The sequence below is a fragment of the Homo sapiens genome, chromosome 13 (assembly GCF_000001405.40).
Source record: "Homo sapiens chromosome 13, GRCh38.p14 Primary Assembly".
Lineage (NCBI taxonomy): Eukaryota > Metazoa > Chordata > Mammalia > Primates > Hominidae > Homo > Homo sapiens.
This window is the reverse complement of record NC_000013.11, coordinates 96,934,343-97,006,431: the sequence shown is the minus strand read 5'-3', so window position 1 is coordinate 97,006,431 and position 72,089 is coordinate 96,934,343. Positions and strand designations below refer to the sequence as shown.

Below are 72,089 nucleotides of genomic sequence, written 5' to 3'. Positions count from 1 at the left end.
TAATGAGAAAATAGAAACCTTCAGAATTTAATAACTTGCTTGAGGCCATGCAGTTAGAAATACCCAGAGCTAAATTCTGAAATATGATGGTTATTACAAACCCAATGGCTGCCCTGCCCATGTCATCAGCATATCTTTAGTAGGCTCCCTGTTAATATCTGTGGCCATTTTGGTTGATTGATGGGAACACTAGTCATGGAGAATGCTGAGTGCCTGGGGAAGTTCCCCAAGGAGGATCTGAGACACACTGAGGATATGGTGCCCTTCTACAGTGCTCTAGACTCAGCCCTTCCCACTGGGCTTGCTGAGCTGTAGGCACCACGTCTTTGGTATCTGGCTACATGTGGAGCATAGGTCACTAACAGAGAGAGAGAGACTGACAGCAACAGTAGAGGCAAGCCTAGACTGGCCTTTGTTTATCCTTGCACACATGTGTGGCTGGGGTCAGTCCACAAGGGCAAGGAGAGGAGGGATGAACACTACTACTCCAACCTTGGAACACAGCACACTATGCTCCTGAATGCCACAGACCTGTCTAATTTTCATTCCTTGCTCCCAGGAAAATGGCTGAGGGGTAAGAGCTTGTTTCCTAAGCTCTCCATAGAACACAAAAAGACTCATGTGGCAGGAATGCAGCTCACTAGAGAAACATGTACACATTACCCATGATTATTTCTACTGATATGCAGCAAGATCATTATTTGAAGAAAGTGAAAGAAGTAAGGAGTGGTTGTCAACTGGCCTGTTATGTCTGAGAACAGATTATTTGCAAAGTCCTAGTATACCCCTGGTTTCCAGTAATATAATAAAATGAAAGCTTGAATTGTACACACAGCCAGCTTAAAAAAATGTCAGTTGCAAATAGATAATTTGCTATTTCAAAGCCCTCAGGGAGGGAAACTGTTATTTTTTACTCCTCATTTTTTTCTCCCTCTCTTTTTCCTGCACCCCCCAACCATGTGTGTGTGTGTATGTGTGTGTGTGTGTGTACACAATGCTGTGGAATGACCACATGGCTCCTTTTGGGTAAATTTGCAAAGATCTTCTCAATTCCCCTTTTGTCTCTTAAGACATAATTATTTATAATTTGTCCCCCTGTGGATGGAGAGCCATCCAGTGTACACAGAGCCCACCTGGGATGAAAGTGTCTAAGAAATTACACATGTACAAATGCAATGTCCAAAATATATCATCACTCAGGGCTCTGAGCTAGAATGACCCAGAATGAAGAAAGGATGATGGCTGTGCCACCTAAGACTAAAGGAGTTGAGATGCTTGTGTGCATGCAGTCAATCAGAGAAAAAACTGCAACAGAAGATGGCAACCATCCAGCTCATTCATAACTTACAGAATCAGTCTGTGGCATCCAACGGGGAACCGGAGATAACAGAAGCCATCTGGATGACTTCAATAAAAATAAACCAATATTTGATGTCTCTTGTCAGCTATAAACATAAGAAATAGGGACTTAAATGCTTCCTTTTAATTGATACTTCTGAAAATGTTCTTAACTTTGCTAACTTTTCCAGGGTTGCACCTGAAGACAGTCAAACAAATGACTTCCTAACTGAAGGCCAGGTCTGACTTCCTGGGCGTGCTACCCGAGCAGTATCCCAGCGTCCCACGCTTAACAGGGTCCCTCATTTGGTTTGATGTTCTGTTGTGGCTGTCTTGAAATTCCTAAGCATGTTATCTTCGAGCTTGTGTTTTGTAAGTGAAATGTGACAGGACAATGGAGCATGTGAGTCACAGAGGAGTTATGTGTAATATGCATGTTCACCATCATTCCTTGCAGCCCTGTTTACAAATAGCATTCACGATGCCCAGTGAGCAGATAATTCTGGTGGACCCACAAGGCCATAGAGTTCAGCGATACTTAAAGCAAGTGCTGGGTGAGTGTGTTAGGTCTACATCTGGGTAAAAGGGGCATTGACAGTCTCCATAGGTCCTGCTTTCTGTCTGAACCAACACTTGCCTAACATGCAGAAAGAAGGTAAGGGCATCCTAAGAAACATTAATGTGCAAAAACTCTGTCCCCTCTTGTCTTGTGTTACTTCCCTGAATAAACCAATGGCTTATACTGACAATGACGCAGAATTAGGGAAGGATAGGGCAATCCATAGTTCATCTTCCTTTCAGTCTTTCTGACTCATCAGTAAGCCAAAGAGAGAGACAGCATTGTTAGAGTATGTGTGTATGAAAAAGTGAGTGTTTCCATTATCCTGGTAAAAACGGAATACACATACATATGTGAGCTTTGAAAGTCAACTTGCATCATTCTGAAGATGCTTCATACTAGTTAAATACTCTTGTACTTGCATTTAAAACTGGCATTGCGCTATATCAACAGTAAATTTCATGCAAATACTTTAAAATTTTAATTTTTCTTTAACTTAGAATGATATTACCTACCAAATAAAAAACCCCACCATGGCAGGTCAAGAGAAAGACTGGAAAAAAAAGAAAAGCTTTATTTTAACACCTGTAAAGGAAGTTTTCTCCTGCTTTTTAAACTAAGATCCTCAAATTTTCAACACTAAGACCTGTGAATTATATAGCTGGCCCTGCTCAAGGTCTAAATAAGTGCATAGGACTATGGTGGAAAGAACTGTGTTAAGTGCACACTCCAGGTAATAATGACCAGAGAGAACACTGTCCTGGGGCTCAGCTCTCCCAACAGGAAAGTGACTGAAGCCCAAAGCCACTGGGTACAGAACATGATTTAAAAAACAAGACTTCCCTTGAGCTGTTCTTTTATCATAATTGGCCTGGAAGGTTGGTTTTCAGGAGGAAAGTCTTCCAGCACTTCCATCTCTACACTGTCTTTACACATTCTCAAACTCACTGCTATCCACCCAAATGGAAATCACTGGGTTACAACCACAGAGATGAAAAAATTTCAGGTTAATGTAAAGAAGTCATGAAAGAACAGAGTGAGAATATTTTCTTTTCAAATAAATATGTAATAAAATAACAAAATATGGATGTATTTCTTCAAAGAATATAACTCTGAGATCATAATGACCTTATTTGCCTTTAGTTAAACGTAAAATAAAACAGCTCAGATGTAAAGTTTCAAAGGACTTCTGAAACCACAGGATGAGTGATCAGTCTCCTTTGACATAGAGAAGAGGGTTAGGGAGGTTTGCAAAGGCTAGGAATAAACCACCTTTGAAGACAGAGTAGAGATGAATGAGTCACTCTCTCTGAAAACCTAGATCAACCAAATGAAGCATACGTTGTCTTTCCAATTATCACTAGACAGATAATTGTAAGAATTTAACAAAGGTTTGGACACAGTTAAACCCACAATTTGGATTAAGGCAGGATTTACAATTAAAGAGGATTAAATTTTTTTTCAACTTAATGAAATATCAATCTGCTATAATTAGGAAGGAAGTAATAATGAACAGCTTAATAATTTTAACTAACAATCATATATCAGTGTGCAAAGCAGAAAAGACTAGACCCTGAGGATTGTCTATGAAAATTCAAAGAAAGGAATAAATAGCTACTAAAACTAAATAACTTATTATTTTATTTTTTTCTAAAAGTGATGACTAAGACGAGCTACTGTAAGATTCAAAGGATGCTATCTTTACATCTTAGCTGCACCACATTCCATTTCAACCTCCTCTTATTCACACCAACTCCTCCACATCCAGACCCTGTCCATCACAGAGATAAACTTGTCTGGTTCATTGTTCGTAAAACCCAGGCTAGTTGAAAACTATTTTGGGTTTCTTACTCAAATCAGATTTCAACTGTGATTTTTCAAAAGTCAATAGGTTAGTACAGTGGCCTGTTGTGTCAACAGAGCCCTGGAAAAAAATTAATCATGAAAGCAATAGAAAAGGTCAAAAGGAAGAACCTGAAAATGCTATAATAAAGACATCCCAGAGCCTATTATGTGTATTTCTCAGGTGTTTTAATTCAAAAGCAGAAGCATGACAAAGAAAATAAGATGATAGTGCTCAATCATGGTTGCTGAAAGGGAAAGGTGACATAAGATATTAGCAGGGCATGGGAACAAATTTCAGCAGCTTATGCTGACTTAATATTCTCTAAAGAATCTAATGAAAGAGGAGAAATTCTAATAGAAGTAGGAAAAGAATCTCTGTCAACAAATTATCTTTTAAGTATTAGGTGAAGTTAATGAAACTGGCATCGGCTGCTATGGAAAATACAGACAATCATCATTTCAGCACTGAAGAATGTGAAGTTCTGAACTTTTGTCAGAGTGTGTGATTAATGTCGTGTTCACACAGTGATAGAGCAAGGTAGGACTACAGGAGTTGACGGCAGTGCTGGAACAATTTTCTACCATTCCAGTCCACCTTAACCATCCTATGCTGGTTGTCAGTAATGCCACATGGGGCTCAAAAAATCACAAGCCGCATTATGGGTATCTTGGCAATGGAGAGAATGTGGGGATCATTTTACTATGGTGGGAGTCTGAATATGTGCATGGGTGGAACGGAGTTTCTTCATGATCTTAGAGTTGAAGAGAAAGAGCGTTTATGTGATATGCTGGTATAGCAAAGCTTCCTTATGCTGGCAACGGACTTGGCACTGGCCCTTGAATCTATTTATCTTTCAAAAAACCGGAAGATAGTTTAAGGAACTATGCGATTCCCATCCAAAGCTCTTTTTATAATTTCAAAGGTCCAAAATAAAAAAAAAGGAAATGAAACTTTAACCACGTAAGTAAACCCCAGAAGTTGAAAACCTGAACAAATAACCAAAAAATAATATATAATTAATATAACCCAACATATAAATACTATCAAACATGTGAAAGATTAATCTTTAAGGTAATAACAACAATTAGGTTTCTTTCTTCAGAGAGTTTTCTAGAATTTTTTTTCTTAGTAGAACCTTGCTGATAAAATATTTGAATTAAATACTGCCCAACAGAAAAACTAGTGGACAAGAAGGTGGACAGCTTTTATCACACTTCCCTACTTAAAACACTTCCAGTGGTATCAAATTACACGGCCTGTGCAATTTGATCACAATTATCACAAACTTCGTGGCTTCAAAGAATACATATTTATAATCTTACAGTTTCTGCGAGTCCAGGGTTAGGAGTCCGAGCACAGCTCACTTGGTCCTCTACTCAGGGGCTCACCAGACTGCAATCAAGCTATTGTCCAGGGCTGGTTTCTCATCAGAGGCTCAATGCGGAGGGATCTGCTTCTAAGCTCCCGCAAGTTGGCAAATATCATTGCCTTGCAAGCTGGCGGATATCATTGCCTTGCAAGCTGGAGGATTCAGGACACTTATTTTTTTTAGGTTTAGAGAGAGTATAGTTTCTCCACAAAATGCTCCCATTTTACTTTTTAGGACTTAGCCATCCTTCTTGCTCTCCTAGATTTACTTAAAAAAAAAACAGTATTTCAGGAAAATTGGGCCTCATGCTATTACCTAAGTACTTTCTTCTGTTCTCAGCCACTGTATTTTTGCATAAACGGACTCCTTTTCCTGAAATTCCTTCTTACAAACACCTACATTTGTTGAAGGTGTATCTCAAATGTATGCTGTATTTCTTTTTGAAGTGAAACATTTTGCTGATGATTCTTGTGAAATTTGTCAATCCTGCCATTTGTTTTTGGTTCGTTTCAGAGTAATTATCTCTCGGAAGCACTACTGGCCACTGCCCAAAAGTACATCCCAAGAAGATGACTGAGCCATGGAGTAACCCGCAGACTCCAGACTGCTTCCTCACTGCATTATCCCTTTTCTTTCCTTTGATTTCTCAATCTTCTTGTGTTTTCACATTATAGCTGTACATCATCTCCTCAGCTCCGCCTGTCCTGGTTGTCACTGGTTTTCCAAATACTGTCTGTGCTCCAAGTTAGAGCTACCCTCACCTGCTCTCAAATTGCCTTCCATTGAATTCTCTTCATTGAAATGCTTAGTTCTCATCCTCAGCTGATCTCTATTCAGTTAAGTGCCCTAACTTTAGAGTGTGAGAATCACCTGGGGGAAATGTATTTTTATGCAAATCCCTGGGTTCCCCTCCCAGAATATGTATCAGTAGATCTGGTGTGGGTCCCAATATTTCATATTTTTTTCAAGCTACATAAGGTTCTCCGATGCAGATAATCTGTAATCACATCCTGAGAAACCAGTTTGTACCTATTCAACCCCACTTTCTAATTTCGAGTCTTTATCAGTTTTCTCGTGGTTCCTTCTTTAACCTCATCTCAATGTCAGCAGATGACTGAGCTCGGTGGTTCTCAAACCATAAAGTGGTTCCTTTATGTTACAACAACCTGGGAGGCTCATAGATATCCCAATACACAACCCACTTCTCATACTAATTGAGTCAAATGTTTTTTGGAGTTATTTTTTAATCAAGGTATAATTACATACAGTAAATGCACAGATACTAAGCATATAGTTCAACGAGTTTTGACACTTGTATTCATCTGAGTAACCAATGCTGTAATCAAGATATAGGACACTTATATCAACCTAGAATGTTTCCTCTTGCCCTTTCTGGTCAACCTCCCTCTCCTCCAAAAAGTAACTACTATTCTAGTATTTAACCTCTTAGATTACTTTTTGCCTGATTTTAATGGAATCAGGATGGAATCATGGAAGTGGTTTCCTTTGCTGCTGACTTCTTTTGCTAAACATAATGCTTTTGAGATGCATTCACATTTGGTATCATTATTATTTAAAAATTTTGAAGTATTTACAATGTGCCATCAAGTTTGAGAATCAAAATTCATTCTAATCTTTTTCACCTTCAGCTGCATATTATGATAACCTAGTGACTGTTAAAAATATCAGTACTTAGCCAGGCATGGTGGTTCACCCCTGTGATCCCAGCACTTTGGGAAGCCAAGGCGGGCAGATCGCTGGAGGTCAGGAGTTCGAGACCAGTATTTTATGTCCATTGTCCTTCAATCATCTCTCTTCAATCTTTCCACTGACTTTTTTATTTCCCTCACTCTACACTAAACCTTAGGTTTCCTCTATCCTAAAGAAGGAATAAATTTAAAACCCCTTCTTTTAAGTATGTCACCCTTTAAGCTACATCATTATTTCTTTCTTTCCATCATTTCCAGCAATTTGTAACTTCCTATTTTACTGTTCAACCCATTGCACAAACAAGCTTTGGCCCCTACCACCACTGAAATGGTTTTTATGTCACCAGTGATTTCCTAACTGCCTGATTCAATCTTTTCAGCTTAGTTTTCTTTTTTTTTTTTTTCTAAGACAGGGTCTCACTCTGTCATCCAGGCTGGAGTGCAGTGCATAATCAGGCTCACTGTAGCCTCCATACTCCTGGGCGGAAGCAACCCTCTCGCCTCAGCCTCCCAAGTAGCTAGGACTACTACAGATGCGTGCCATCATGCCCAGCTAGGTTGTTTTTTTTTTTAATTTGTATCTTTTGTAGAGACAGGGCCTCATTATGTTGCCCAGGCTGGTCTTGAACTCCTGGCCTTAAGCGATCCTCCCGTCTTAGCCTCAGAAAGCACTGTGATTACAGGTGTGAGCCACCTGCACCCTGCCCCATTCTGTTTAATTCTTGACCACTCTTTCCCCATATTCTTTTCAGATGCTCAATTGATTGGACAGTGGCCAGTGGGAGACAGCTTAGTCTCAACTAGCAACAAAAATCTGAAAACCTTAATATTAATTAAGGTCAAATGAGGAATCAGCTTTATAGTTCTAGTAATAATTACCTAGTAACTATAGGCAATTGTTATTGCTTATTTTGTACCTATTTAACGTGCTGCGTAGTATCCAAAGAGGTGACTAAAAACTGCTCTCTCTTGAGATGCAGACAATCTTGTTGAATGGACAAGACTCAAGTTTATAAAACTATTGTCATTTTTAAAGTTATTAAGCAGTTTAAAAATGAATAAATGTTATATTGTATGGTACAAACTACAAGTACAGCAAGTATTCAAGTTAGAAAAAATGTATTTCTTGGAAAATATACTCATAGAGTACTTTATTAAACCTGAAGTAAATTATAAGATTCAAATCAGAGAGGTGGGGCAAGAAGGATAGTTCACGCAGGGGCACTTGCACCAGCAGAAGCAAAGAGCTCCATTTCTCAATGATGGCTTTCTCTATTCTTTGGCTTTTTTATACTCCTCTTCTAACACTTCCTTTAGTCTCCAATTTCCACCTCGCCCTGCTTCCATGGGTCAACACACTTCACACTATAACTCTTCCTGAGCAGACTGGCAACCCCATCTCTTAGCTGTGCCTCCTGTTTAGATCTATTAGCTGCCTGACTCTTCAACCACCTCTAGAAGGTCCTAACAGCATCTCCCAAATTATACTGGGATTGAATCTAAGGAAGAACAAACTAACCAATCTCTTTCTCAACAGTTTTCCATCTGCCCCAGAAGAGTCCTTTTTTCAAAGAAATGTCCACAAGGACAGTTCTATTTTAAGAACATTTAAAGATCATGAAGTAATGTTCACATGGAAGCATAGCAGGTGGCTTACATTGGCACAACAATATCATACTTATTTTTTCGAAGAAACAAAGCTTTGCCCTTCTAAATTTTCATAATTAAGATCCCTTTCATCTAGATTTGGCCTTATGAAGTGATCTGTCTGACTCTGCTTTTTCTAGACAGACTAAAAAATGCCTGGAAATGAAAGTACTTTTCCAGCTAAGTGAGTTGCTTTCAGAACTAAAATCCAGGGCTCAAACTTCTAGTACTCTCTCGCCCCACTATACCATAATGTCATCCTTCTCACCAAATAAATATTATAGGAATCTGGAAGGCATCACAATATTTGAATTCATTGCCAACAGAGTATAGATCACACAGATTGCTTTATTTAATCAGTACATCTTAACTGAGCAATTCATTTTGAAGGCAGTAGAAAATAAGTTAACAATTTTTCAAAAATCAAGACAATTCATCTCATGAGAATACTGCTATTATACCAAACATATCATATTGTGGCCAAAGTTATAAAAAAGTCAGACAAGACCATACATGGTTAGGAATGATAAGGTCAGTCATGGTTGGAATACTATCTGGAGCATGATCATCTGAAGTTGAATATGACGATGTTCAACTGATTGGACAGAGGCTCCAATCAGGAAATAGAGTGGTCCACGTTGTCATCAACTATGTGTTCCTTTCTAAATAAAACTCTGAATAAGAACCAAGATAATTTCTAATATTTTACCCCGGCTAACCCCCAACTGAACAATTAATGGCTCTTTGGAGAATGCTGTAATACTAACTCTGCTTTCTATGCAGAGTTCCACGGGGCTTTTTGGCGCAGGAGGCTTTAAGATGTCAGTGCTTCCTAGTTAGAGAAGTTTTGAGTTTCTTGATTGTCATGACGATAAACCCCATTTCCTGCTTTAAAGGAACAATTGCAGCACATCACACAGGTGACACCTGTGCCGCTCAAGTAGCTATAAATTTAAATGCTAGAATCTTGTTCTATTTGCTTCTCATTTTAAGGAAGAGAGTGCATTTCTGAATCTGGGCAAGAGAACAATTTTAAATAGAAGTTGAATTTTACCCTCATATAAGTCTTTGATTTAGGGTTGTTAAAAGACAACCTCAAGGTCCTAAATTTGAAGTTTAATATACAATCTAAAATAGTGACATCACTTTCTAATGCAAGTTGCTTTAAAGATATATATTATTCTCTTTACATAGGGACTAGGATCTTTATTGGTTAGTATTTTTTTTCCTGCAAATTACTATTATGTAGAGAAAGAATTTGAGTTGTGGTAAGACGTAATGTTTAAAGGTAAACATTAAAAGATATAAGACACAATTCATTCATAATAATCATCTTGTTGATGAAGCCAATTTAGAGTATTGGATTACAGTATACTGTTGTCTGAGACAGCAATAGTTTCAATCAAATGACCTAGCCACCCACAGAATGTGGTAGTAAGAACAGAGGGCTTGGCACATAGGTTTTACACAGACCTCTATGGCTCTGACCTCGGGCTTGTCATTTGGACCACTCTAATTCTGTGTCCTCCTTTGAAAAGTGAATACATAGGACTGAATTTTTTAAAACGTCAGTTTAAAAAATTATAGTAAAATACACGTAAAAATAAATGTACTATCTTAACCATACTGAAGTGTGGTTCAGTGGCATTATTATTGTGCAACAATATTGTTATGCAACCACCCCACCACCCATCCACAGAACTCTTTTCATCTACCAAAATTGAATTTCATACTCATTAAACAATAGCTCCTCATTCCCTCTCCCCACAATTCCTGGCAACCATTATTCTAATTTCTGTCTCCATAACTTTGACAACTCAGGCACCTCATATAAGCAGAATCGTACAGTATTTGTGCTTTTGTGGCTGGCTTCTTTTGTTTAGCATAATGTCCTCAGGGTTCCTCCATGTTGCAGTATGTGTCAGAATTTCCTTCATTTTTAAAACTGAATAATGTTCCATGGAATGTATACATCACATTTTCTTCATCCATTGATAGGCACTTGGGCTGCATCCACATTTTGGCTATTGTGAATAATGCTGCTATGAACATGGGTGTGCAAGTATCCGTTTGAGTCTCAGCTTTCAATTCTTTGGGGTATATTCCCAGAAGCAGAATTGCTGGCTTGTGTCATAATTCTATTTTTAATTTTTAGAGGAACCATTATACTTTTTTTTTTCCATAGCACCTGCACAATTTTAACTTTACAGGACTGGATATTTTTAAATGTCCTTTCCATGTCTAGAGTTCTAGGACCCAGTACTTGTTTTTCAAATAACCTCTTTAAGTCATTTCCTCGTTAGCTGGAAATCCTGCTCACCATGGAAAAACACTGGGATGTCTTTTACTTCAGAAAGCCTTCATTTGGGTTTAGTCCCCTCCCAGCCCCTTATTTACAAGTGGCAAGCCCTAATCATGTTTTTAATTTATTTCTTGTTTTCCTATAAGACATCAGCTCCTGGAAGCAAAGATTATGTATTATTCTTCAATATCTCCACGGTGCTTGACACAGAATAATCAAACAGCAAATGTCTGATCAATGCATAGGTGGGAACAAAACAGGGTCAACTATTTCCAGATGAAGAATTGAAAAAATGATTAAACATAGTAAAATTAGAGAACATTTTTTCTCCTAATGCAAAATATTTTCCTGGAGAGGCTGGAATTCAAATAATCAAAATGATAAGCATGATAATAAAAATGCCTAACTAGGGCTATCCCAACCATCAGCCAGGGCGGAATCTTTCCACCTGGGCCCTGGTGGGACACCTAACCTAACATTCTTGCTCCTGCTGGCTGGCATTCCCAGAGGATGGGCTATACATGGTGTTTGATGCCCATCAACATGGAAGTGCAGAAGAGACATTCAATGCCCGTCCATGGAAGAGCGAAGAGGGGCATTCTCCAAGCACCCCCATTCGCTAATACAGTGAACTCTTTGATGCTGGAAGAGATCTTGAAGTTCAACGGTTCGGGAGGCGCTAGTATACTGGACGATGTGGCTGAGGTTCAGAGAAGAGAAAAGGCGAATCCTAAGTTATGTAGCAAGAAGGCAACCTACTCCCTAGATCTGGAGATACAGACAAACGCTCTTTGCAGGGATAGAAACTATTTTTAAGCCACCTTGCTAAGCGCTGGAGGGCAGGGTTGTAATTGGATACAGGGAAATGACAACGCTTCAGTAAGTCGCCTCCATCCCACGCTAAATAAGAGGCACTGGACGCCTGGGCGACAGAGCGAGACTCCTTCTCAAAAGAAAAAAAAAAAAAAGAGGCACTGGGCTGTAGGAGAGTGGTGAAATTTCTGGACCAAGACAAGGCGGCCACAACCCTCCTGGGGCAACAACCCTCCCGCCGGGCTGGTTTTTTGGAACCTCTGCAAACACTTTCTCCTGGGTCAGTTTCCCGCCAAACCGGGATGGAGGATGTCCAGAGGTCCCGGGAGTGGAAGCCGCTGTCCCTGTGTCTACTGGGAAGTGGGCGAGGCGGGATGCTGCTGGCCAGGCTGCTCGGGGCGAGGACCCGAGAACACGCACTTGCTCGCTGGGCCTCGGAGGGGTGGGAGGGGCGGGGCGGTGCGCAGCCTCCCCGGGACAGGTCTGCGGTCCGGGACCAACTAGGCTGCACAGGCACGCTGGGCGCATGTCCGCCTCGCCGGGGCTGCCAGGTGAGCCGCGCGTGATCGGGGAGCGGGGCCCACCGGCCGGAGGGAGCGGGTATAGGGGACCCTGCCCTGACCCGGAGGGAGACGGGAGGTGCCCGAGGAGCAGGGGAAAGAGCACCCCCGCACGTCCCTGCAGCAGGCAGGGTCGGACGGAGCAGCGCCCCCTTCTTCTCTGGAGGCAGCAGGAGCACCCCAGATCCTGTGGCGGGAGGCGAAGTTTCATTTTAGGGAACAAAAAGCCCAGGGCGAGAAGACATTTGACTTGGAGAGAACTGGGGGAGTTAGGGATCTCTGATTTCATCTCACACTTTTTTTCACACCCAAGTGAGGGGTCTGGGAGGTGGGCAGGGAGAGTGCTTAGGAGACAAACAGAGTTAATCCCTCACCCCATTGATCACCGCCCTGCTGAATGTTCTCAAAGCTCACCCTGCATCGTGGTGGACTGTGTGGTGTTGGAAACGACCAAAGACTCTGCCCCACCCCCACCCCCAACAAGCGAGGAAAATGTTTCCCCTGAAATGTCTTTCTTCTCTGTCTTGTTTTTTGTTTCGTTGCTATGGATTCGTGAACTAGCTTGTAATGGTCTCTAAACCTCTAACTTGTATGTATAATATTTGCGTGTCCATGCATGCATTTTTCTGAAGCGAGCTCTCAGAAGTTGTATTTGTTTCTCCCGAAGAATAAATAGGCAAAACCATATCTTTGGGCTGCATCAACATGACCTCTTAATAGTCTTCAGGGAAACTGAGTTGCAGATTCTTATTTAACGAATTGGGGATTGGCCGGGTGTGTGGCTCACGTCTGTAATCCCAGCACTTTGGGAGGCTGAGGCAGGTGGATCACCTGAGGTCAGTAGTTCGAGACCAGCCTGGCCAACAGGCTGGTGAAACCCTGTCTCTATACAAATACAAAAAATTAGCCAGACGTGGTGGAACGGGCCTGTAATCCCAGCCACTCCGAGGCTGAGGCAGGAGGATCCCTTGAACCCAGGAGGTGGAGGTTGAAGTGCGCCAAGATCATGGCCACTGCACTCCAGTCTGGGCGACAGAGCAAGATTTCGTCTCCAAAACAACAACAACAATAATAACACAAACAAACAAAAAACAATAAAGTGGGGATTGAGGGAAGAGCCTTGAGGCTCCCAGAAGGGTTGGGGAGAAAGATTCCTTCAGGGACCAGGGAGGACAGCACTTACCCAGTCACAAATTTACCTGTTTTAAGAATTGGTCTCTTTTCCACCAGTATGAAGTACAATTAGTTTTCAAATATGTAGACTGGGAAATCGAAGTAAGTCTTTGTGAATGAAAGGTCTACTTAAGTTTCTTTTTGACAACCCAAAGTGACCCCAGCTTTGGAGCTTCCAAGGACTCTGGAGAGAAGGTAACAGATTAAGTGTTCCAACTGTGCACCTCCCTCGTCCATTGGCATCTTGGGAAAAGGAGGAAAGAACCAACTGTGACCTCAGCATGGGAGCAGAACCAGAAAAACCCAGGGAGTCTGGGGGAGAGGGAGGAGAGCAGGGAGAGGTACAGGCATTGTTGGATAATGAGCTTAACTTATCCAACAAAGCTGATCTGCAAAACCAACAGGCACCTTAGGAAAATCACATTTCATCATTAATCCCACTTTCTTTGTTCCCAAATAGGCAAGAGTACTCTGTGGAGGTGAAGTAGTATCTGCTGCCACTTAACTGGATAGCATTTCTGATCCTGCCTTCTTTACCCACAGAATCTTGGAATCCCAATCCGTGAGGTTCCTGGGTGTGCTGGCATCAGGACAGCGGTCCACGAACGGTGTGTTACCCAAATATTGACATCCTGCAGCTAGCCTCAAACAATCACAGCTACTTTCCAATTTCAGAGAAAAAAAGGCTAAAATTGTAAGCTTTTTCTTAACAATTTTTTTATTTCTTAATTTTTGTGGATACATAGCAGGTATATATAATTATGGGGTACATGAGATATTTTGATACAGGCATGCAATGTGAAATAAGCACATCATAGAGAATGGGGTATCCATCCACTCGAGCATGCATCCTTTGTGTTATTAATACAAACAATCCACTTACCTTCTTTATTTAAAAATGTGCAATTAAGTTATTATGACTATGGTCACCCCATTGTGCCATCAAATAGTAGGTCTTATTCATTCTTTCTACCTTTCTTTTTTTTTTTGTACACATTAGCCATCCCCTCCACCAGTCCCCCACTACTCTTCCCAGCTTCTGGTAACCATCCTTCTACTCTCTATGCCCATGAGTTCAGTTGTTTTGATTTTTAGATCCCATGAATGAGTGAGAACATGCAATGTTTGTCTTTCCATGCCTGGCTTTTTTCACTTCCCATAATGACCTCCAGTTCTACCCATGAGGTTGCAAATGACAGGATCTCATTCTTTTTTATGGCTGAATAGTACTCCACCATGTATAAGTACCACATTTTCTTTATCCATTCATCTGTGGATGGACACTTAGGTTGCTTCCAAATCTTGGCTACTGTGAACAGGGCTGCAACAAACATGGGAATGCGGATAGCTCTTTGATATACTGATTTCCTTTCTTTTGGGTATATACTCAGCAGTGGAAATGCTGGATCATATGGTAGCTCAGTTTTTAGTTTGCTGAGGAACCTCCAAACTGTTCTCCATAGTGATTGTACTAAAATTATAAGCTTTTTCTTCACAAGTTTATTCCAACCTTTGATGCTGGCTTTTATTCATGCTGAACCTAGCTTAGTTCACACTTATATTTTTGGTTATGTTAAAGCTGAATACATCATTATTTCTTGCTTGCAAAGAACCCATTGGTTTCAAGTGATTTGTAACCTCCTCACGTTTGAGAACTACTGTTGTAGAAAGAGAAGGGAATATACCCAGGGTTGTGCCACATTTGTCTTTAATGTCCTTTGAGTTGAAATGATTTGTTTGTGGACCATCTGGTGTTCTGAGTTGTGGCAGTGAATTGCACTGGGCCCTGAAGCTAGGGAGGAAAGAAACAGCTTCATCCTACCTGCTCACAGCCCAGACCGGTTTTTTGTGTGCTGTTGTTAACATCACACGTATTTTGTAAACTCATACTTTTATGAGGTTTTATGGAACACAGATTAAGCTTCCTAGTCAACCCCTCCACCCTTACAATTGGCTAGTCAGTCTTCATTCAATCTGAATTGAACTATTGTTTTTCAGAACAATAAGGCAGTTGTTTCTACCTATAACCCATCTTTTCTTCATAGAATTATTGTTTAAAATGGTCTCCATAACATGGCTAAGGGTTTATTTGGCAATGACAGGAATTGTAATTTTGCTTCCTACTTTAAAAGTCATGAAAGATCTAAGCTTGCTTTTTTTTTTTTTTTTGAAAGAGTCTTGCTGTGTCACTCAGGCTGTAGTACAGTGGCTCAATCTCGGCTTACTGCAGCCTACACCTCCCAGGTTCAAGCGATTCTCGTGCCTCAGCCTCCCAAGTAGCTGGGACTATAGGCATGGGCCACCACACCCAGCTACGTTTTTTTTTGTATTTTTAATAGAGACGGAGTTTTGCAATGCTGGCCAGGCAGGTCTCGAACTCCTGACCTTGGGCGATCCGCCTGCCTCAGCCTCCCAAAGTGCTGAGGTTACAGGCTTGAGCCACTGTGCCTGGCCTAAGAACCAAGCTTTTTTTTAGAATGATAGTTGCCCCTTCAGTAGCCCTTCAGTACCATATAAGTTTTGCTGATGTTACTGGTTGTTCTTTAATGCATTCAGCAAATATTAATATTTACTGCACACCTTCCATGTGCCAGCCCCTGGGGTATGAGGTGACTTGTGTTTTTCTTTCAAGGAGCTGACAAATAAGCAGCTTGGACTTGAATTCCCTCCCCTTCTCTTCCTCTCACGTCTCTGTTGAGGCAAATCCCAATTGGAATGAAATAACTCTGGAGAATTATTTTGGGCGTTACTAAAACTATCTTTACTTCTTTGCTCCAGAAGCAACATTAGCTACTTAGTGGCCTCTTGACATAATCTAAGAACTGTCTTTGGGACGTGCTGCTTCTGGGACTCCTTGGCTGTGACCATTTTCTTTCAAGTTTAAGTGACTTCCTGCTCCTTATGCATGAGTCCATTTAAGACATTCTGCCAAGGGAGAAGCCATCCACTGTGGTTGCCTGGCTTCAGAGCACTCTCACTGGTCAGCAGTCCCTGACTCCTATGACCTCCAGTGCTGTGTAGATGATAGTTTCATGAATAGCACTTTTAACATCTATGTTGCATTAGGTATTATAAGTAATCTAGAGATGATTTACAGGAGGATGGGCATAGGTTAAGTGTAAATACCATACCATTTTATTTTTATATCAGTGACGTGAGCATCTGCAGATTTTGGTATCCTTGGGGGTCTGGGAACCAATGCACTGCAGATACTAAGGGACAACTCTACAGTGTTTGATTTATTGAGCTTTCTGAGATATTCAGCCTTTTCCTGTCTTCACACTTGTTTTTCCCTCTATTATTTAGGGTAATCCTGATGAAAATCAACAAAATACACATGAAGAGACAGCACTGAGAGGTAATGTGCTAACTGGTCTTTGTGATTACAGGCACTTCAGATTTCCCTCTTGCCTACTCATTGTGAGATGCAGCCCAGCCCTGCAACAAGACTGCCACAGTCGTATCCTGGCTCACCCCTAACTAGCGGTTTGACTTTGAGCACATCACTGCCTCCTCCGTGCCTCAGTTTCCTCTTCTGTTGAATGGGGATGATCACAGCACTACCTCACCATTTGTTGTGAGGATTAAATAGATTCAAATATGTAAGACACTTACAGTAATGCTTTGTACACAGAAGGCACTATTATTTTTTATTAATCCCTATTTTTCCTTCCCAACTTCATCTCCCAATATCCCATAACCATGCTGATTTCCTTACAACTCCCCCAGACCTCCTGGACTAAGTGAGATTTGGAAGAGTATACTCAGGGCAGTCAAGAAGGACTGATTCTGCTAATTTAGGATTTGTCAAGTTGGGTTAGTTTGAAATATACCTCTGTACTCCTCTCAGGAAATGCTGGATAGTGTAGATTTAGTATCAGATAATAGTAATAATGGTGGCAGACTCTGATGTTTCCTCCTTCCCTTGTGATCTCAGTAGTCTTGTACCATTCATACATCAAATGACTTAGCAACTAACAATCACGTAATATTTTTTAAGCTTTTCTTATGTGCCCAGTAGTGAGCCAAGAGTTTTTTTTCCTATTTTTAACATACTATTGACAGCTCCATGAGGTGGGTTTATATTTTGTTAAAATAATTTGCCATGTCCACTTCCCCAGTAGACTGTGACAGTGGCATATACATCTGTGTGTGTTATTCAGTTTGTATCTCTAGGACTTGACAGAGGACCCAATACAGAGTGGGTGCTCCAGAAATGTGGACTTGGATGCATTTCACCAACAGCTATTTACATCCAAATAATAAGCTAATTATAACTCTTCTTCTAGATGTACTTTTCTCATTGCAAAAATTCACCGTCAAAATTTTTAAAAACACTAATAAGCAAGAAGAAGGAAGTTAAAATTGCACTCCTTCCAGCCCTAGAGAGCTTAATCAACTTGCTTAGGAACACGCTACTAAATGGCTAATCTGAGCACCAAAATCTGGCCATCTGGCTTCAGGGCTCAGCCTCCTAATGGCCGCATTATACCATTGATCCCGCCCCATCCACCCCAACACACACACTCCCCTGCACAAACAAATTATGTTAGCTATTAAAAGGAATTGGAAGAGTGGAAATGTGCAATTAAATCTACCACAAATACAATGTTGCAATACGTGCAATCTATATTTTTAAAATTTACAGTATTCAGCATTTTCCTGTCTTCACACTTGTTCCCTCCGTTATTTACGGCAATCATGACGAAAATCAACAAAATACAGATTGAGAGGCAGCACTGAGAGGTAATGTAGAAAGGGAATGGCTTTTGAGTCAGAAAAATGCGAGTGTGGATCCCAGCTAAGCCCCTAGATGTGTTACCAGAGACGAGCCGCAAAACATTTCTCAGTCTTAGTCTCTTGTAAAATAGAGGTAATAAGAAACACTTTTCAGTATTTTGTGACATGTAGAAGTAAGTGATGGTGGCATGCATCACACTTGGTTAATAGTAGGTCCTGTTGTTAAGTCTCTAATGGCGATACCCTATGGCTTCTCCAAATGGTGACCTTGCCAAATTGTTTTCCAAAGCGACATGTGGCTTTTTTCTCCCAATCCCTCATTTTAACTCTCATGGTAATTTAACTTTTATATTTTTATTAGATGCATTTAGTAACTTGCCTCATAGTCATTTTCTTGGAAATTCAATTTCTTCTCCACAGGGTCTCTTTTGAGATTAAAGAGAGAGAAGTGGCAAATTTAGGATGTTAGAATAATTTTCATTTAAAAGTAGATCCTTGTTTTTATTACCCTATCATTAATGTTTTCTGTTTTCCTTTATCAGCGAGTTACTGCTCATTTGATTCATATTGCCAAACTGAACTCTCTTGTTTTCTTGCAAGATGAAAGGAGACAACCATGAATGAGCCACTAGACTATTTAGCAAATGCTTCTGATTTCCCCGATTATGCAGCTGCTTTTGGAAATTGCACTGATGAAAACATCCCACTCAAGATGCACTACCTCCCTGTTATTTATGGCATTATCTTCCTCGTGGGATTTCCAGGCAATGCAGTAGTGATATCCACTTACATTTTCAAAATGAGACCTTGGAAGAGCAGCACCATCATTATGCTGAACCTGGCCTGCACAGATCTGCTGTATCTGACCAGCCTCCCCTTCCTGATTCACTACTATGCCAGTGGCGAAAACTGGATCTTTGGAGATTTCATGTGTAAGTTTATCCGCTTCAGCTTCCATTTCAACCTGTATAGCAGCATCCTCTTCCTCACCTGTTTCAGCATCTTCCGCTACTGTGTGATCATTCACCCAATGAGCTGCTTTTCCATTCACAAAACTCGATGTGCAGTTGTAGCCTGTGCTGTGGTGTGGATCATTTCACTGGTAGCTGTCATTCCGATGACCTTCTTGATCACATCAACCAACAGGACCAACAGATCAGCCTGTCTCGACCTCACCAGTTCGGATGAACTCAATACTATTAAGTGGTACAACCTGATTTTGACTGCAACTACTTTCTGCCTCCCCTTGGTGATAGTGACACTTTGCTATACCACGATTATCCACACTCTGACCCATGGACTGCAAACTGACAGCTGCCTTAAGCAGAAAGCACGAAGGCTAACCATTCTGCTACTCCTTGCATTTTACGTATGTTTTTTACCCTTCCATATCTTGAGGGTCATTCGGATCGAATCTCGCCTGCTTTCAATCAGTTGTTCCATTGAGAATCAGATCCATGAAGCTTACATCGTTTCTAGACCATTAGCTGCTCTGAACACCTTTGGTAACCTGTTACTATATGTGGTGGTCAGCGACAACTTTCAGCAGGCTGTCTGCTCAACAGTGAGATGCAAAGTAAGCGGGAACCTTGAGCAAGCAAAGAAAATTAGTTACTCAAACAACCCTTGAAATATTTCATTTACTTAACCAAAAACAAATACTTGCTGATACTTTACCTAGCATCCTAAGATGTTCAGGATGTCTCCCTCAATGGAACTCCTGGTAAATACTGTGTATTCAAGTAATCATGTGCCAAAGCCAGGGCAGAGCTTCTAGTTCTTTGCAATCCCTTTATTGAGCTCCTCCACTGGGGAGATATAAGAATGGGATGCATGTATATCAGCAAAGTATTCAGACATAGTATTACAAGCTATTGGAACTCAGAGGCATCTTAGAGAACATCTGTTCCCACCAACTTACTATATATACACGGAAACCAATTTCTTACCCTTGCCCTAGATTGCTCAGTAAATTTGTGCCAAGATAGGAGAAAACCAATCTTTTCACTCATCATTTCATGCTTCTCTGCACTCTGGGCCTATTTGTATTGAACCATTAGACAATTCAAACCACTACTTGTATCTTTCTTAATATTTATTTTTTACATCTCAGAGCTCTACAATTTGTTTCCTTCAAGCTTAACTTTGAGATTATAAAACTGGGTTTAGCCAGTTCTGTATATTACTTCAAGCCAGTAAGATACCCTTGAAATAATCCAAGGACGTCCATGCAAATAGTTGAAATTAGTACCTGCAATATATTTGGAGTATTATGTCTTTATTGTTGTTAAAAAGTTTTTATTGAATGTATGAAAATTATCAAATTGTATTCATCATTATTAACATGTCCTGGGGAAGGAAGGGAAACTTTCTAGGACAGAAGTCACTTTCAGATGTCATGTATGTATTGGGTGTTCAATCATATCTAACACTGTTTTGATTTTTGTGGGAAAATATTCCAGGAAACGCTAATTCTCTTTAGACTCCTTGTTCTTTTATGACTACAATGAACATATGTCTATGTGATAGCTAAAGATATTTTTGAATTGTATGTGTGCTTAATTATCGGTAAGTATAAATATTTGAGAAAACACATGGTCTGGATATTTAAAACCCTCATAAACATGTTGGTACAGTTAATAAACTTATTTATAATTATGTAATAGGCTGTTTGGTCATATTTTTCTGTGAAAATGCAGTTTTATCACTATTATATTTACATGAAACTTATTTGCTCTATGGTTAGGAACAAAAATAAGTTAAGAATCAATAATATTATAGAATAAGGCAGAAATAGTTGACTTACACAGAGGGAAGGGTACCATAGAAATTCTTCCTGATGTTCCAGTTCTTCTAGGACATGACATCTGACTTAGACTTAAGTGAGGATATTCATCAGGAACCTCTTCAGAGCAAGTTGAGAGAAGGAAGAGCAAGCCGATGGATCTGAACATGAAGTTTTCTGGACAATGGTGCTTTTTGCAATCCCTACCTTCTGAGCCATCTTCTTCTGAGCCTTTCTATAACATGTGGAATAAGCTATTTCACTAGAGGACCCCAATTTGCTCATCTGCCCTGGCTGTACAGCATCGAGAAGTATTCAGAGGTCCACCTGGAACTGCTAGCTCTTTTTCTTTTCCCCGATGCCTAGCCCAGCCCCTGGGCTATCACTAAAGTGCAGACAGACTTGCCTGTATTCCACTGCTGTCGTTATTCTAGCCTTGGGCACAAACCCCTTTTCTTTCTCTCCTCATCTTTATTCCTTCTTATTCCAAAGAGTTGGCAGGGTGCAGTGGCTCACGCCTGTAATCTCAACACTTTGGGAGGCCGAGGCGGGCGGATCACGAGGTCTGGAGATGGAGACCATCCTGGCTAACATGGTGAAACCCTGTCTCAAAAAATTACAAAAAATTAGCCGGGCGTGGTGGCGGGCGCTGGTAGTCCCAGCTACTCAGGAGACTGAGGCAGGAGAATGGCGTAAACCGGGGAGGCGGAGCTTGCAGTGAGCCGAGATGGCGCCACTGCACTCCAGGCTGAGCGACAGAGCGAGACTCCGTCTCAAAAAAAAAAAAAAAAAAAAGAGTTTACCCACCAGAGAAAAGCCACTTCAACATCCTTCATGTCTTTCTCAACTCATCTGTGTAGCTTCTTTTATTTTTTACCTTCTTCCTACCAATGTACAGAAAAACAAATCATCCTTCTGGCAGGAATTCTTGCACTTTATCTCTGGTCTTTATTTTGCTCTCTTAGGGACCTTGCTCCAACACTTAATCTCACTTTCTCACGTTTTTAATATTTTTATTACCCTGGATAATTGACCTCAGCTTGGAAGCATGCATAATTTTCCATTATCCGAAAAATGCCTCCCCTTGATTAAGCTTTTATGTCGTTCTGTTACCTAATCTGCTTCCCACAGCTGTGGGTTGGGTGCAGATGACAGTCTGCCCTCTAGGGTTCTTCCGATAGAACAGAATCACAGAGATCCAAGCTAAATTTAATTCAAAGGATGAGTTTTATTTTACAAAGTTAAGAGTTCTGGGTTATTTGTGCTGAAGGAGGCAGTTTTGAACTGAGGCCAAAAAAAGGGATTGATGATATTTCCCAGGCTAGAATGGGAACTGTGTGACCTTGCTGCATACAACCAGGCCTAGGCAGAGGAAGACAGAATGAGAACAAAAGAGCAGAGCTCTGACTGTGTCCGCCAGGGCACAGCTACTCAGGTCTACTCGCTGTGTGAGAACCGAAAGCGCAAGTCAGGCTCACTGCACCTGCATATGGGGAAGCCAGAAAAACCTGTTCCAAACTTCTGAGACATGGTAATCCCTTGCGTTATTTGTAACTCTTTATTGTGGACATTTTCAAACAGTCACAAAATTTAAAAAGGAGCCAAATGGCCTCATGTAACCCATGTCTTAATTTCATCAATAGCCAACATCCCACCCTTCAGGTTTTATCTCTCTCTTCCCACATCTTTGTTGCTAGAATATTTAAAAGCAAATTCTAGACAACATACAGTTTTACCTACAGATGCTTCAACACAGATTTCTTTCAAAACATACAAAACCAAAACAAAATAATAACTGATTTCTCAATATCATCTAATACTAATCCATGTTTCATTACCCCTGTTTCCCCCCAAAGTATGTTTATACAGTTTTTTTTTTCAAATCAGGATCAAAGGAAGCTCCATGCATTGCATTTGGTTGATATGACTCTTCAATTTATTTTAATCTAAAGGAGCTCCCCTTTTCTTAATTAATTGCCGTTTATTTGCTGAAGAAATCAAGTCAAGTCATTTGTCCTATAGAATTTTTCACATTGCAGGTCCGACTGTTTTAATTCCATTTTGTTATTTATCACATTCCTCCAACCTGCATATTTGCAGTAATTTGGAAGGTAAAGCTATAGGTTAGATTAGATACAGATTATTTGTTGTTATTTCCTTCCCCCTTTCCCTTCCCTTCGTTTCCCTTCCCTTTCTTTCCCTTCCCTTCCTTCCCTGTTTTCTTTCATTCCTTTCTTCCTCCTTCTCACCCCTCCCTCCTTCATTTCTTCTTTCTTTTCTTTTTATAGGAACACTAATTCACCTAGGAAGGTGCTTGTGTCTGACTGTCCTATGCTTAGCAATTGAGCAGGATTTTCAGGACATATTATTCTGATCCTTACATCATAAGTTCCCCATCTTCTCCCCCTTCATAGCTTTATGTTTAGTGTTTTCAGTTGCTCATTTCTATTTTGATCCACTAGGTTACTCATAAAATTCTAACATTCCTCTGCTTTTATTATAGTTTTTCTAGAAAGATCTTTGACCCATCAAAATTTTGTACCCTCCATTCTTAACATAATTCTCACCCATGAATCTTTTTACTCTTTCTTTTCTGGTGAGGCAAAGGAAGCAATGAAAAGGGATGTGGGAGCTGCCTCCTAGTACTTCCTCAATGAGATCATAAGGGTTGACGGAAATTTTGACAGGATTTCCTTTCAATATGGGCCAAGTTTTTGTTCTTTTAACATTTTGCGGTTAACAGCCAATGTTATGAGCCACAAGATTGGAGCTGCCCTCATGAGGGAGGAGATTAACAGAGGAAATTGCCTTACTGTTGCTGTACTTCTCCTCCAAACCCACCCTAGTGTCTTTGTGTACCCTCTTGGATCATGCAAGACATTGACATTTTCCTCCAGAAAGCTCTGAAAAAGACAGAATAAAACACTGATTAACTGCAAGGCCATGTAGCACTTGAGGACTCCTGCTCTAATTTTATTCTTAAATTCTATCCAGCAACATCCTTCTATATAATCTATCTGATATTTTACAATGAGCTCAAATGTTATCAAACAATGTAAGGCAGGTAACATAAAAAATGCCTGAAGCATGTGAGTTCTTTCTATTATTGAGTTCTCAGGAAGAAATTAAATTATAATATGCAATGATCTGTTTTTTAAATTCTATTTCCTGTCTATGCTTCTGTCTGAATATTTTCCATCAATCTATTTCATTTCATTAATCCTACCTTGTACTGCATACAATTTGCCATTAAACTCATCCATTGAATTCTTAATTTCAGAGATTATGTTTTTTCATTTATAGAAGTATATGTGGTTCTTTTTATTAATTCTACTATTTCAGTGAGTTTGGTTGTCTTTCAAATCTATTTTGTCTACCTCTTTCTATATATTCCAGAACTGAATAATCATAGGTATTTTAAAGTTTTCATCTGTCCTTCTAATATCTGAATTACCTTTGGATCTGCTTCTATTGTCTGTCATTTCCTTCATGCCTATTAGTCATGTGATCCTATCTTCTTGCATGTCTATTAATTTTTTATTGAATAACAGAAATTGCATATGGAAAGATCAAAGAGGATCCTTTGATAGGCTTACCTTTTCTTCAGCCATGAAAATAGACTTGGGAATGTATTTCTTTAAATTGTAAATAGAAACCGGACTGGGCTGAGACTAGGTTACAGTTTTGGTGCAATGCAGTTTATCTCTGATTTTCCTTTGTTACTGATAGTTAGAGCTTATTTTACATATATATATATGTATATATATACACACGTATTTGTGTCTAAACATAAGTATATTATATCATATATATTTGCGTTTATATATTTTGTAGACGGTACATGATGAATCCTGTTTCTATCCCAACTAACATCTCTGCCCTTAGCTGGAGTATCTGGTGCACTTATATTTAATGTAAGTATTGATATGGTTAGATTCAAGTCTACTGTCTTGCTATTTTTTAATTTGTCTCTTCTTTTTTGTATCTTTGTTGTTTCTTTTGTGTTTCCTATTAGAAGAATAAAATATTTTTAATATTACTTACTTCCTCTATTGTGGATTCTTAGCTATATTTTTAAATTCTTTTTATTTTATAGTAATTTTCTAGGGCTACAAACATCTTACCTCAAGTATCAAAAATTATTTAGAGTCAATTATGTTTCTTTTTTATTTCACACCTAAATTTTTCCACTCCCTACTGTCATCTTTTCTCTTCTCATTTCATACTTGGTACTTTGTATTTTTCACTTCCCACTTCTTCTATCTTTAAAATATAATAACATTATAACAGTATTATGCCATTTACTCACTCTAACTTCTGTTCTATTGCTGTCAAAACTTGTACTTTTAAATGTGTTATAAACCCCAGTTTACATTGTAAATATTTTTACTTTAGTCAGTTGTCCTTTAAGAAAATTACAGTAAGAAAAAAATAGTCTTCTATAGTTTCCTACTTATTTACCAATACCATGCTTGTCATTTCTTCCTAAAGATAAGAGTGTTCATCTGATATCATTTTCCTCCAAACAAAAAACATTCTTTAGCATTTATTACAATGAAGGTGTGCTGAAGAGAAAGTTTCTAAGCATGTATTTATCTGAAAATATCATAATTTAACTTTTTTAAGAAAGATGTTTTCACTGAACGTAGAAATGCCACTGGATGAAGGATTGCCACTTTTAATTTTAGCACTTCAGAGATGTTCCATTATCTTTTCATTTCTACTTCTTCTGATAAAAAGTTCGCTGTAAGTCATATCATTGTTTCCTGTATGTAATATGTTTCTTTATCCTCTGGTTCTTTTAAGATTTTCTCTTTCTTGCTGTTTTAAAGCAATTTGGCTATTCTGTGCCTAGGTGTAATTTTCTTTGTATTTATAATGCTTAGGAATTATTAATATTCTTTAATCTTATAATGTACTCTTTTTTCATCAAATTCAGAAAATTTTAAGCATTATTTTTTCAAATATGTATTCTGCTCCATCTTCACTCTTCTTCTTATGAAACTCCAGTTACACGTATGTCACACAGCTCAATATTGTTGCACTGGTCACTGAGACTTCATTCATGTCTTTTCAATCTTATGACACTCTATTCTTCAGATCTATTTAAAGTTAATTGTTTCTTCTATTATCTCCAATTTACTGTTAAGCTCAATGAGTAAACTTTACATTTCAGTTATTTTATTTCTTGGTTCTATAATTTCTTTTTTTTATTATACTTTCAGTTCTGGGATACATTTGCAGAATGTGCAGGTTTGTTACATAGGCATACACGTGCCATGGTGGTTTGCTGCACCCATCAACCCATCATCTACATTAGGTATTTCTGTTAATGCTATCCTTCCCCTAGCTCCCTACCCCTCTACCCCCTGACAGGCCCCAGTGTGTGATTTTCCCCTCCCTGTGACCATGTGTTCTCATTGATCAACTCCCACTTATGAGTGAAAGTTTGTGGTGTATGGTTTTCTGCTTCTGTGTTAGTTTGCTGAGAATGATGGTTTTCAGCTTCATCCATGTCCCTGCCAAGGACATGAACTCCTCCTTTTTTATGGCTGCATAGTATTCCATGGTGTATATGTGCCACATTTTCTTTATCCAGACTATCAATGATGGGCATTTGGGTTGGTTCCAAGTCTTTGCTATTGTGAACAGTGCTGCAGTAAACATACGTGTGCATATGTCTTTATAGCAGCATGATTCATAATCCTTTGGGTATATACCCAGTAATGGGATTGCTGGGTCAAATGGTGTTTCTAGTTCTAGATCCCTAAGGAATTGCCACATTGTCTTCCACAATGGTTGAACTAATTTACACTCTCAATAACAGTGTAAAAGCATTCCTATTTCTCCACATCCTCTCCAGCATCTGTTGTTTCCTGACTTTTTAGTGATCGCCATTCTAACTGGCATGAGATGGTATCTCATTATGGTTTTGATTTGCATTTCTGTAATGACCAGTGATGATGAGCTTTTTTTTCATAAATTTCTTGGCCACAGAAATGTCTTCTTTTGAGAAGTGCCTGTTCATATCCTTCACCCACTTGTTGATGGGGCTGTTTATTTTTTTTTATAAATTTGTTTAAGTTATTTGTAGATTCTGGATATTAGCCCTTTTTCAGATGGATAGATTGCAAAAATTTTCTCCCATTCTGTAGGTTGTCTGTTCACTCTGATGATAGTTTCTTTTGCTGTGCAGAACTCTTTAGTTTAATTAGATCCCATTTGTCTATTTTGGCTTTTGTTGCCATTGCTTTTAGTGTTTTAGTCATGAAGACTTTGCCCATGCCTATGTCCTAAATGGTATTCCTAGGTTTTCTTCTAGGGCTTTTATGGTTTTAGGTCTTAAGTCTAAGTCTTTAATCCATCTTGAGTTAATTTTTGTATAAGGTGTAATGATTTTTAATCCCACTTCTCTGTTGGAGTTTCCTTCTTCACTAAACTGTGTTTTTCTTTTAACTGTAAACATACCAAAATAGCTGCTTTCACATTTTTACCTATTAAATCCAGCATTTGGTTTTATTACTTTCCTATTGCTGCTATAACAAATTACCACAAATATAGTGACCTAAAACAACACAATTTTATTCTCTTTCAGAAGTCAGAAGTCTTAAATCAATTTCACATGGCTAAAGTCAAGGAGTTGGTAGACCTGCATTACCTCTGGAGGCACTGGAGGTGACTCCATTTCCTTGCATTTTCCAGCTGCTAGAGACCACCTGCATTCTTTAGCTCATGGTCCCTTCACCTATCTTCAGAGCCGGTAGCATGGCATTTTAAAATCTCTCTGACCTCCACTTCTAATTGAACATCTCTCTCTGATGCTGATTCTTCAGTTTTTATTTTGTTGTAACTCCCGTGATTACACTGGGCCCACCCAGATAATCCAAAATAATCTCCTCATCTCAAAACCCATAACTTAATTACATCTGCAAAGTCTTTTTTGCCATGTAACATAACATGTTCATAGGTTCCAGGGATTAGAATGTGGACATTTTGAGAAGGTTAGTATTCAGTGTACCACAGTCGGTCACTTTAAAGTCATTTTCTAATGATTTTTTTCCCCTTAGCTATGGCACATGTTTTTCTGTTTCATGTATCTACCAACTTTTTACTGATATTATAAATAAATCATTGTAGAGATTCTATTACTATCTTGAAGACTTGGGTTTTTTTTCCTAGTAGACAGATAAATTACTTGCTAATCACCTTGAAACTGTGTTGGCTTAGTTTTGTGATTTTTAGGAACATATTTTGTGAGAAGTCCAAGATGTTTACCAAGCTCTTCTAATACAGTAAGACCCAATTACCAAATTCAATTTCTCCTGTGGTCTTGCTTAGACTTGGTTTTAGCCTTTTTTTTTCCCCAAAGAATCTAGATTAGGGCTTACTCTGGAGCATGGTCTTTGCTTTCTGCTGCCTCAGCTAGATGAGTTAGTAAGATGGTAATGAGATAGTTTTTCCTTGGTGTCGGCTAGAACTCCAATGTTCTTGATCATTGCTTAATCACTGCTATCTCTGTTCCCGTAGCTTCTTTCTGATTAGCCTTAAGTCGTCTCTCCCTGCAAACACAGCCCTTGGCAGAGAAATCAGAGAATTTTTCCCTCTTCTGACCATGCTTCCCTCTGCCTTGGTGCCCTGCTTTAAATCTTTCAGACACTTCATGTTGAACACCGACCTCTGCCTCCTCAGCTCAAAGGGACCATTGTCTTCTGTTTCTATTCCAGATTTTTGTGCTGTGGTCAGGAAATTATGCCAGACCATGAGCCAGAGAGGTGGGATGATTGTAGGGCTCACAATATTGCTCTATCTATCATCCCATGCCTGGAAACATTTGATTAATGTATTTGATCTAGTTTCATTGTTACCAGTGGGAGAGGCTCTCCCTTATATTCCACTGTGATCTATTCCAGGTGAGGGAGCAGAAGCTATGTGGAATGCCTCCTGCCTTTCCCATTAATGCTGTTTACTATTTATCCTTCTAAAGTGTGAGATACTTCAATTTAAATATGGCAGTTTAACCATGACTCTTCTCCCCTAAAATGATACTAAAATAATAATGGTAATATTGATATGAACAGGAGGCAGGAGAGCAGGGTCGCTGTCAAGGGCTCCACCCTTAAGCTTGGACCCATGGCCCTAAATGAGAACAAGCATTCCCATTTTCATGTCCAAATGTTTCTTTTTCCAAAGCCACCGTGGCCTTCCATGGCCCCCAGTCCTGTAGCCATACAAATCCCAAACCCCCAGCTCCATGAGTAGAAGAGCAGAAAGGCAACAGAGCAACACAGCAGAGAAGAGGAGAAGAGAGGAGCATCTTAACATTGAGGGGGTTGGAGAGGAGATTGACCACCAAATGGTCAAACTCATGGGGAAGATCATCCTCCCACTCCATCCCCTTTCCAGCTCCCCATCCATCCCACTGAGAGCCACCCCCATCACTTAATAAAATCCCACGTTCACCATCCTTCAAGTCCATGTGACCTGATTCTTCCTGGATGCCAGATAAGCACCTGACTACCACAAGGGCAGAGTTTAAAAGGCTGTCACCCTGACTCTCCACTGAGCTGGTTTAACACTTGGCTGTCCATGGATGGCAACTACTAAGAGAACATTAATTGTAACACACCCTAGATGCTACTGTAGGGCCGGAACCCAAAAGCACTTGCCCTGGCTCCTGCGCCTGCCCATCTGCATGCTCCCCGTCCCTTAAGTGGTTGGAGCATGTGGCAGCTGAGCAAACAAGCCACAACCCTGTCATAAGTCCCACAAGGGGGTCAGGGAACTCTCCCATTTCAATGTAACTGTAAAGATATTGAAAGCTAAAAGCTTACAGATAAATGGTGAAACAAAAGGGACCCAAAGCTGGTAGTGGAGAGAACCCAGAGACAGAGTAGTACATTCTGCTTAACTCCAAAATGTTCAGGAATTAGGGCTGCCAGTTACGTCTGAAAGAGGATTATCAGTAAACCTAACAATAGGAAGTTTCATGTAAAGCCTGAACAAAAAGCAATTACGCCCCTAGATATCATCCCTTTTCCTGTGCAAACCAATAATTACCTCTCTTCTACACCAGGAGAATTCTTGGCTTTTCATTCTGGAGTGGTTGAAAGAAGGAGCAGAAAGATTCTTGACCTGAGGACAATACATATAGTCAAAGGAACGGTAAAAGTGAGGTCCTAAATTTTGGATAGAAACACTTGGCTCTGATAACAGTGGCAGCTCATACTTACCTTTCCTGCCAGAATATTGTAGCATTCTTCTCTAGGGAAATGGAAACTACAGCAATGATAGATACAACTTATATAGCACTAGTGATGTGTTGGGCTGTGTTTTAACTGCTCTCTTTATGAATGCACAGTCTGACTCCAGAGCCCATGTATAGAACCACTACACTATGCTGCTTTTCACAAAAAGAGAAACTATTTAGATACCAACAGTTGAGGAACAGCTCAGCCTGCCCACCCCACAATGGCACCCACCAGTTGACCTGCCTTACCAACTCAGCTTCTTAGTGCCATACTCTTAAATATCAGCATGGACAGTCATGAATAACACAGCAACTGGGAAAAGTCAACAACAGGAATCAGAGACTCCAAAATGATCAGACAAGAAAAATTAAAAAGAAAGCACTCAGAGAAACAAAAACCCTGTAGGAAACATAAGAAAATTTCAAAAAACCAACAAGACTCTCAGAGACATCCTTAAAACAGACCAGGAGGCTCTAAAAGAATGAATTTTAAAGAACAAAAAAGAGCTCTTAGTTATCAAGCCATGGTAGTTCAGTGGGGTTATTTCTAATGCCCTCCACTAACTGCCTACAACATGAGGTTTGCACCAGGGAACTGGGGGGTACTCCTGGCATCCCCTTTCCATTTATTTTAACTGTTTGATATTTAGAAGAAAGTCTTAGAGGCTAGTACTATGAGGCCAGAATTATTTGCTGATTTTAGTTCAAGTGAAGCATTCTTTCATTTTTATTTTATATGCATTTCAGAGGTTTTAGAGGAGATTTTTTTTAAAGTGCACCTAAACCACTTGGTTTCTTAGAGTTGCTATATGTCTTCTTTCTTATTCTGTCTCTGCATATTATATGACATATGAATATATTTTCTATGATTACATAGTAACAATTTGTTTTCCATAGTTTAGAAATATTCCTATAGCCTGAACACATTGTTTTTCTTTCTGAAAATGCTTGCTAATACTACATTAATGCTTGTAAATAATTTTTATTAATCACAATAGCCTCCACAAACATTTGAAAAATGAAACACAGATGCAGAAAATATTATTTATTTAGTATATTTATTTGTTGAGCACAGAAACTTATAAAACAGAGGAATGCATAACTTATGTGTTTAGGATCACAATATCAGCTTAACGTCTATTTGAGTAAACTAACACCAGCATCTTTTGAACCCCGACTATGTGCAAAGTACTGTGCTATACCCTTGAGATATAAATCTTAATAATGAAACAGTACTACTTTCAAAAATACCACATTCTTGGAAACTAACTGCATTATTCATATGTGCCTTTTAGGTTGAGTGTTTGTTATGCTACATTTACTTATCAAAAGTCAGTGAAATGTTTGTCTAGTTCTTTTTGCCATTACCAGTTATCATTATCTATTTGTATTTTAAGGAGTGCACCCAAAGGATGCATTTCAGGAACTTATGTAGCTATCTAAATCTCTCTCACCAACAACCCTAAAGTGTATTCTAAGTATACACAAATATCCTGGGGTGCTAATTGTACCTGGCTAAATGCCCCATTTATCTGTTTAAACCCTCTAGGAGATGAACAGTAAGACAGTATTTGGTATTACATACTTAATATTATCTCATTATCAGAGGCAACACTGTAAACATATGAATCTTACACCAAGAAAGCCAAAAAATCTACATATGCACCATAAGAGATGGTCAAACAACAAGCCATCTTTTTCCCAAACATTTTCTGATTTACATAGTCTGTCAAAAAGTTTAAATAACAGTGCTTTTTTTAAAATTTAAATTCAGGGGTAAAGCCAGACAGCATTCATATTAAAAAATTAAAACAAGTCCAATATTAAATCCCCTATTCAAGTTTTAACCATTTGTGAAAGCACTGATAAAGTTCAGTTTTTGTGGCTCTTGCTCTAACTGCTTAGCTCAGAGTGGGCAGTTCCATCTTTTGTTGTTTGTATTCTTGAAGCACTTGGGCAATTTATCATACAGGACTTGGATTATCACTCTTCTATGTCAATGTGTTTTTTTTTTCCTTGCGAGATTATGAACTTCTCCAACACATGGTCACATATTTATGTGTGGTCCCAGCACCCAATAATACACTAGAAGTTATGACACAGAACAACAGCAAAAAATGAGCCTCTTTTAGAATGAGAAATATCTGCCTTTTAAATCCCAATTCTTACCTGACCAATAGCTGAGTACAGAAAATTCACGCCTAAATTGAATCTTTGTATTGCCTTTGATGATGAGAGAAAAGACTTATGTTTCTGGTAACATGTTAGATTAAATCCATTGCACAACCTGTCAGTTGAAAACAATGAAAATGGCTAAGTAAAATCTTCTCATAAACCCCTATAAAAATGCTCACTGAGCTAAGAAACTAAAGAATCCACAAAGGGAAAAAATAAATATAAAGGTGAGAAATCTGGAAGTCAGTAGGCAGTAAAAGCACCAATTTTCCCAATAGTCTCTTCAAAATCCTGGTGGGTTTTTCACCTACATCTTGATATCTGTGTTGGGATGTGTAGGATGATCATACACCCTGGTTTTCCCAGGATAGTACTAGTTAATGCCAGTTGCCCTGGTATAATTATTAATAGTACCTACTTCTATCCTCAAAAGCGTCTGGAATGATATATAGTCACACTAAACATGGGAGAAAGGACATGAGGTATGCAATTCAACAAAGGTGGGGATTGTAATAGTAGACTCTTGCAAAACTCTGAATGTCAATAGGCCATGTTCTCCACGTTAGGGTGAACAATAAATAAGGTTGGGGAAGAGAAGGGGGCAGCATGTAAAATAACCGGCATTGACTTTGACACTGGGTAGAGGGAAAATAAATTTGCCCCTGAGAAATCATAGTCAGCATCAAGCTTACATGTCAACTTGTTGTTACTTGCATGTTAAAAATTGAAGCTTGAATGGGGAATTAATTTTAAAGTGATTTCCAGATGGGCAATACCACCAGGCAACTGGCAGAAGCATACGGAAATCTCTTTAAGAGATCACAAATTTAACACAGGTCTCAAAGGGCTCCTATTGGTTAAGTTTCCAAGTATAGTGAGAAACTCACATTAAAAAGGAAATCACAAGAAATGCCAAGAAAAAGGCACAGTGAGAATTAGAATTAGAACCTCAAAGATTTCACAGATGAGAAAGATCTGAAACTGATTGTAAAATAGGAAGTTTATTTTATTTCAAAAAATAAAAGAGAGGCTTGAAATGAGCAATGAAAATGAGACTATTAAGAATGACTAAACTTTAAAAGAAACAGACTTCTAAAAATAACAAGTATAATAAATTAAAATTTAAAAAAATAATGGATTGGTAAAACAGAAGATTAGATACAGCAAAGAGAGAATTAATGAACTGGAAGCAAGATCCAAAAACACTATCTGGAATACAACCCAAAGGAAAAAGAAACAAGAAAATGAAAAATATGAATGCTAAACCTGCAGTAGAGAGCGAGAAGATCCAATATATATGTGAGAAGATTTTCAGAAAAAGAAAAGAATGGAGGAAAAAGCAACATTTGAAGAGAGATTGGCTGATAATTTTCGAGAATTTTTGAAAGCTCCTAAGCCCCCATGTTGTAAGTCCAATGTATACAGGCAGGGTAAATCAAAACAGATTGACAACTAGACACATCAGATGAAACTGCAGATGATCAAAGATATATCAGAAAGTCAGCCAGAGAGAAATGAAAAATCTCCTACAGAGAAGGATCTGTAAGACTGAAAGCTGACTTTTTTCCTTTTTTAAAAATTTTATTTTATTTTACTTTAAGTTCTGGTATACATGTCCAGAACATGCGGGTTTGTTACATAGGTAAATGTGTGCCATGCTGGTTTGCTGCATCTATCAACCTGTCACCTAGGTATTAAGCCCCACATGCATCAGCCATTTGTCCTCATGTTCTCACCTCACTCCCTGCTCCCTAACAGGCCTCAGTGTGTGTTGTTCCCCTCCCCTCCCTGTGTCCATGTGTTCTCATTGTTCAACTCCCACTTATGAGTGAGAACACGCAGTGTTTGCTTTTCTGTTCCTGTGTTAGTTTGCTGAGGATGATGGCTTCCAGCTTCATCCGTGTCCCTGCAAAGGACATGATCTCAAAATTGCAAAATATAAATCATAATCACAAAAATATAAGTCATAAAAAAGTGAAATATTATCTTTAGTATGTTGAAAGAAAATAGTTGTTTACCAAGAATTCCATATCTAGAAAAAGTAGCTTTTGAAAATAAAGGGGAAATGATGACCTTTAGAGGTAAAGAAGAGATAAAATGTTCACCACTGAAAGACTTTCACAAAAGAAAATTCTAAGGAATGTGCTTCAGGAAGAAGGGCAATCATGTCAAATGGATGGTCTTAGAGACAAGAAGAAATAGTGAGTGCAGGGATGGTTGTAATTGTTACAGGTAGTAAGACAGGCATAAGTGGGGCAGGAGAGGGCTCCCCCCAGCCACCCACCAGGAATGTCAGGTGATCATCAGTTGATGGTTCAGGAGTTATCATATTGCCTCTCTAAAAGTGATAACTTAGCAGCCAGCACCAGGGAGAGACAATCTTCTGATGGCCCACAGCTGTCACACTAAAGTGTTAATTGAACACAGGCACCAGGGAGAGGCAACTTTCCAAACAGAGAAAACACTTCCTCAACACGGTGTGCATGCTCACCAAGCATAAAGAGGGCACTATGCATGCAGGCAGCCCAGCCTAAGGGAAGCATCATGGGAAAGGGGCACAAGAAGCCAGAGGTGGGCCAGAACATAAAGTCCTAGGATCAAGGTTAAGCACTGCATTTTCCCTTCCAGTTTCCCTCCTGAGTTTCCTCCAGGTGTACTTTCCTTTCTTTCCTGCTCTAAAGCTTTTTAATAAACTCCTTTAAATAAGCTTTTTAATAACTCCTGCTCTGATACTTGCCTCAGTTTTCTTTTCTGCCTTATGCCCCTCAGTTGAATTCTTTCTTCTGAGGAGGCAAGAATTGTGGCTGGTGCACACACGTACAGATTTGCTGCCAAGTAACTCAGATACCTTCTACCCCTAACATAATGATCTAGGTAAAGCTAAACAAAATTGACTGTGTAAAACAATAATTATAATGTCTAGTTTGCGGCTTTAAGAAACAAGGCAAAACCTAAACACTGAGAACTATTGATATGGCTCCGATGACTGAAAAAACACCAGGGTCCTTTGCCTTGTGATGATTTAGATAAAATGACACAGACACAAGTAGAGTGGTTTTAAGGAGCAGAGAGCTTAACAGGAAAGAAAGAAGAAAGAAGCTCTCCAGTACAGAGACAGAGGGAAGGGGGCTCTAAGCCAAGAGAGGAAACCCTGAGTGTGGCAGAAAACAGTCAATTATATTAGGAGGCTGGAGGAGGCAGTGTCTGATTTGCATAGGGCCCAGCGGATTGGTTTGACCAGGTATGTCATTCACATAGCCTGCAAAAAAACTGGCCATCCCACCCTAGCCTTTTAATATGCAAATGCAGGGCACCATGATGTCCTGCACATGTGGGGTTATCTGGGGGTGGCTATGACCCTCAGCAGATGGGGTTACAAGGAGAAGAGGGAGGGAATCACCATAGTGGATGGACCCAGTTTCTTATGGCCAGCATTTGCATATCAAAGCCTGCCAGCCTGGCCCTTCCAACTGCTTTTCTGCTAGACAAGAAATGTTTCTGGAGCTGCTTTAAAAGAAAGAAAACCTTTCCAAGGACCCCTTATCCACTCTATCTGCCTAAAATAATTTCTTAATAACTCCTATAATATTTCCCCCGGAGGAGATGTCATCCTCACTACTGTTAGGGGGCTTTGGGCCACAACTCTTTCTGGCTACTTCCTGCCGCAAACGGGCGTCCAGTGGGAACAGCAGCTAGGGCTCCTCCTGGGGTCGATCTAAGGGTCCTTGGCAGAATGTTATGTCCATAGGTGGTTCTGTTTGCAGCCCCATTTGGCGTTTGATTGCTTCTAGACAAGATGAAACAATTCGAGTTATAGTATTGAGTATACAAGGTCCAAATATTAATGCAAGGCATATAAGCAAGAGGGGGCTTAATAAAAGAGCTAAACAATTCCATAAAGAAGACTGGAATTCATTTAACAGCCACTCGGGGCTGAAGCCTGCATTTTCTCTTAGCCTGTCAATAATTTTGATGTGATGCATTTTCTCTTAGCCTGTCAATAATTTTGATTTGATCTTTAAGTACCTGTAGATTTTCCTCTACTTTACTAGAGGTGTTAATCCAGAAGCAGCATGTTTAATTTAAAAGTGCACAGGTGCCTCCTACTTCAGCTGTAAGGACATCTTAGGCCCATCTATTTTGTGCTACTACTGAGGCTAAAGAGTCTATACATTGTTGTTGTGTGTCTATGGCACCTACAATTGCCTTCCATCCTCACTGCGTCATAATGGAGATATTAAGTACTGATCTTTCAAAGAGAGGGATGCTCGTAAACCGGAATAGACCTCTGGCTATGGAATTTTCCATCCATGGTTTTTCCAAGATGGGATTGTCATATGCATGCCCTCCTCAGTCTGCCCTTTCAGTTAAATCTACATATTAGGGTATAGATATGATAGCACTCTTTGTCCGGCATATTAGAGATAGTGTAGTTTCTAGAAAAGAGCCTAAGTTAGTGATGCCCCCAGATGATGCTGCCTTCTCAGTAGAACTTAAACATAGTAAGTGGGAAACTACTGCTCCTATAGTACAGGTTCCCTTCCAACGCCTTGGGAGGATTAGGAGTCCAGGAGCCACACAAAAAAATATAGCCCCATTCCCTGTAGGGACGATCCTAAGTTGTGCCTTGTGAGAGACACCAGCAGATTTTTCTCATATCTTAGAAGTTTCCCTTCTTTACATGTAATAGGGGCATCCTTGGGATCAGGACATCCATATTTAAGATAGTCATTTACAATGCCGTTTGGAATTTGACAAGCCAAGTGAGAAGGGTCCACCTGACAAATGAAGTTTTGAAAAATTAGAGACATAATATGCCCTGACCAATATCTCAGATGATCCTTGTGGCAAGGGCCGTTAGTCCAGATGTCTCCAGTTTGCCCACAGATCTGTAAGCAGCTACTATTAGCAAACATCATACAAGGGTCTGGAATTCCATGAGGGGGCATGTTTGGAAAGGTCCCTGTGTCATTCTTTACATTATAGTCAAGATGGTTGCTTAGAGCATGCTACTCCCATCGGGACTTCCAACCAGAAGGAAAGACTAGATTCTGAAAGCTCCCCACTAGGCCTTCTGATCCTTTTAGATCACCCTTGTTGCACTCTCCTCCTCCACATCTTTGAACTATCAGCAATTGCAAGTGTGATGTTACAATATCTGAGATCTCCTAAGTATGGCCCTTTCTCACTGCTTTTTAAGCAGAGGGAGGCATTATGCAATCAACTTTTCCCAGCCTGAGGGTGTGGGGAGAGTGTTCTTTGGCACTGGGGGCAGAGTGTTCTCCTGAGAGGAGTTAGTTACACAGTTGAAAGTGCTCCCATACCATGTCCCATCAGGTATCTCCTGCAGAGCTAAGAGTGAAGTGGGGAGAGTAGGATATACTGGAGATAACAGAGCTGGAGTAGCTGACGGTACAATTGGAGGGGGACTGGAAGGGTTATGACATTCAATAGCTGTCTTAGATTGCTCCTCTGGAACCTCCTTCAGCTCTGGGGAACTATTCCCTGTGGGCTTGCCTGCCATGGCTGCTAAAAGAACTGGGTTGATTGTACAGAGCTTGTAAAGGTCTGGGCTGTCTCACAGGGCAAAGGCAGTCTGCACATACTGGACCTCAATCCATTTGCCCTTCTGCCTGCAGAAAAGATCCAACTGTTGGATAATATTAAAATCAAGGCTTCCCCCAACGGGCTAGGTTTGTCTGTCCCCAAGACGGTAAGAAGGCCGTGCCCTTCTGCAATACAATATGAAGGGCTTTTTCTTCAAAGTCTCAGAATCGAAGGAGTCCCAGTGCTTTAAAATACACTCCAGGAGAGTGCATGCTGGACAATCTGTTACCCATGTAGAAAGAGAAGTGAGAATAAAGGTGTCCTTTTAGTCTCCTTGCTTTCTGTGTGTGAGCCAGGGTGGAGAAGAAAACAGTGGGGGTGTCCCCCCAATTATTCCTGGGTCCTGGCACCCTGTTAAATATGCTGCCCATGACTGTAGGTGTGATCCTCTAAGCCACAGCACCAGAGGAACTAGACTTTTGAGACCTAGTCACGCTTACTCAAGTAGTCCTAGTCCTCTGCCTATTATTTCCCTTTGACCTCATAGACTTGTGTGACCTGTGTGCCTCCCTAAAAATAAAATGGATCTCAGGAAAAACTTTATAATTGGACAAGGCCCCTTTAATGGCAAGGCATGCTAGATTGAACTCTATATCCTGCTATTATGGCCCATGCTAAAGCATTTACCCTTAGAAAAATGGTTCCAGTTAACTTCTGGACTTAAAATGCCCTTACTAGTTAAGTACTGTCTTAATCGGAGACAGAATAGGTACCTTGAAGGAACGCAGGAACCTAATGGCGGTTTTCCTGCTGAAGGGACGATATCGAGACTAAAATTTGCCTACGGAAGACATTTAACTCCTAACTGTTGAGAGTAGAATTTTCCCGTTCATGGAAGAGGCTTAGAGCCTGATTTCCAGTGGTGCAAAAGGAAGCTCATGTTACCATAAAAAAAAAAAATAAAATAGCCTCATAGCCTCATGAAGAGGATTTCTATTTCCAGTAGGTGGCGATGTTGGCTTAGAAATACTATGTGCTCGCCAGGGTGGGGGTGGGGCGTGGCGGCGGGGGAGTCAGGGGAGGTAGGGGGAGAGAGAGCGAGAGAGAGACTGTGGGTAAGGGGAACAGAAGATTGGAACAGCATTCCTGAGCTACACTCCCGGTTACTAAATTCCCACACATTTGACACAGAGAGAGTAAGAGACTGCAGATAGGAAAAGGAAGGAGCGTTTTGGGACAGGATAGCTGGGGAATCTCTGCCAATACCCGAAATGGGCTGTTGGAGGCTAGGTTCGGTCTAGAGGCCTTTGGGTAACGCCAGGGGGTGCCCTGGCCAGAAATTCTCAGTTGCCTCAGAACTTTTTCCAGCCATGGTGAGGTTTTCCCACAAAAGGAAACTGATTCAAAACATGGCCAACATTCCTAATGACCTGTGGGTATTTGGGGGTTCTCCATGTTCTCACCAGCAAGTCTGTCATCTGAGTCTTTAGAACAGCAGACACGATCAGCCTATTTAACCAGCTGATGGATGCCCATTGATTGATTTGATTTGATTTTAAAATAGAGGCTAAGATCACCTCAGAATGATAAAACAGATTTTAAGCTCACTCCCATACTTACCACGCTGTACCTTGGTTTCCCAGCCAATGCACTAAAATGATATGGCTCTGATGACTGGAGGAACACCAGGGTCGTTTGCCTCGTGGTGATTTAGATAAAATGACACAGACACACGTGGGATGGTTTTAAGGAGTGGAGAGTTTAATAGGCAAAAAAGAAGAAAGAAGCTCCCCCGTACAGAGACATAGGGAAGGGTGCTCCACGCTGAGAGAGGAAACTCCGAGAGGTGCAAAACAGTCAGTTATATTAGGAGGCTGGAGAAAGTGACGTCTGATTTGCATAGGGCCCAGGGGATTGGTTTGACCAGGTATGTCATTCACGTAGCCCACAAAAAAACTGGCCCTCCCACCCTTGCCTTTTAATAAGCAGGGTGCCATGATGTCCTGCAAAGTGAGGTTATCTGGGGGCGGCCATGATGCTTAGTACACAGGGTGACAAGGAGAAGAGGGCGGTAATTGCCATATTGGATGGACCCAGTTTCTAACGGCTGGTATTTGCATATTAAAGCTTGCTGGCCTGGCCCTTCAAGCCACTTTTCTACTAGACAAGAAACATTTCTGGAGCTGGTTTAAAAGAAAAAAAACCTAACCAAGGACCCCTTAAACTCTGTATCTGCCTAAAACAATTTCTTAATAACTCCTATAATACTATTAGCATTTACTTTGGGAGAAGTGATATTGTAATTAATACAGCAAGATCTTTACATTTGGGAAGAGAGTAGACACATTGACTAACTTTGGCTGTGTTAAATTTCAATGTGAGAACATCAAGGAAAAAAATCTCAAAAAATAAATTTAAAGAATTTAAAATCTAAGGCAATGGAAGGAAAATATGGAACAAGAAAAAGAGAGCATAGGAGGAGTAGCACAGAAGACATAGGTAAGTTAGTGTCAATATTATTTATCTTTAATTGGGTTAATAGATCACAAGTGTTTATTGTCTTAATAAACAAGCAAAGAAATAAATTAGGCAAAGGAAGACTTTGCATAGACCAGTGATGAGAATCTGTCATGAACCAAGGAGTATTATTAATCTAATTCTGTTTACCTGAGAGTTTTAAAAGATGAATAAATACATAAATGAATGAATAAATAAATATCAATTAACCCAAATGAAATCAAGAAAGAGGAGGGAAACAGAAGCATAAGAAACAAACAGAAGCCATAAAATAAGATAGAAGAATAAATACAAATATGTCAGTAATCACAATAAATGTAAAAACACTAAATGTTCCAGTTAAAAAATAAAGACTTTCAGACTACACCAAAAGTAGTATAATGTGTGCTCTTTTAAAGAGACAAATATAGAGTATAGACACATTGGTAGATTTTTGTCTGTAGATTTTAAGACACATTTAAAACAACTTACTAACTTATGAATAAATTTAAAAAATGGAACAGAGCTATAAGAAAGAAAGAAATAGAATTAGAAATTTCAGATATTCCAGTTAAGAAACACTAAGTCTATATGAACATGCAAGTAACTTCTATCAAAGATGCAAAAAGAGTCAAATTTCAGTTTTCCATAAAATATTATGAATGGAAACATGGATAATAGGCTAGCTTTTAACAAAAGCTGGAAAAAGAACAGTAGAAGGAAGAAAAACTTACGAGTTTTTATTGTATTACATACAATAAAATAAACACATTTTTAGGCACTGATGTAAAAAGTCCTAAAAAAGAAAAAAAGAAAAACTAAATCAATAATGCATTTTTAGCAGAAAACAATACAACATACCTAAAATGAGTTTTCAATTTCAGGAATGTAAGATTGGTTAAATATTAAAATCAATTTATGTAATTCCCCTTATTCATGAACTAAACAAGAAAACAATATAAGCTTCTTAATAAATAGGAAAATATTAATAAATTTGACATACACATTTGATACAAACTCTTAGCAAACTAGAAATAGAAGAGAACCTCCTTAGCCTACCTATCTACCAAGGAACCTCTAATAAATATAGTACTTAATTGTAAATCATCAACAGCCTTTCCTTAATATCAGAAACAAAATGACGATGTTCACTATTGTTATTTTTATTCAATGTTGTACAGAATTCCCTATCTTGGGGTCAGCAAACTGTGGCCCGTTAACCCAATCTAGTTTACTCTCTGTTGTTATATGGCCCACGAACTAAATGATTTTTTCATTTTTAAATGGTTGGAAAACAATCAAAAGAATATTTTTGACACATGAAAATTATACAACATTTAAATTTAACTGTCCATCAGTGATGTTTTATTTCCTTACGTATCATCTATTTTGATACTATAACTACAGACTTGTATACCTGCAACAGATACTGTATGGACCACAAAGCCTATCAGGCCCCTTACAGGAAGAGCTTGAAGACCATTGCTTTCGTTGGCAGAAAGACAACAAATTAATTAGTTAAAAAGTTAGTTTTGCTTTGGTATAGTTTACATACAATAAAATTAATCAACTTTAAATGTACCATTAATTGTGTTTTGAAAAATATACACAGCTGTGTAGTCAGCACCACAATCATGATATAGAACATTTTTTATCAGTCTAAAAAGTTCTACGTGCTCTTTTTCTGTGAGTTCTCTTCCCTCACATCCAGTCCCTGAGGATCTCTGATCTGTTCTCTTCATTTTCTAAAATTTTCTATAATGGTATACTGTGTCATCTTGTTTTTGAACTTCTTCCACTTAGCATAAAGCTTTAGAGATTTGTCAATTTTTTTTTTTTTTTGCTGTGTCAGTGATTCTTTCCTTTTTGTTGATGATTAGTATTCCATTTGTGCAGAAATGACTGAATTTATTTATACATTTCACCATATGAAGGGAACAGGTAGTTTCCACTTTTTGGCTGTTATACATAAATCTTCTATAAATATTTGAGTGCAAATCTTTGTGTGACTATATATTTTCCTTAGGGTAAATACCTAGAGATAAAATTGCTGGTTCACATGGTAAAGGTGTGTTTAGTTTTATTAGAAGCTGCCAAACTGCTTTCCAAGGTGGCTGTGCAATTTTCCATTCTCAACAGCAATGAATAAGCATTCTAGTTGCTTCATTCCTTTGCCAGCAGGTGGTACTGTAATTTTTTTTAAATGTTGCCATTCCAGTGGGTGTGTAGTGATAGCACGTTGTTGTAATTTGCATTTACCTGATGACTAAAAATGCTGCATCTTTTTTATATGCACATTGGCAATTTGTGTATCTTCTTTTGTAAAGTTTGCCTAATTATAAAGGGGTTATCTGTCTTTTATTATTGAATCTTAAGTATTCTTTATATATTATGGATATAAGTCTTTTATTAGATATATAGTTTGCAAATATTTCCTCCCAGTTTGTAACTTGATATTTCATTTGTCTAAAAATGTCTTTTAAAGAGCAAAAGGTTTTAATTTTGATAAAGTTCAGTTGATAGTATAGTTTGTGCTTTTTCTTCCCTGTAAGAAATCTCTTTGCCTAGTCAATGGTCACAAATATTTTCCACTGTTTTCTTCTAGAAATCTTACAGTTTTAGCTTTTACATTTAATTACATTTAATCAGCTCTTACATTTAATTATCGATTTTGGGTTGATTTTTTGCATGGTGTGAGGTAAGTGTCAAAGGCCCTTATTTGGCATATGGATATCAAATTGTTACCGCAACAATTTACATTATTTGTTTATCACTGAATTACCTAGTCATTTTTGTGAAAACTTAATGGTCTATAAGGGTCTATTTATTTATTTATAATGTATTTATTAACTGTCTATTCTGTTCTATTATTTAATACATCTATTTTTAGTCTAACATCACACTCACTACTGTAGTAATGAGTAGTGAGTGCGATGTAGTATGGTAAGTCATGAAATTACTTCACATCTTCCAGGTTTGTTCTTCTTTTTATAATTTGTTTTGAATAGTCTATGTCCTTTGGCTCTCCATATACATATTAGAATCATTTTATTAATTTCTCCAAAGAATGTGCTGACATTTTGGCTGAGATTGCATTTAACCAACAGGTCAAGTGAGAAGGAACAGTACTCTAGCAATATTTAGTCTTCCGACCCACAAACATGGTGTATCTTTCCATTTATTCAGGAATTCTTTAATTTCTTTCAGAAACTTTTTTGTAGTTTTCAGGATCCATGTCTATTACTCTATCCTGCCCAGAAATTGAAATGGCGAAAGTATAAGGCTGAAAGGCAGAAAAAAAATACAAAAGTTGTAAGACAGAAATAGCCAAGACATGTCGAAGAACATAATTGGGTGGAGGTAATCAAGCTCTACTACACAGTTATGTGAATTTACAACCGTGCAGTGTTGGTATGGGGTTATGAAAATTAAACATTGCGAGGTAGTGGGAAGCCTAGGAGCTGATCCTCATGGATTTGGAAATTCGATTTATGATAGAGTAGTCACTGCAGGTATGTGTGGAAAGAATTGCTTACCAATAAATAGTGCTGGAAAGGCTGACCATTCATATGGAAATATAGATTCCCATATCACAGCTTTTACACAATTAATTCTCAGAGGATTGATAACCTAAATGGAACTACGTAGTACTGATAAGAATATAAACTCTAAAACTTTGGTGTCTCAACACAATAAAAATTTATTATTCGTTTTTCTGAATCAGTGTAGGTGTTCCTGGTCAGAAGGTAGCTTTTGTCCACACAATGATTCGGGGACCCAAACTCCTTTCGACTCGTGGCTCCTCCACTGCCCAGCACCTCAGATGCTTCTTTTTCATCACCCTCTTCTTCTGTTCCAATGGCAATCACTGGTCCCTGTTCTCTCCATTGGTCCAGTTGTAGATATTTATTATATGGCTATTTAGGGACTAAAAGACAATTTATGTGGCTACTGTCCCCAACCTCAAAACATAAAGAAAAAGCAGATTAAAGATAACTGCAATATAAAATATCCTTCAGAAAAGAATAGGAGACAATAGTCAAATGAACTTCAAAATCCTGCCATATAGGCATTAGGAAGACTACGTTCCCTAGCTACAGAGGAAGTTCCTTGATGAGACTCAAGTCCGTTCTCTAGGAGAAACTTCCTTTCCGCACTTCTCCACTCTCTCAGAGATTCTTATTTTTTCTCCTCTAAGGCAGTTTCAAGATTTCAGCAAGCATCAGAATCACCTGGAGGGCTTACAGCACACATGGCTGGGCCCTATCCCTAGAGTTTGTTATTCAGTAAGTCTGGGTAATGTGCATTTCTAACATTTTCCTGATTGATTGTGATGCTGCTGGCCTGGGGACTACATGTGGAGAGCCCCACTGCCTAAGAACCCATCTGAAATGAGCTTTGAGGGGTCTGCCCTCCTTGAGAGGGCTGGATCTTCACTGCCAGCTTCTTGCTGGGGCCGGTTTATTGGAGGCATGACTATTTTATAATCACAGGCTTTTTAAAGCCAGATTGCAGTTTATTCAACAATATAATTCCCATGGACACAGTAGACTTCTCATCTATTCAATTTCAGTAAATCCCATGTATGAATAACTACATTCATTCTTCCCTCGACATAATTCTCAATCTGATTTATGTCTTTGCTTTTTGCTCCCTGTATCCCACCATTGGCTTTCTCAATGTAATGGCAGATACCTTGAGGCCATCTCATAAAATAACCTTGAATTGGAAAGAAACAACCTTAATTTGATCTTTGCCACAAGGCCTAATCCTTTTGTGTAACTGAGAATTCCTAATGAGTCTTTCTTGCTCTAAATATTTTTTCATTCTAATTTTTAAATCATGGTTTACGGTACAGAAATAGCTTTGCCAATCCTTGAATCACTAAATTTCTGGACTTTCTCCACTCCTTTCTATCTCTGCTCTCAAGACAACCACTTCTTGCTTGGACGCATCTTTTTCTTTATATACCTTGAGATAAGAGTGAGTAGAAACCAACACATGGTAACATTTTTAGCTCTTTGCAACTACTTCCTGTAGAGCTACATATCTACGAGGCATTTGATCTGCTTTCAGAATTACAGCAGGCACCATTTTATGCTACTGCATAACAGAGATCTCCATATTTCTGTCTTGCTTTATCTTTTTCCTTGCTTTCTATCACCCATCCACTATGTCAATGCCACATATTTTAGAATTTGTTAAGGTAGCTTTCCACTTGTAGGTACCAATTTCCACATTGGTTAGGGTAATACTACGTGATGAAATAAAATAGCCAAAAATTTAGTGGCTAACACAATAGAAATCCTTTTTTTTTTTTTTTTTTTTTTTTTTGCTCAACTGGCTGCTGAATATGCGTGTTCCTGGTTGGCAGGTGTCTTAGGTAAGGCTGCTGCAATAAACTACCATGGACTGGGTGGCTTATGAATGACAGAAATTTACTTCTCACAGTTTTGGAGACTGGAAGCCTGCAATCAGGGTGCCAGCATGGTCGAGTTCTGGTGAAGACCTGCTTCTTAGTTCATAGAAAGTTATCTTCTTGCTGTTCTTTCTGGGGTCCCTTTTATCAGGGCACTAATCCCATTCAAGAGGGCTCTGCCCTCATGACCTAATCACTTTCCAAAGTCCCCACTTCTTAATATCATTGTATTGAGAGTTAGGATTTAAAATATAAATTTCGGAGGAACACAAACATTCAGTTTATAGTAGTGGGCTATTTACCTACACATAGTCATTCTAGCATCTATGTTCCTTCCACTTGTGGCTTCATCAGATCCCAGGATCCCAGAGTAATTGCATTTTTGTGGATGGGGAAGGAGATAATTTATCACTTCTTATATGAGCATGACATCACGTCTACTCATATTCCATTAACAAGAACTAGTCACATGATCCCATCTAGATGCAAACAAGGGTTAACCAATCACTGACTGAGCAGCTTCTTCCTGACAATTCTATCTTCTGAAGAGAATAAGCACAAGGACTTGGTGGACAGTTAGCCTGCTTTACCACAGACCCAAAAGGGTGCAGTAACACTTTAGATGACATAGGACACTATTCTAAGAATCTAGGAGAAAAAGGATTTTTTAAACAAGCCACCAACCACATAAACCACAAACAAATTATTGATAAATTCAACTCCATGAAAACATTAAGAACTTCTATTCACCAAAATATACCATAAGGAGAGCAAAAAGACAAGCCTCAAACCAGGAGAAGATATTTGCAATATAAACCCCTGACTTTACATATCTAGAAGATATAAAGGACTTACAAATGAATAAAAAGACAAATGGTTCAGTAGAAACTATAGGTAAAAATATATCGATACATACATGAAAAGTTGCTTAAACTCATTAGAATTCAGGGACACGCAAGATTGAGCTACAGAGAACTGCCATTTCATGTCTATCAGGTTGGTACATATTTAAAAGCTGGATAATATGAAGTATTTCTGAGGCAGTGTGGTGCAGTAAACACTTTTTACAGAGCTGTTAGGAAAGAACATTTACACGCCAATTTGGAAAACAGTTTGGCATTACCTCATAAAGGTAGTGGGTACAAGGGTATTTATTTTCTCATTATTCTTTTAAGCTATGCACACACATACACACAACACATATATAATTTATTCCACAGTATAAATATTTAAAACAATAATCTTTTGAGAATATGACATCAGAATTGTAGAAAAGGTGATTTGAAGTCATGCTGTAACCGCACTGGGCCTATTCTGTAACGCTTGATACCTCTTCTTCATTCTAGTTTCATATTTAGAACTGTTCCTTCCTCCCATCATCATATAAGTAATGGATAGCATAGCTTCTTAGATTAATATGAAAGAGCAGTTCCAAACCAATCCACCTGATCATCTTAATCTTCCGAGGGTTGATGAATAAGGGGGCGAGAGTGCCACGCCAAGATCTCTTTTCCATCTCACCCCCCAGTCCTCTGGAGGAAGCACACCTTCTGTTTATGTCAAAAGGGTTAATTAACAAGAGTTGGTGTCACTTCCAATAATTACTAGGAATTAAAATTTACAGAAGGCACAACAAGGGCCTGGCAGCTGTACCAAAATAAATCTGCCTCTGATCATGCAGCCGCAGCTGTTACATCTCAGAACATATTTTCCAAATCACCTTGGCTTTTTCAAAGCCCAAGCATGAGTATGACCAGATTCCCACAGAGTTCCTTGGACTTGAAAACAGGAAGATGGGCCCCACAAAACAGCATATGGATCTACCCTCTGGCCTTCAAAATTGAGGGGACTCATTTTCCTTTTTTCGGAGGACTGAATTTCAAGCGTTTGCTGCAGCAGCCAGAATTTAAGGCCATACATAAACTCTTCTCTTTTAACTTTCAAATGGAAATAATGAATTATTATAATAAACTGTAATATGTAGCCTAAATGAGACAGATCCTCAAGCACAGATAAATAGTTTGAAAAATAAAGTAGAGGTTTACACCTATCTTTGTGCAACATGAGGTGAAGTCATCCTAGAATCCCTTAGCATCCTAACGGCCCTCCAGAAACCACTTTCAATGTTAAATTGAGAGCACAACCACTCCTTAAAAATCCTTAGGCAAAATTTTGCTTCCTAATCATACATCACCTTGACGCCAATGCCTGAAACAAAACAACCACTAGAGGGCAGAGAACCTTATTAGAAATAAAAGTGCCTCAAAGAATGGAAAGCTTGAAATGCCTTCTCAGCCATATATATTAATTGCTGCGAAAGACAACATGAGGGTGGGTTGTTTATAAAATCTCTTTCTATAAAACCTGAGTCTTCCAACAAATATGAACCAAACTGGCAAAATTAGTGAATGTACATATTTTTTTTTCACTGATGAGCTGCAGTTCCTAACCTACCTTATAATTCAATTAACCCACAGATAACTGTTTTAAAATTTTTTCCATCCATTAGAGTCCTTTGTAAAAAGAAAAGTAGTATCCATTAAAGACTGCATGTTAGAAAAACAACACCTTCCTAATTTATTCTTAGAAAAGATTCGAAGGGAACCCTAAACCCAAAGAGATGGTGGGATATAGTGTGTGGAGATTTCATTTGGGAAAATCAGGATCCTGTTTTAGGAATCCTAATTTGCCCTGGGCTTGTTGGGATATAAGGTAATGACCATGTGGCTAGCTAATTCTTCAACTGGTTGATTTCTGGCTTTTGTTTGCATTGACACAGGCGGTTGTTATTGGTGGTGATGTTCATCTTGTGTTTCTGTGTGTCTTTCTCTCCAGAATGAAAGAAATGTTTTTCAGCTTTAGGGTCCTGCTTCATGACAAAAAGGAATTTCTAGGTCGTGCTACAACTTCCCTTGCCAACAGCATTCCTTCTGTGTCTGCTGAGGTACAAAATATCTCCATATAACCAAAATCCCTGTGAGCTACAAGCTAACTCAAATAAGCATTGATGCATAAAGAAAAAATAACCTACCCTGAGGCTGCACCTGCCTAGTAAAGAATGGAGCAGAGTATGTGGGCTGAAAAGGAGATGCTTAGGGAAGTTTTTATTTATCCCAACTGGCAATCATTAGTTTCAAATCTGTGGGAAGAATGGAAGTCAGGAGATAAATTGTGCAAAAAGAGTAAAAAAGAAAATCTTATGGGTTATTTGGTTAAATGGAGCTTGTGGAAGATTAGAAAAACAAATGAAAATGAAAAATGAACCAAAGGAGATACCCTATTCTAATTGAGTGCATGTGGAAAAAAATTTCCACATGGAAACTGCTGTTATGTTGTCTTTGAGAATAGGAACATGGATGAAGTGCAGTTGGAAGCTTTTGAATGGAACCCTCATCTTCAGAATAGATCAAAGAATTCCGTAAAAACTCATGTAAAATCCCCTTGGATGTCAGAGGGATCTCAAGTAAGCAGAATCCACAATGATTAAGTTTCCTTCTAAAAAGCAGTATGTGTGCTTAATTCACTACTTGGCTTGGAGTGTACTGCAGTGGAGACATTTTATTTAGAAGTAAGTGAGAAAAGCTGTTAAACATATAATAATGATAATGGTAATGATTATGATGTTGGTGACAATGAGAACAAACTCCTTGTAGTGCTTGGTTGTAAGCACTTCCCATATATTAACTCATTTAGCCCTTATAATAACTCTATGAATTAGAAATTATTATCTTGATGTCCATATTATGGAAGGAACTGAATTGAACTACAGGGAGATTAGAGGACTCACCCAAGGTCACATATATAGTAAATGGTGGAAGGGGAGCTGAAACTCAAGCAAGTCTGTTTCAGGGGCTACACTTTTAACCATTGGTTAAGCTGCTTTTCTACACAATAAAAAATGCTTTGTTCACATTTTTCTTAGTACTTATTGTTGTGTGAGTAAAATGTAGAAATCTGTAAACCCATGTAGTTCAGGTGTCCCAGCCCAGCTGACTTGGATCCCTACGCAGATTAAGAAGTATGCCTCATGTATGGTGAACATTAAATCGATGCTGACTTCTTGTTATCTGTACACATTATCATCCAGATTGTGTATTTTAAAATATACAGTAGTACCACAGATATTTCATTTTAAGGAAACAAATCTACTTATGACAATGTTAAATGGAAATCCATGTGATATGGTTTGGTTCTGTGTCCCCACGAAAATCTCTTGTTGAACTGTAATCTCCAATGTTAGAGGTGGGGCCTGTTGGGAGGTTTGGATCATTAGGGTGATTTCTCATTGCTTAACACATTCTGTTGGCGCTGTCATCACAATAGTAAGTTGTCATGAGATCTAGTGTGCAGCACCTCCTCCTTCTTTCTTCCTCCTGCTCTGGTTATGTGAAGTGCACTCTCCCTTTGCCTCCTGCCATGATTGTAAGGTTCCTGAGGCATCCCCAGAAGCCAAGCTGATGCTGCCATGCTTCCTGTACAACCTGTGGAACTGTGAGCCAATTAAACCTCTTCTCTTTATAAATTACCCTGTCTTAGGTATTTCTTTATAGCAATAAGAGAACTTACTAATACACCATGTTAAAAGGGAATCCTCCACAATTTTGCAGATTCTTGTCACCTGGAAGGAGTTGTTTGGAGTAATGTAAAGAAGGCAAGTTCAGCCACTGGTGTCGCCTACTCAACACCTCATCTCCTCCTTTATTATCTCCTCCTCATTCCCACTTTTTCCTCTTTCTTTTCTAGACCTGTCCTAACACTGAAGGATCATAAAAAATTTGCTTTCACCAAGAAGTTCAGAAACTTTAACATGGCTGATGTGATAAAGTGTTGGGTCTTTCTCTGAAGGTAAGTTTTCCTCCCATTAATCATTTTAAAATAGAACATAGGCCGGGCATGGTGGCTAACGCCTGTAATCCCAACACCTTGGGAGGCTGAGGCGGGAGGATCACTTGAGGTCAGGAGTTCGAGACCAGCCTGGCCAACATGGTGAAACCTCGTCTCTACTAAAAAAATGCAAAAAATTAGCCTGGCATGATGGCACACGCCTGTAGTCTCAGCTACTTGGGAGGCTGAGGAACGAGAATCACTTCAACCTGGGAGGTGGAGGTTGCAGTGAGCTGAGATCTTGCCACTGCACTCTAGCTTGGGAGACAGAGCGAGACTCCAGCTCAAAATAATAATAATAATAATAATATTCCATGACTTTGATCAAACCTGAAGGAACTCCAAAACCAAAAAAAGGTTGAGGGAGGATCTATGTGGCTCTGTGTGCATTGACATAATTTACCTACTCTTGTACTCCGTGCAAACATTAAATGCTGTAAAACTTGGGTTTTCTATTTAATCAAATCATACACATTTAAGGCTTTTGCTTAGCAAATTTATCTGAGCATTGGCTTGACATTTTTTAATTATGTAATCATTAAGATAATCCTTTAGACCCTGGCTTTCGAAGTGTGATCTGCACATCTCTGAAGGTCCTCTGGATTCTTTTGAGGGATCCAAGATGTCAAAGCTATTTTTGTAATACTACTAAAAAATGTATTTTGTTCTTCTCACTGTTTGTCATTTACCCTGCTGATGCAAATGTAATGGTAGGTCTAACTGCTGGTCCCATAGCACAAACCAAGGCAGTGGTACTAAGCTGTGCTAATAGTCATCACTTTCTTCACCTCCACATACTTGCAGCAAAAAAGGAATATTTCAGTCTCACTCAGAATGCTTCTAATGAAGCAACAAAATTTATTATTAATTTTTTAAACATCTAGATTCTGAAATGAACATGCTTTTAAGGTTGTGTGTGACAAAATGGGGAGTATGTGTAAAGAATTTCTGTATTCTTCAATCCATAGCTGTCTTGTGCAAACACACTTGTGCAATTACTTAAGTTGCAAGCCGAACTAGCTGCTTTTTTCATGGAACATTATTTTCTTTTGAAATAGTGACTAACAGACAAACTGTGCTTTTCAGACTTCTGCATTTGGCCAAGAGTTTCGGAAAATCAACAAAATGCACCTGTCCTTTCAAGGAACAAAACTGACAGCATTTGTTTCCAGTAATAGAGTTCAAGCTTTCATGTGAAAATTAGAATTACGGAAAATTTGTATCTGTCCCATGAGTTTGACAGCTTCCCAATTTTAAAAGGCTTTTTTGATGAGATTTGTGGTAATATTAGCAAATGTTATTTTTTTGCATTGAATAATGAAATATGTCAATATTAGGAAAATACTTAATAAACCAATAGGTTCCAAATGACCATTGCATAAGCATTAAAAAATCAAACAAGGGTAAAGATCTATTCCAAGTGAAGATAGGCAAAAATTTTAACCTAAAAGACATGAAATGTTGTTTCAGATATTTCACATTGCAACTAATCTTTAAGAAATTACCGTGTGTTGCGTTTTGGTGTTGCATCAAAGAAGAATGTCCAAAATTATCTGAAATGACTCCTAAATATACTCCTTTTTTTCCATGTATTTCAACCAAAACAACATATCCAAATTACTTAATTAGAGCCCATCTATCATCTAGTAAGCCAAACATTAAGGAGGGTTACAAAAACTGAAAAACAATGCCACTCTTCTCACTAGTATTTATTGCTTTGGTAAGTCTTAGTTTTTATAAATATATATTATTTGTGCCACTGTGTAATGGGTTTATAATTCTCATTTTAAAATAATAATTTAAATTTTTTCCATTTTAATTTCTAAAATGCTATGCAGTGATAATATTAGTCACATTAAACAAAGCTCTTTTAAGTCCTCAATACTTTTTTTATGAGTGTAAAATAGTCCTGAGACCCAAAAGTTTAAGAAATTCTGCTTTAGATATCTAGTCTTAGTGGCTACAAGCTCCATGTCTTATCATCACAGAAGTGCCATGCAGTAGTGCAAAGGCCATAAGGTTGTTGTCTACAGACTTGAGTCTGATCATGACTTACCCATTTACCAGCTCTGTGGTCTTAGCTAATTAACTTGGCATCCCTCAGCCCTCAATCCCTTTACTTGTAAGATGGATATAATAATAACTGCTTAGAATGTTAGACAGTTTCTATGAGTTGCCACAGGTAATTGGCCTATTCCAATGTCTGGAATATAGTAGGCAATAAATACATAGCAGGTCCTTTCTGTTTCCCCAGGTGCCTATATCCATTCTACAATTATGTTGTATTGCCTCTAAATCCTTTAATTTTCCTCCCAATATTACAACAAAAAACACTTGCTTATTTCTTACATAATTAATACCTTCTCTAAATCCCTTCTTTTGACAAAATTTTCTAACCAAAGTAATACACACATATGTATATATTTCAGAATATAATACACACCTATGTATATATATCAGAATATAATATATATACAGAATATATCATAATATATATACAGAATATACATATCAGAATATAATATATATGATGTATATATATTATATCAGAAATAAATGGAAGCACAGGTAATAACTAAGGTCATGCAAACAATAAGCACTGGAGCCAGAACTCTGCACAGTACACCACTGGCTCTGTATGCATCAAGTTAATATATGACTAATGGAAAATTGACTAAGTCACATCAATATCTGCTCATTTTAGAAATTTCAACAGTTTTCCCTCCCTCCTTGCATTACTACCTCCATTGGAAAACAGACAGACCTACCATCATTTATATGGGTAGACCCAGCCAACACACTTACTCCTCTTCTTCCAGGTAGTAGCTTTTTGTAAATGGATTGACTTAAACACAATCAGATAATTGCTTCTGGTGGATAAATAGAAATAATTTAATATTTTCCTTCCACATAATTGCATTTTAATCAATTTATTGGATCAATCCTTTATTATTAATTGTTGCCTGACAGCCTATATTAACTATCTTTAAATTGCCAGGTTTGGAGAGAAAGGGAAATTGATTTTTGCTTATATCAGCATGTTTGTATCCAACAGATACTGGAACTATTTTTTTTTAAAGAACATAATTACATAAATGTCTGACACACATTGTATATAAACTCAAGTAGTAATTTCAAAACACATCATAATTTTTAGAACAGATGCTACAAAGCTACCAGAAGAATCTAAACAAGCCATTTTTGGGTGCCATGGGAATACTTTGCTTAATTTTTTCTTTTTCTTACTTAGGTGTTAAATGACTGTCATTATTTATATCATCTCCTGTGCCTAATCAAGTTAATGCATATCACCAAACATTTTTCTACAATAGGACACAACTTTTAATATTTTCCCCTAGTTCGGTGCAAAGCTTTATAGATTCATGGAATATTAAAGCATAAGGGGCCCTGAGGGACCATCTAGTTTATCCCTCTAAATTTACAGGTGGAGAAATTACTGGCACTGTACATGGTTCACAGTGGGGAGTAGAGGCAGGGATGTGGAATGAAGGAAGGATGGGATTTGGATTTCTTTTTCTAAATTTCCTTGTCAACTCCGGTGACCCTCTGTCTTCAGAATTCTTTTTCTCTACTATGTGTTTTCTTTGATCCCTGTCCCTTTTTCTCTGTCTTGATGGCAACTGAAACAGAGGCTACAGATCTTTCTCCTTTATGCCCCAAAATTCCACTCTCTTGATGCAACCATAGGAAATGGACTTTCACTGGGGATAAGTTGGAGTAATGGCATGAAAGGATTTTGTCTCATCACGATATGGGAGAAGACATTAAGCTGAATATTAGATTTCTCCCTTCTTAAATCTCTCAATGATTCTGGCAATTTCTACCTTCTGGTAATTTCCACCATGTTCTTTATATATCTTCAGCTTATTACCAACTTCTCTCTCTTGTGTCTTCTCCCAGCTCCATACTGCTTTTCTGGGGACACAGTTCTTTAATCTAACTCTGTGTTCCTGCTAAATCATCCCCTTGAGGCCTTACTTTTTGTTAACTTCAGTTTTTTAGTGTATTTTCTTAAATAAAAACAGTTATTTCCCTAACAGTAACTCTGATGCCAACAACAAAATAATATATATATGTTATATTTTATAAATATTATATCTTAGCAGAAGTATACTTAAGGGGCTTTTTGAACAACTGGCAAAAGTGCTTAATTCTACCAAGGGAGGTCACTGTCTTAGTCAATTTGGGCTGCTATAATGAAAAAAATAAAACCATAGACTGTGTGGGTTAAACAACAAATTATATTTTTCACAGTTTTGGAGGCCAGGACTTCCAAGATCAGGGTGCCAGCAGATCCTGTGTCTAGTGAGGGCTCTCTTCCTAGTTTGTAGATGGCCACCTTCTTGCTGTATCCTCACATAGTCAAGAGGGAGACCATCTCTCTTGTGTCTTATATAAGGACACTAATCCCATTCATGAGGGCTCCATTCTCATGACACAAATACCTTCCAAAGGCTCCACCCTCAAATACTATCACACTGAGCATTAGTCTTTAACATATGAATTTGGAGGGGTGGGGCACAAATAGTCCACCAGAGTCAGATAAAGCAACAAGTTTTCTCTGGGAATAAAAGGAGGCAAAATTGGGGAGAAAATTATATCAGGCTAATAGACCAGGTAAAGGTGAATATAGTACAAGTGGCAGATTACAGGGGGTAGAGGGTGCCTAAAGTTCATGGTTCCTATGGCTGGTGGGAGAAAATGATAGGCAGTTGCATACAGGGGCAGATATCAATAGGTCTTCTTATGTTGGTGAGGAATTTACATGAGGATCCAGGGCACTTGGATCTGGTTCATTAACCTCTTTCCCAATCAGACCTGCTCCCCATCCACTCTGGCACTACCTTAGTTGGGTCCGTCACATCTTTCTTGTACTATTTCATTGTTTTAAGGTACAGAGATGAGGAAAAAAATGAGCTTCAGGAAAATAGACCCCTAACTCAGGGTGTTTAGAGGAAAATGTGTGGAGAAGTAGTAAGACTCAAGCTGGAGAGACAAGCAGTAGCCAAGACTCTTTCCAAGGACAACTCTGGCATCCCTCAACTCTCTTTCAGATCCCAGCTAACAAACCACCAACCCAAATGTATTTATGCAAACTCCAGGCAGGAGGATGCTTAACGTAAAAACCCTTCTTCTGACTCTCCTGCAGAAGAAACATAACTAATTTACATTTCTAGCAAATTTCTAGCATAGTATAAAAGTTTATTACAAAAATGCATATCAAAATAACAATATTTTATTGATAGAGATCGAAGAAACTAGTAGAGAAGCTCCATATTTATGAGAACTGGTTGTAATAACTTTAGTTATTTGAGACCATCTGTGCGAACATGGAAATAGCCTCATTATATGTTAACACATAATAGTAGTTATTAAAATTTTATTCTTTTTGTACTGTACTCAAACAAAAAGAGAAACAGAGAACCTAAGGTAGGTTTTCTATGAATGTGGAATCAGAGAAACAAGTATATGTGAAAAGAAACTGCAGAGTTTGCAAATATTTTCTGGAATATCTAAAATTTTTATTAGAAAATCCAAGATGCCACATAGCTAGTGCCAGCTATTGGCCTAACCTTAACCATGCAGACCTGGCCATGCCCTGCATGGGGATGTCCACAGTCATCCAAACCAGCAGGCTGCCTTTTGAAGTGCTCTCTGCCACATCACATGTATACACATGCCTGCATATTTTTTCTCATACACAGAACTATCCTGCAAAATCTGTATTACTCTAAATTTTACAGATGAGACTAAAGTCTCAGCTACTGAATGAGTGCTCAAGACTATAGAATTGATAAGCCAATATATAATTCAGATTCTTGCTTCTCAAAAGCTAGCCCTTTTCTCCTTGCACCTTCCTGTTCTCATGGAATCAGCTTTTCCCATGGGACTTATAAGCTAGTTAGAGTCTTAAAGCCTTTCCCTTGATATATGTTGCAAGAAGATAGCAATAATTTGAACCATCTAAACTTGTGGTTCATAGTTCAAACATGTTTACTATTTACTCATGAAGTTCTTTTGAATACTAGTTGTCCCTACTTTGCAGATGTAAGCTGAAACCATGCAAAATGGTTTTAATAGTCAATGTGAAAATTCTTTCTGTAACTTTTAAAAATTTTTTGTGAAATCATTACTCTTGTCAAGTTTGTAAATGTACTAAAAATAATGAAAATAGTAAAATTAATGTTTAGTATACTATAATTGAAAACACAAACACTGAGGATGAAAGCATTTTATTATTTGTAAAAAATTAATTAAGAGTGCTTTAGGATATGAGGGTGATCTGGCTGAGACGTCTGTTACCCTATTGATCGCCAGGGTTGATTCGGCTGACCTGGCTGGCTAGGCGTGTGTGCTCTTCTTCGCTCACCGCTCTATGTGCATCCCTCCTGTCCCTCCCTAAGTGCACGCTCCGTGGAAGAGGTCGTCCCCCAGAGAAGAGGACCAGTCTTTGAGCAAAGGTATAGGAGTAGCTGCACCCCCATGATACACTCTCCAAACAAGCTCTTTTGTTTTTTAAGACGGAGTCTCACTCTGTCGCTAGGCTGAAGTGCAATGGTACGATCTCAGCTCACTGTAACCTCCACCTCCCAGGTTCAAGTGATTCTCCTGCCTCAGCTTCCTGAGTAATTGTGACTACAGGCGCACACTACCACATCCAGCTAATTTTTGTATTTTTAGTAGGTATGGGTTTTCACCATGTTGGCCAGGATGGTCTCGATCTCCTGACCTCCTGATCTATCCGCCTTGGCCTCCCTAAGCGCTGGGATTACAGGTGTGAGCCACCACGCCTGGCCAACAAGCTCTTAAAAGTAGTTTAGAGCCATGGGTGGCTAGGAGTGGGGACATGGCTGCCACTTAAACAGCAGCAGGCATGAATGCCAGTTGCTGCCGGCTTGGTTCCAGTGGGGACAGTGTCTTTCACGATGAGACGATGAAACTTTAACAGCTGGCACTGGATAATCAGAGAGCACTGCTTAAGAAGAAGCAGAGAAAAAAGCACCTTCAGCCATTCATGGTGCAGCCAAATCCAGAAGTCAGGCTAAGTTGGGTGAAGCCAAAGGCCAATGAGGAGCAGACTCCTTTGATGGACTCTCATACCCCCCACAGCAATGTCGTCTTCATGGCATTGATGGTCCGGCTGCAGTCATGAAGCCAGATGCTCAAGATTTGGAAACCAAAGTTCATGTTCTTTCAGTCAGCTCCCCTGTTCTGGGAGAAAATGCTGAAGAGAGTGTTGATGGGGAAAACACCTTGGATACTGCTTCCAAGCCAGATCTTCAGAAGATTTTCCAAAAACAATAGTATCTCAGATAGTCTGAACTTTGATGAGGAGACTGATGGCGAGGAAGAAGAAGGAAAGAAAATAAGATCCCAGGCTACATATTCAGAAAAAGAAAGACCCAATTCCACATCCAGCCTGCACTCGACCACAGATGCAAATGCTTCCGGTTCCTATGCTGCTGCCCAACCGGCCGGTAACGAGCTGGGGGAAGTGGAGGAACTGGAGGACTTTGCTTCCGTTTTCGATTTTGCAGCCCAACCGCTGCATAACCGGCTGCGAGAAGTGGAGGGCCTGGAGGACTTTTAAGCATAGTCCTGCCCCTTGAAGTGTCACAGTAAGATGTCATATAATCAGGGATAAAAAAAGGAATGGATTGGGGCCCCTGCTCCACTTACTGTATATACTTGGAAAAAGAAGAAAATCAGAAGACATTTCTTCTTACAGCTAGAAAGCGGGAAAAGAGCAAATCATCCAACTGCCTTATCTCCACTGATCCAACTGATTTATCTCGTGAAGGAGAAAGGTATACTGGCAAACTTAGATCTAACCTCAGGGGAACCAAGTTTACAGTTTATGACCGCGGCGTCTGCCCCATCATGGCCGGAGTCTGGTAGGGAAGGCTCACACACGGCAGGAGCTGGCTGTCGTTTCCTGTGAAACAGGTGAAGTGGGATCTGAAGGTCCTAGGAAAATGTCTGTGATCATTCCCGGAATGACGGTGAATCACGAGCAGATCCCATTTCAGCCACGAAATAACGACGGCAGCTTGTTCTCAAGATGGCAGAACAAAACTATGGTCCGGGTGCGGTGGCCCACACCTGTAATGCCAGCATTTTGGGAAGCAGATGCGGGTGGATGGCTTGAGGCCAGGAGGTCGAGACCAGGCCAGGAGGTCGAGACCAGCCTGGCCAACGTGGCGAAATCTTGGCTCTACAATACAAAAATGTACCGGTTCAGTAGCGCGCCTGTCATCCCAGGTATTCGCGGGGTTGAGGCACGAGAATGTCTGGAACCCCGGTGCTGGAGGTTGCAGTGAGGCGAGATCGTGCCACTGCACTCCAGCCTGGGCAGAGCGAGACTTTGTCTCAAAAAAAAAAACAACCAAAAAACAAAACAAAAAAAACAGGTGGCAGGAGAGGCTTTGGGGAGGATTCCCAGTGAACGCGAGCCCTGCAGGCCTAGGCAGGGCTTTGGGCTTTCTTCTTGGCTCCCTGAAGCCTGGATCATGGGCACGAAAGGTGTTTTGCTAAGTTTTTTGGATTATCAGCACCCCTCTGCGTATTATGTGACTCATAGACCAGTTTGCCCTTCCCAGAATGTGTCTGAAACTTGAGAAAGCAAGAGTTCTGTGAGCTCTGCTGTCAGCACCGTTCAGCCACAGCCCTTGTGCACATAACTGCCAGCATTGGGCGAGGCACCTGTGGCGGCTGCTCCCTTTGATGTCCCTTCTGTGGACTGACCTCTCATCCCTGCCTATGCTACACCATATTAGATAAGCATGTTAAGGAGAGCCAACTGGGAGCTGCGAAGACCCTTGGCTCATCTCCCACTGACAAGTCCCACCTGCTGGGTGTGGACAAGACTGTTTCCATCTCAGTCATGCTTCCCCTCAAGTGCCTCCCGCACAGCCGTGCCCAGAAGCCTCACAACTCGTCACCATCACTCCTCCCACACTCTCCACTCCCCTTCCCCACACTGTCATCCTGAGGCACTGCCTGGCAAGCTACCTTCACTGAACACAGAAGCTAAGGAGAACTTAACGGTGGGCCTACTGGACCTCATCCTGTTCTTCCTCCTCCCTCTGGCTTAAAGAGATATATAAATAACCTAATTTCACATAATTCCCGTTTGTGTGTGCAATTATTGGTTTTATATAAGTCCTATTTATACCTTTTATATGTTATAGAAATAAAAGTTAATTTCCATAGAAAAAGAGAGAATAGGCAGTGCTTACCTTCTTCTCATCATAAAACTGACGACATGGAGCCAGCATCTTTTCAATGCTTTATCCGATTGTCATACTCCTTTCTAAATTTAGATCAGCTTGCACCGTTGTATTCTTTGTGTCTTCGATGTCTTGAAGTATCTCTGAGAATTCCTATAATGTGAAGTTTTCTTCTTACCAGCTTCACTTCCTCTATGACATCTTCATTCTTTTCTTCACAACCATTCCTCTCATTTAGGCTGACAAGCTCGCCTTCACTAAGCTCCTCTGGCTGCATACTGAGTCTCTCAATGGCAGCAGCATCAACATTCCCATGGCCGGCTATTGCTTCTATGAATCCATTTATGTTTGATTTGAATTTCACATCCAATGCTATCAATTTTCATTTTTTGTTGGACAGCTTTGTTGGCCAATTCCCTCTCTTGATTGCCTATTTTTATAAAATGTCTCGTAGGTCTATCACTGGGAGACAAAGAGGGAACACAACTACATGCCTTTGTTGTCTGTGTGGAAACTGAACAAATAACAAATGCAACAGTGACCGATCACCAGTACACTTTAAAAGAAGTGATTAGGTTGGTTACTGATCATGATGTACATCTGTTATTTACAAAGTGATTTAAGTAGTGAAGAGCTTGCAGCAAAATTTGTACTTCATGTCATTATTCACAATCTACCATGGGAACTAAAATTTAAACGAAGATGTTGGGTGGGCACGGTGGCTCACACCTATAATCCCAGCACTTTGGGAGGCCGAGGCAGGTGGATCACTTAAGGCCAGGAGTTCAAGGCCAGCCTGGCCAACATGGCGGAACTCCATCTCTACCAAAAATACAAAAATTAGCCAGGCATGGTAGTGCATGCCTGTAATCCCAGTTACTCAGGAGGTCGAGGCAGGACAATCACTTGAACCCAAGAGGCAGAGGTTGCAGTGAGCTGAGATCATGCCACTGCACTCCAGCCTGGGGGACAGAGTGAGATTCTATCTCAAAAAAACAAAAAACAAAACCCCTAAGTTGTTGGGGCACTGATGTTATTCAACTAAACCATGATGACTGAAATTCACGCAAAGTGGAGTCATGTACAGTGAGGGCTACCTATATAAACATAATCAAACCCTGGAGTATTCTGGGATGGACTCCACTTTTTTTTTTTTGTCATATTGATTACTTTCCTTCCTTGTGTCTCTGACCTCAAAGGCAGTAGAGGGTGATGGCTTAACTGATCCTGGAGTTAAATTGCCTTTGGTTGCAGACTAGACTGCCGGTTCCTGTCTGGAACTTGTCTCACACCTGTTTTTCTCTGCTCCTCTATTTTCTCATCTGGTAAAACTATAATAATGACCAACCCTATCTTGTAGAGTTTTGTGAACATTGCATGAAAGAATCTATGTAAAACCCTCAGCATGTATCAATCACAGAATAAAAGCCCAGTAAACACTTTTATTTTAATGACATTATTACTCATAGTAGGTGGTTCTGAAAAGTTATTTATTTAACAAATATTTATTGATGTTCTGCTATGTATTTGTTGCTGAGAATATAGTGGGGAAAGGTTTTTCCCCATAGAGCTTACACTCTAGTGAGGCAAACATGATTTGTTCATTAAAAATTAATATTCATTTAGAAAGATAAAAAATAAGCCTATGAAAAGATAGAAACATATAAAACTAATAGAAAAATAATTTCAGATACATCATGCTAAATGCTTTTTTAAAAGTGAGGTTGTAAAACTGTTAAGTGCAGAAGAAAAAAAATAAGTGAATTTTTTGGACAGCCTAAGAGCTCTGCCCATGCTTTAGGTACCTGAGAAAGAGTCACCTTTAGTCTTTCCCAACACAAATCTTTAAATCTGCCCTTTAGAAAATTATTTCCATGATGATGTATTTGCCTAGTTCTTGAAGTGAAAGAAAAAAACTGATTTCACCAATATTTACTTATTGCTGTTAACAGATCTAATGTTGAACAGCAGTTGGCCACCTCTGTACCCATTGCGAGTTTTTATCTTCTTTTACAGATGAGTGTATTTGACTATGTCATCCCAGACTTTCCTTACGATAAGCTGAGGTATTTGCTCATATAAATATTTCAGGAAGCAATACAAGGAGACTTGGAAGGAATGCTTGAAGAGGAGATAGATCTATGTCCAGATCCTCCTCCTATAACACTTAGATGTGTTCTCCCTGTTCTTTAAGCAGAAAAACAAAAAGCACAGTTCTAAAAATACTTTATCAGTGCAATATTTCCAGATTTGAAGACTTTTAGAGAGGGCCTAAAAAGGGCCCAGCTAGGGGCTGACAGAGTAGCTGCCCTGTCTTTAGAATGCAGGCTATGAAGGGGACATCAGGCTCTCATCGTAGCACACATGGAATGTGGGAGGAAGCATTCTCCATGAATATCTTTGTATTTTGAAGAACCTTAATTATAACAACAGTGGTATTTTGACAATTCTCTCAACAATGTGGAGGAAAGGAGGCTTGGTGCTCAAATGATGTATTTCCTTGATTACTCTGAAGCTTCTCTTCATGTGGAGAGGGTCTTCTTGCAGTGTGAGGCAGACCGCTTGGGCATTCAAGGAGAAGGGGTCGGTCCTGTTCCACAAGGCAGATTAGCTGCAACCATATGCACGTACAAAAGGAATAATGAGGGTAAAACCACACAGTAGCGATTGTGAACTTTCTGCTTCCAAATTCTCCCAAGCTTTGAAGTAGGCGAAGTACAGGGCCTGCTGTCTCTGCTGAACAAATAGTAATGGTTCCAGCTGCATCCTCTCCTATACCATCCACTATTCCTTCAAAGAACTGAAAATAGAAGAAGCCAGCTTTCAAATAAAAAGTGCATATCCCAGCACTTTGGGAGGCCGAGGCGGGCGAATCACAAGGTCAGGAGATCGAGATCATCCTGGCTAGCACAATGAAACCCTGTCTCTACTAAAAATACAAAAAATTAGCCAGGCATGATGGTAGGCGCCTGTAGTCCCAGCTGTTTGGGAGGCTGAGGCAGGAGAATGGTGTGAACCCGGGAGGCAGAGCTTGCAGTGAGCCGAGATCACACCACTGCACTCCAGCCTGGGCGACAGAGAGAGACTCTGTGTCAAAAAAAAAAAAAAAAAAAAAAAAAAAGTGTGCGTCATTGTTGGTGGATCAGGTGGGCATCTTGGTGCAGAGGGTTGGGGTGTGTGGCTTGTGAAATGAAGTTTGTTTTGAAAAATGGTAATGCAATCTTCTTCAGAGAAATTCATGTTTAAAGAATGCTCAAAACACTGAAAATAAAATTTAAAAAGAAAAAGAGGATCAGCAGTAAAGCTATTAGGAAATACAGGTCAAAATCAAGGATTAATTAACTCGATATATATTTAATGAGAAAATACTTTATGCCAGGCAGGGCTGCTGTGTATGACTGTGCAGTGTGTAGACTGCAGAAGAGCACTCAGCTGCTCACAAAGAAACTATATAGGGTGGTGGAGGCCCTAGAGTCAGACAAGTTCTTCTGTCTGGGGATAAAATGGTGAATCAAATAGAAAAAGTCTGTCTCCTCGCAGAGCGTACATTTCAGTGCAGGATGCAGACACATTAGTAGGCATGTATATGACAGTGTGTTGAATGTCATGTATGTGGAGTGTCATGGGTGCATGGAAGAGGACCTTGATCCACAGAGAATCCTTCTGGAGCGGCTATAGCTGGCACCATGGAGTACAGGCTGACACCTGTACATTTGTTGCTCAAATGACATATTTCCTTAATTATTATAAAGGTTGTCTGCATGTGGAGAAGATCTTCTCCCAGTGTGAGGCAGAGAGCTTGGGCATTCAAGAAGGGGCAGTTCCTGTTCCATAAGGCAGATTAGCCACAACCACATGCCTGAACAAAAGCAACAATGGGGGTAAACCCACACAGTATGTGAGCAATGGGAGTGCTTCAGACAAAGGGAGTGAAATTGGCAAAAGCTGAAGCAAAAGAAAGGCCTGATACTTTCAAGCCTCTGACTGAATTCAGTTTTAAGTGGAGCATCAAGAGTAAGGATGGAGAAGGAGCTGGAGAGGGAGGTAAGGGCTTGCTCACGCACAGCCCAGTCAACCATGCTAAAGTGTTTGGAGCAGTGAGTGAATGTTTGCAAGCAGGAAGGGGGAAGGGTCCCAGGATCTGCATTTTGCAAAGACCATTATGAATGCCAGGTCCAGATTGATTTGAGAGGAACAAGAGGAGAAAAAGGATGCATACCACACATTGCAGATTTTACTTTGGAAGCTTGTAAATAGTCTATTAAAAATTTTAAATAAATTAAAAAGGAATTAGTTAGAATTGAAAGTAAAATTCCATAAATGACCTTACCCATTTATCCACTTGGTGACAAAACCACACAGAGAAAAGTTGTTCTAAGTGATTTTAAAAAACGTAAATGATTGTGTAACCCCAGAGGGATATACCCCAAGGAAAAAAATTCCCTGCAAAAAATCACTTAAACTGTTTTCAGTAATTGTTGGAGGAAATGTTAATATAATTATTCTGAGATTTTTAATCTAATATATGTAAAGCCATAAAAACATTGTAATTTTAAAGGAATTTAAAATTTGTAATACAAGAACAAGAAGGAACTGTGTTTGTATTACAAATTGTAGAGACTTAAAATTTTTTTTTTAGGGAAAACACGTGAACAACATTTTTGGTGATAACAGGTGGGGCCCAAGGGTAGTCTAAAGTGGGAAGACAGAGACAAAAAAGCAAAATTATTCTACAAATTAAATAATAAGAAATTTCTGTTTTTTCTTAACAGCTCAAGAAGGAAGGAGAATTTGAGGAAGGCTGAACTCAGAGAAGAGAGGTGATAAAATAGAGAGAAAGGTCTCTGGAGAGATCAGCTACACCGTAGCCAGCTGGGACCTGTGGAGGACGAAGATCATTATGATATTCCCTGCAGCAGGAAGCAGCAAATGAACTGTCAGGCCAGTGAGGTCTGACACCCAATTATAAGTTGTCAAATATATACACAGCGTCTTTCCATCATACCTACATTTGTTAACGTTATTTTTATTTACCTTCTGTTTTGTGTCCAGCACTGATATTGTGCTAAATCCTTCAGACAAAGTTTGGTGCTTTCATGACCTGACTATGTGTTTGCAGTAAGTGTTTGGAGAAATGAGGGAGATGAGAGAAGAAGTGCTGTGTATGTTCACATTTTGGGGCACAGCAGTCCCCAGATCAGCTGGGGAAGCAAGGTGAGCTAGTGACAAGTTGGCCAGAAAGTATAGATGAGCAGCAAGAAACAGGAGTGGAGAGAGACAGGGTGAACCGGGGGGTGGGAGAGAGAGCTGGAAGTCTTAAGATTAAGCCAAGAAGTGTGGCAATAAGATGTTGTCACTCTGAGATGGCAGGGAGAGTTAGTCATCATATTATGCCATATTAGATATTTATAATTGCTTGAGAGTCATACCTATGGATGTAATCTCTGCTATGCACCAACTAGCCATGAGAATTGTGGGCAAGCTATTTCATGTCCCAGAGCTTCCTCAATTTCTTACTCTGTAAGTTTCTCCTTTGTTCTTATTTGCTTCATGGCACTGGTTGACCCCATCTGTTCCTGCTCACACACAGCCAATGGATCCACAACACACAACTGCATGGGCCCAGAGGTGGCGGGCTTCACTCTCAATCACTAATTTCCAAATAGATCTGGAAAAAGAAGTTGATGAAGGGAGCTAGGTGAACTCATGGTAGTTCCTAAGAATCCCCTTTCCTTGAATGCTCAGACTGATCCTGTTTTACAGACCTTTCATGGCCCCAGTATCTTGGCACCATTTGTTATGCAAAAGTTTATCTAGGGCAGATGGGATGTCTCCAAATCTTCCATTTGCCTGGCGAGCCTAAGACAGTGTTCTTGATGTGCTTTTGCTGCCTGCCCTGCTCAGCTTGGCGTTGCCTGGTGGTGGTCACTGTGCCTGTGCAATCCCTCCATTTCCTAATGTCAGGCTCAATGCAGGGATGTGGGCTGAATCACAATTGAGGGGCGCACTGAGAGCTGAGGGAGCACAGAAAGGTTGAGAATCAATGAGCAAATGACCGAGTCCTTGAGGAGTTTAAATATATCTGAAATCTTGGAGCAATACAGCCAGTCCCTGCAAACAGGGTTAAATTTCAAACTTAAGCATTATAACACATGTCTATGAAGTTTCTGTTTTGCAATGCTTAAAACTCCCGTTGACACTATGGGGCTGAGAAAAGGCCCATTTTTACTTAAAGCAATAAGTGTGTCATTCACCAAGGCAACGCTACCTTTCCCATGATAAATGGAACTGAAGCTGTTTTTGGGCTGCTACCAAAAATATGCTGAGGAACATCTATCACATAAACGAGATTCCTTAATTGTTTAGCATAAAGATTTTCCAGCATTCTAAATAAATTGATTCCTCCTAGTTTAAACAAGAAAATGTGTCTTTTTTTTAAAGATATAAACAGTGACAGCTATAGAAGGATCAAATACAAAAAGAAATTTCTTCCATTAAGTCACTTCCAGAGGTTGTCATTTTCTTAAAGACCACACACACGCTTACTCACACCCACACATACACAGGACTAATACAAATTACAGCTAACTGGGAAAATCTCAACAATTTTTGCTAATTTATTTTGTTGGCTTTTTCCCCCTAAAAATGGCAGCAAAAATGAATAAAATTGTGAAGCTCTGCACAGTAATACAATGTTACCATGAAGAAACATGTAGAGTTGCTAATCCCATGCATTTAGTTGTTTAATTGATTGTTTTTATATTTTTTAATGCAAGAAGAGTGACATCAACTTGAAGACCCCATTAGATACTAACTTCATACAGGAACATTTTTTGCTTCTTTTGATTTTTAGGGTTGACCTTACTTTTTCAGAGCCACACATTTAATAATAATGCATTAATAGTAATGCATTTAACTGTAGTGAACACAAATGTTAAGTGTATGGTTTCAGCGGTAAACCTAAGATACAACCCAGTTTCTATCTAGACATCTTCCGTTAGCCTTTGCTCTGACTGGTTTAAGAGAGATCCTACTTTCAACTTAAACAGAATAAGGACATCAACTTGCATTCCCTGTGCTCTTAATTAGTGTTTCCTACAAAACAATAAGGTAAAGCAAATAAACAGAAAAAAAGCACAAGGGGCGTGAAATTCAATTCCTGGAAGAGGAAGGTTGACGGTCAATAAGCTCATGAGGGCATGTTCAACCTCCCTTATAAAAGAGAGAAAGGAAGATTAAAGAAACAATATGATGCCATTTCTCACCTGCTTAGCAGATCAGCCAAAAATTAGAAGTCTGACTACCTGAGACTGGGTAAGGACATGGTGTTATGGGAACCCCACTCGCTGCTTGTGAGGTTACACATCTATATATTTTGAAGGAAAATTTGGCATCATCTAGAAAAGCTGTACATTTTTTTTATTGTGAAATATTTTTAGTATACAAAAAAGGTAGAGAAAATATAATAAACCTCTATGTACCTTCCATCTAGCATGAAAAATATACACTGAAAATGCTCTGTTTATCTTTCCTCATTCCCCTTTTCCTCATCTCAAGTGAAACCACTGTCTTGAACTTGGCATTTGTCATTTTTCATGCTTATTTCACTACTTATGTATGTATCCATACACCACATTTTTGACCTTTACATAAATGGTATTATATTGTATATTCCTTCCTGCAACTTGGGTTTTTGTTTATTCCCTTTTTCTTGAGCTAAATATTATCTTTATGAAATTTATCCACATGTTAATTTATCTATATATCCATGATATATGTAGCTGTAGCTTGTTAATTTTAACTTCTTATAGTGTTCCTTCGGTAAATACACTGCAGTTTATTTTTTAGTCCCCTACAGATGTTCAATTAGTTTTATTTTTCCAGGTTTTTTGTTTTTTGGCTCTTATAAACAATACTGCAATAAGCATTCCTGTGTGGATATTTACTGTGAAAATGTGGGTGAGTTTTTCTGGGTCTGTATTGTACTCTACGGAGTAGTATGGGGTAGTTTAGAAGAAAACTTCTCAACCTTTAACATGCGTTTGAACTTTCTAAAAATGCAAATTCTGATTCAGTAAATCTAGCGTGCAAATAGAAATTCTGCCTCTCTAACAAGCTCCAAGGTGATGGCAATGTTGCTGGGCCATGGACCAGGCTGGGCGTTTATGAGATCTCAGAGCTGTTTGCTTTCCAGGCAGCTTCTTAGTACATCCCTGTGAGGAAACATCAGCATGCTTGTAGTCTCTTCATCTATACCACAAATGGCATTATTCTGGTTTACTCTTTAATACTGAATGGACCACTTTTCACAGGATAACCTTTCCAAAAAACTGAATACGCCATAACAAAGTCTTTAAAAGATACAATACCATCTTTTTTGAGACCGAGTCTTGCTCTGTTGCCCAGGCTGGAGTGCAGTGGCGTGATCTCAGCTTACTGCAACCCTTGCCACCCAGGTTCAAGCGATTCTCCTGCCTTAGCCTCCAGAGTAGCTGGGATTACAGACTCAGGCCACCATGCTCAGCTAATTTTTTGTATTTTGTAAAGACAGGGTTTCACCATGTTGGCCAGGCTGGTTTCGAACTCCTGACCTCAAATGATCCACCTGCCTTGGCCTCCCAAAGTGCTGGGATTACAGGTGTAAGCCACTGCACCTGGCTGAGATACAATAGCATTTCTTTGCAAAGTCTTAAAGTTGTTATAAAACACGCCTTGAATTTGATATATAGGTGAAGTTATCTGTCAGCATTGGCCAGGCGCTGGTGCTGAGCACGTATAGTGCTGGAGTTAAAGGGTTGCGATGGCATTTGCCTAGGGGAAAAAGGCTGTGTCCTTTGTCTTTTATTTTCTTAACTAAGTAGTGAAATGTGTTTGTCTGGAGGTTTTTTGTTTTGTTGTTTTGTTTTATGGTATGTGTTTTGTTTTAATAAAAAATGTAATGAATGCACTTGGCAAAGGAAACCAAAATTAATGTGTGAAAAAGAATGAAAGTAAGTCTCTCCCCACTCTGTGCTCTGGGCCCTCTCTTTAGAGGCAAGCACTGCTGCCAGTTTCTTAGATACTGTAGCAGAGACCTTTACGGTGGCCTAATGACCCCCGACTTCTAGTTTCCCACCCTTGAGCTCTCTCATCCCTTGAAGAGGGCAGGACCTATGACTTGCTTCTGACCAAGAGAACACAGGAAAGGGGGCGGGCTATATGTGATGACAATTATGTGATGATGTGACTATGTTATGAAGACTGTAGTGCTATCTTGCTTGAGTTTCTTGCTTGCTTGCTGACTTTGAGGAAGCAAATGGCCATGCTGAAAACTTCACATGACAAGAAACTGTGGGCAGCTGGTAGAAGGTGAGAGTGGCCTCCCACGGACAGACAGTGCTGGTAGAGGAAAGCGCTCAGTCCTACAACCACAATATTGGATTCTGCCAGCAACCACATGGGTTTGAAAAAGTAGCTCCTTCTCCAGTCAAAACTCCAAATGAGAACACAGCCCCAGCCACCACCTTGATGGTAGCCTTGCAGAGAATCTGACTGAGCCATGCCCAGACCCCTAACCCGAAGAAAGTGGGAGGTAAGTGTGCATTGTTCTAAGCACTAAGTTTAAGGTGACATTGTTATACAGCAATAGAAAATTGATACAGTATCTTTCCATAAATTGTATGTGCAAAATATTTATACGTGATTATTTTTGTTCCAACCTTGGAAATTATTCAATATGGTCATGTATACATCTGCCCTCTTAGTTTTTAAGGCCGCATAACATTCCAGTGATTGAGCATTCAAATTTTATTTAGCCAGTCCCCAGTTATGGATTTTTAGGTTGTTTTCCTAAAAGACCCCACTCTGTCACCAGAAAAACCTGAAAGTGGCTGCAATGCCTCGAGATAGTAAATTATTTTTTAACAAACTTCTCTTTTAGTTCCCACTTAACTGTCCACTTTGTCTTTTTATTATTTCTTCCAGCTGAGGTTTTAAGCAGGGTTGCTAATCATCCTGGTTTGCCCAGAACTAAAGGGTTTTCTGGGATGCAGGACTTTCAGTGTTAACACCAGGACAGTCCCAGGGAAAAATGGGACAGTTGCTCACCCTATAACCCCTTTAAAAGTACAAATAAAAGGAAAAAGGTGAAAATCCCCAAAATTGCAGGTGACTTCCTCAAATCTCAGCCAACAGAGAAGGAAGAGCATTTCTGATACCTGGCTTCTGCTGGCAGAGGGTCTGCTCATCTCAGCTTGGGGTTCCCTTTGAGGCCTCTGCTAAAAGTAAATATGTAAGTTTCTTTATCTAATGCAAGAATGAAAGGAAGACTTTGGGTTTTCGGAACAATAATCTACCTCTTTTTATCAAAGGGATAAACCACTCAACCTAAAAGAATAGTTATCCACATAAGGCTTGGATTATCACCTCATAAAGCAGCAGGATTCTTCTATTATCACCTAAATAAAGCTGCCATGAAGCTGGAACAAATAGGCCAGGCAGAGAGAGTCTCTGCAAAACGAGAGGCTGTGAATTATAAAGGCTTTAGAAATGTGCGGCTGCAGACTGGATGATGCTTGCATTTGAGTCAGGCTGGCTAGAGGCCTTGAGCAGATGACTTCATGTCTCTGAATCTCAGTTTTCTCATCTGTTGGGTATGGTGCATGGCAGGTATTTAATAAATACAGGTTCCACCTCTCTTCCTTTCCTAGGAGAGGGAAAGTAGGTGATACTGGATGGGCAGAGGTGGACATGTATTCCAAGAGGAGCAGACATGCAAATTCTAACTGGATGTTGCCCAAAATATTAAGTGCACTTGGAAGGGGGCACTGAGAGAAACATTAACAGAGTGTGTGACCTGCCTGCTATACTCAGAAAGGGGAAAAACTAAGTTTATTGAGCACACTTTTACTATATCTAAGAGAGACACCAGCAAATCTGCTGCGTAGCACATTTGAGTGTTTCCACAGGCATGACGGTTAGGAGCTGCTTTCTCACGCCAATGGAAAGATTGTCTGCTTTAAGTTTACTACTTCATATTTCATTGTAAGCATTAAAAGCTTTCATTCTCCTTAGGAGGAAAAATACCCCGCCCTTTCATATACTTGAAAATTATAAACTAAAGCACCTTTTAGCCTTCTCTTTCCAACACTCAAAAAACCCAATTCATATACCATTTCCTCAGAAACAGTAAATGTATTTGTGAGGCAGCTTTGGGCCCTCCAACCACAGCTGTCATTACACAGTCACGGTGCTCAGAGACTCTGCGAGAAAGCCGTTACCTGCACTTGCCAGTTCAGTAGTCAGGCTAAGTGGAATAAAAAGGGCCCCAGGCAATGGGCATCATCCTTTCACTTGTGATACTTCTGAATAGAGACACAGATGCCTGTGTGCTTGCTGTGTTCATTTGCGAGTGTCCTGTCTGCAGAAGAGCAGTTAGAAAATATCTAACGGGGAAAAAAAAAACAAAACAATCAAATGAGAGTAATAAAATGTAATGATTACAGAAGGCCATTCAGGATTTTTAGAGCAAACAGGAATCTGGAGTCTTACTTGTTTCACACCAAAGGGTGTTATCAGAAAGAGAGAGCTGTGGTTCAACCACCGTCTGTGGGTCATGGGGGCAAGGAAGGGAGCAGCTGAGGGGCTTCCTTGGGGGCACATACAGTGGGAAGAAACAAAAGAAGGTGATAGCCCATTCTGCTTCCTTCTCTACATTTTGTCCTCTTACCTCTCTCATTGCCTACTCCCACACACCACTCTACCTCCGAGATATTTCCGTGATCAGCCTTCTGACCCTCCCAACCTACAATGTATATAGCCATTTTAAGAAGAAGCAGGGATTGCAGCTCTGAAAATGTCACTCAAGCTTTCTGCAGGAATCATTTATTTTGGTCTCCTAGGTTACTTCAACTCAGATGAGGTCTGCATCTTTCACAAGTACATACTGAGAGGGGGCAGATGAGAACTTCAAGCTTCAGGCAACAGGATGTAGATTACCCATATTCAACAGCAACTGCAGCAGAAAAGAAAAATGTATTTAGAGGATAAGTAAGTCAATAATGACACGTGTTTTCACTTTGAATTTTTCACTGTCCTACATCATCCATCCATTTATCAGACATTGATTCAGCCCTAGCTGTTACCCCACTCATGTTCTCCTTTTCTTTGTAAACACCTTTAATTCTCTTGCTCCTCTGAACCAGCCTGGGCAAGACGAACACTGGACAAATGAAATACTCACTTATTCCAT

The 72,089-nt window shown here is 39.5% G+C and overlaps 1 protein-coding gene, 1 long non-coding RNA gene and 2 pseudogenes across 7 annotated transcripts, besides 3 other annotated features; all 4 read left to right on the top strand.

The window, feature by feature from the left end:
- Window positions 1-11,701: 11,701 nt before the first annotated feature.
- OXGR1 (oxoglutarate receptor 1) lies at window positions 11,702-20,719 on the top strand. Of its 6 annotated transcripts, none has more exons than XM_047430274.1 (4): window positions 11,702-11,863; window positions 13,860-13,924; window positions 16,623-16,674; window positions 18,657-20,719. In XM_047430274.1, exon 4 carries the CDS (start codon window positions 18,673-18,675, stop codon window positions 19,684-19,686), a length of 1,014 nt encoding a protein of 337 aa, XP_047286230.1. In that variant the 5' UTR covers window positions 11,702-11,863; window positions 13,860-13,924; window positions 16,623-16,674; window positions 18,657-18,672; the 3' UTR covers window positions 19,687-20,719. The 6 variants fall into 6 exon arrangements, with proteins under 6 accessions (XP_047286230.1, NP_001333126.1, NP_001333124.1 ...); NM_001346197.2 differs by having other exon boundaries at window positions 13,860-14,010; NM_001346195.2 differs by having other exon boundaries at window positions 13,860-14,010; window positions 18,599-20,719.
- Window positions 22,012-22,151: an enhancer, noted in NCBI's record as "active region_7886". NCBI's record gives its function as "activates an Ori minimal core promoter by ATAC-STARR-seq in GM12878 lymphoblastoid cells {active_cell/tissue: GM12878}" and the evidence as "EXISTENCE:reporter gene assay evidence [ECO:0000049][PMID:35858748]".
- Window positions 22,202-22,281: an enhancer, noted in NCBI's record as "active region_7885". NCBI's record gives its function as "activates an Ori minimal core promoter by ATAC-STARR-seq in GM12878 lymphoblastoid cells {active_cell/tissue: GM12878}" and the evidence as "EXISTENCE:reporter gene assay evidence [ECO:0000049][PMID:35858748]".
- Window positions 22,260-65,151, top strand: LINC00359 (long intergenic non-protein coding RNA 359). Its single transcript, NR_051966.1, has 3 exons — window positions 22,260-22,372; window positions 50,469-50,570; window positions 64,633-65,151. It is a non-coding gene; the product is annotated as a long intergenic non-protein coding RNA 359 (long non-coding RNA).
- Window positions 22,322-22,371: an enhancer, noted in NCBI's record as "active region_7884". NCBI's record gives its function as "activates an Ori minimal core promoter by ATAC-STARR-seq in GM12878 lymphoblastoid cells {active_cell/tissue: GM12878}" and the evidence as "EXISTENCE:reporter gene assay evidence [ECO:0000049][PMID:35858748]".
- RN7SKP7 (RN7SK pseudogene 7) lies at window positions 56,899-57,183 on the top strand (annotated as a pseudogene).
- TULP3P1 (TUB like protein 3 pseudogene 1) lies at window positions 58,148-59,837 on the top strand (annotated as a pseudogene).
- Window positions 65,152-72,089: the final 6,938 nt, after the last annotated feature.

What these genes read in the sequence shown, in the direction of transcription:
- OXGR1 (XM_047430274.1), top strand. Translation starts at nt 18,673, where the DNA reads ATGAATGAGCCACTAGACTATTTAGCAAATGCTTCTGATTTCCCCGAT.